At 45.2% G+C, this 72,089-nt stretch overlaps 1 long non-coding RNA gene across 1 annotated transcript; it reads left to right on the top strand.

Moving 5' to 3' along the window:
• Positions 1–26,070: 26,070 nt before the first annotated feature.
• LOC142483901 (uncharacterized) lies at positions 26,071–40,726 on the top strand. The gene is made up of 7 exons (XR_012797492.1): positions 26,071–26,977; positions 28,421–28,532; positions 32,108–32,225; positions 33,214–33,311; positions 34,876–34,986; positions 38,299–38,408; positions 39,780–40,726. It is a non-coding gene; the product is annotated as an uncharacterized LOC142483901 (long non-coding RNA).
• Positions 40,727–72,089: the final 31,363 nt, after the last annotated feature.

Raw genomic sequence — 72,089 nt, 5'->3', positions numbered from 1 at the left:
CTATGAATCTGGAGTGGGATGGATCCTGTTTGCATCACATGGTTTCATCTAGGCCAGTAGATTATATAACTCTCAGTACAGGTTACACATGGCATCAGTATTAGTGATGTAAAGAGGAGGAAAGCTTCAATGTGGAGAACAAAGCCAAGTAATGTTGAAGTTACTCCTTTTACCATTTACTTGGTCAGTCTGTACTGTCTACTCCCCACACAGCTGCTAAGGGTCTTCCATTTTAAATACTTTCACCTCCTATTCTGCACTGCTTTGCTGCCCATTATTTAGAGATGCGTTCCAGTCATGTTTACCACTCTGAATCTCTCTGCAGTCATTGATTCAGCACATCATGGGTAGAGCATGGCTACAGATACAGAAAGCTTTTATTATTTTACCGGCTGATCATCCATAATATTGCATTAAAACATAGAATATCACTTAATTTCCAAAAGATTCAGTGATGCTGATAATGCAGAATCTCACAACATTTCCCATCATAATGCCATAATGCACCAGAGGAAGAAATAATCCTTGCTATATCTGTACATTGTGTGACGTATTACCTCCATGACCATTGAGAGCAAGTACATCTTCTGTATAGAGCGGCTGTGTTATGATGCAGTTATTGATCATCATTGACATAATCACAAGAATCTTATGCAAAGGGAAATTGTCCGCAGCGAAGTGAGATGTGTGCCTGTTTTAAGTCCTCCAGCTTAACGCCCCTACACCTCCCACTACACAGACATACTTACTTATGCATACACTGACATCTGGCATACCTACACACACCCCAGGGCCACTTCCTTCCCCTGATGTCAGGGAGAGGATTGGCATGCAGAGTGCAGTAAGTCTCCACGTTACTCTGGCCAACAGTCTTGGCCTACCCCCAGCATCTGTCACCCACAACATCTGTTCCCTCCTTGTAAAGTGCTGAACTATCTCACCTGGGTCAGTGCTATAGCTGATCACAGTGCCCGATCATGATGTCACTGTGACAGGCAGCAGTGCAGATTGACCGGTCAATCAATGCAGTGCCGCACCATAGGCACTAAATGAGATTTCCGTGCCCCCTGTCAGGTTACTCCCTGGGCAGTGACCCTGCTCACCCCCTCCCCTAGTTCCACCTCTGACCACAATTATCTCTCTTGGAGAGTGTAGCAAATTGGTGTTGGTGGAATCTCACCTCTGCCATGCATGGTCACAATCTGGGCACAGGACCCAAATAGTGGGCAATGTGGCACTTCTTACAGTAGAGAATAAGTAACTATATTCTTTACTTGTGTATTAAGGACCTTATTTGCATTAAAATTCAGTCCCCATGGGACCAAGACTTTCTGGCTTACTGAACAAAGTGGAATTGTTTCGTAGAGGGTGGAGAATTGTATTTTATCTGAAATTACCCCCTCTGCACAAAATACAAACAATTATACACATACATGTACCTTGTGGAAGTTGTTGCCCTCTATCTTCCTGTGGTCTCTCCCTGTTTCTCACCGTGCCTCCTCCCATTTCCTTGCACCTCTGCGTCTCCGCATATATCCCTATACTCAGAGCCGGCTCCGGTCAGTGACATGGGATGCCCAAATATGAGCATATCCATACATGGGCATCCATGCCACTGACCGGAGCCCACTCTGTTGCGGATATGGAGAGAGACTGGGAGATTTACATCCCCTTATAATTCATATGGTGCATAGTACCGGCACGTATTGTTTTACCGTTACTGTGTACCTTCCTACTTTCACACTGGTACAGTATGTGCTGCAGTGGGACTGAGAGGGATATATTGGTAACACATAGTTATTGTTGGGGGAATTCAATCCATTTTGAAAATAGTAATGCAATGTTTTATACTTTTTTTTTTGCAGTAATGAAGAATGAAAAAGTTCTGTTAAAATTGAATTGGAGGTGAACTGGAATCATCATCAACTCTGCACCAGTGTGAATTGATGTTCTTTAATGTTCTGATAAGGTACATGCAACATCTCTTCCTCAACCCCTACACCACTCTCTGCCTCTTGCCTCTCTCTCTCCACCTCCCTGCTAAGCGTATTAACCCATCTAATGTAATCCACATTCCATGTCTCACTTTACTCTTCACTTCTCACGTGCCCTCTGGAATGTCTGCTCTCTGACTAACAAGGTCTATTTGTACATGACCTCTTCTGCTCTCATCATCCACCACTTCTCATTCCCCTCACCCCTGTCCTACTCGATACCTCAGCTTAATTGAACTCTCTCCTCTGACATCTACCCTTATCTCTAACCTCTCCTCACTTTCTGCTTAAACTAACTATCTTGTTAACTTTTACAATGCTATCATCTCCTCCTCCTCCCTCCTCCCTCCTCCATTATATATTTATATGCCCCTTCTAGGCTCTGACACACTCATCCCTCTAAGGCCATGATTATCATGGGCACATGCTTGGTCATCCACAGTGCGTGCGAGCGATGCAGAGCCGCCTCGGACCTCAGTGCAGGGATTGCTGCATACCCCAGCATCTGTCACCCACAAACAATACACACACTAATACTCCCCACAATACACACTATAATACCTCCTCAATACTAATCTCTCCAATAATATTATAGCTCCAAACACAATATACACAACACCCTTACACAAGATACACAATCTAGTACTCTCCTCTGCACCTCTACACACAATATAATACTCCCACACACACAATATACACACTACCCTCCTACCCCCATAAAATACAACCAATAATACACACACACTTTGTGGATGTTGGGACCAGCTCCCGGCATGCACCAGTGAAAGAGAGAGGCCAGCAGAAGCTCGGAAGAACTCCCTCTCTCCATCCGTGCCTCCCTCCGTTTCCCATCTTCTCCCTGTCTCTCTCCCTCCCTTTCCTTGCATCTCCCTGCGTCTTTACGTATACCCAGTCAGTGACGGCTCTGGTCACGTGATGCCTTAATATGGGCTTATCCATATATGTTCATCCACGTCACTAATGTGATGCCCGCACTGTTGCGGAGCTGGTACTTACGACGCGCACTTATTGTTTTATCAGTACTGCGTACCTGACTCTACCGGCCTACTTTCAACACTAGTACAATAAGTGCTTCACTACGAGTGAGTGGGGAATATTGGCATCACACAGTCACTGTTGAATATGCCATTCAATCCATTTTGAAAATAGTAATGCAATGTGGTTTTGTTTTGTTTGCTTTTTGCAGTAATGAAGAATGGATAAGTTATATTAAAATTAAATTGGAGGGGAACTGGATTCAGCATTTCATCATGAACTCTGCACTTGTGAGAATTTACCTTCTTGAATGCCCTGAGAGGTACACTACCGACACACTTTATTGAAGTGTGGTCGGTACCGCAAGCCGGGAAATCTCCCGGCTTGCTAGTGGCCGCCCCTCGGCGTGCCGCGCGTCATAGACGCGCGGTCACGCGTCATCGGGAGCGTGCGCCCCCTGCACGCGTGTCCAGGGGCTCCCCGAGGGAGCCCTGGTGTCCCGCGATCGCGGGACAGCGGCAGGGGGTTCCGGGGGACCCGGCGGACCCGGCAGCGGTAGGGAGAGCGCCCCGATCGGAGGGCGCTCTTCCGCTGCTCCGGCGTGCGCCCGTCACACTCGGGCGCGCGCCAGGCTACTGCTGCGGCACAGAACGGGCAAATGCTCGAATAAACTGTGCCGCAGCAGTACACGCAACTTTAAGACTATAATCTGCTGTGCAAGCTTTCGTGCTATACCTCCCCCTCAGGTTTTGATTTATACATTTGCTCCCTCAAGTCATGTCCTCTAATATTTGAAAGCTCTCTCCTAGCATTTTCTCTCTACCACAGAACGTCATCCCAATGTAACCTCTCTCTTGTTCTCTCTGCTTGCTGTTTCCTCACTTTTCTGTTAAACTTTTCTAATTTCTCTAACTTCCACACTCCTGCTTTTATCCACATGTTCTCCTCTTTCCTTCCCCTACCTTTGCATGTGTCTACACACTGCACCATTTGTACAGACCTCTATTGCAGCTATTTCTGCACTGCTCAATGAAAAGCACTCATGTACATCCTATTCTCTGCGCCCCCTCTCTCTCTGCGCCCCCTCTCTCTCTGCGCCCCCTCTCTCTCTGCGCCCCCTCTCTCTCTGCGCCCCCTCTCTCTCTGCGCCCCCTCTCTCTCTGCGCCCCCTCTCTCTCTGCGCCCCCTCTCTCTCTGCGCCCCCTCTCTCTCTGCGCCTATCTGTCTCATTCTCTCTACGTCCCTCTCTCTCTACATAGAGCTATCTCTGTCTCTCTCTACACCTATCTCTGTGTCTCCTTCTATGTTTGCTGATGTGTGGGATATCTCTTATAATCTTGAACCTGCTCATATACACATCGGGTCTCCCTGCCTCTGCCTCCCTGCTAAGAGTGTTAACCTATCTAATGTAATCCACATTCCTTTCCTTACTTTTCTCTTCCCTTCTCCTATGCCCTCTGGAATGTCCGTTCTCTGACTAACAAGGCTCTAGTTGTACATGACCTCTTCTGCTCTCATCATTCACAATCAGTCATTCCCCTCACCCCATCTTACCTGTCCCACTGATTTTCCTCTGCTTAATTAAACTCTCCTCTGACATCTACTCTAACCTCTCTGCTCTCTCTCTCTCTTTCTGCTTAAACTGACAATCTTATTAACTCTTACAATGCTATCCTCTATATGCCCCTTCAAGCTCTGACACACACGTCCCTCTAACCCACACCCTTGGCTAAATTCCCAAACATGTTCATCACACTTCCACTCACTGTTCTTAATGCCTATGAAGGAAATCTCACACTTGATGTTTGATTTTTCTACAGTAAAAATGTCTCCAGTCCTGTATAAAGCTGCTCTCTGGGGCCAAACCACACTACTTTTTTTTCCACATTCATCAACACACAAATTTAATTTACGCTGTCTTTTTTCCCCTGTATTTGACTCCCTCCACTAACCTTCTTCTCACACTTGCCATCCTTCCTTCACTTCTCCTCAAGCATTTGACTACTTCAGAGGCAAGGTGGATGCCACCCACAAGGAGATTCCTTCTGTCCCTTCCCCCTTCTCTCCTTCTACCTAATTCTCCTTCTGCATTTGACTCCTTTTCTTCTCTTACAGAGCTGGAAGCTAATCATCTTCTCTTCTCCCTCTACCACATGCCCTCTAGATCGTATCCCCTCACACCTTACTGCATCTCTTAGTCCCCACTCTCACCCACATCTTCAAGTCCTCCCTATTCTCTGGCTCTTTACCCTCTTACTTTAAGCCTGTAGTGGTCACCCTTTTCTCAGAAACAACCTACACCCTATGTGCCTTACTAACTACCGCCCTATATCCCTCCTGCTGTTTGTCTCCTAATTGCTAGAATGTCAACATTCTTAAATCACATGCCCTCCTGGATCCTTTACAACCTGCCTTTCGTACAGCTCGTTCTACAGACTGTGCTTAAAGCAAATTCCCAAGGTCACTTTTCCCTACTAATCCTACTTGATCTATCTGCTGCGTTTGATGCTCTCAATCACTCTCCTCCTTCATATTCTAAACTCTCTCTTGGTATCCGTAACACAGTTCTATCCTGGTTTTCATCATAACTTTCCTGTCACACATTCTCCATCTCTGTTGCTAACATGTCTTCGTCTTCTATTGATCTGTCTGTGGGTATACATCAGGGCTCTGTTCTGAGATCTCTCTTTCTCTCTACATACTATCATTTGGTGACCTCATCAACTCTTTGTGACAATCCTATAAATAACAAATACAAATATCAGGTCATGGGAATAAGTGATTTGGACATAAAAGTAACATTTCGGAAGTGTGGACAACTAATACATCTTGTAGATTGCCTTTACAGTGTGATGTCATTGATTCAGTAGATTGTGTGCAGACCAGGACTGCAGTACAGTGTCACTCACATGGATGACTTGCGTGGTAGAAGCTCAAGAACAAGGATGTCAAACTCCAGTCCTCGAGGGCAGCAAACAGGCCAGGTTTTCAGGATATCCCTACTGAAAACCTGGCCTGTTTGGGACCCTCGAGGACTGGAGTTTGACATGCATGCTCTAGAAGGAGCACAGCTGTGGGTGGGAGGTGGATTTGCTTTGCATCAAATGGTTTGGAGCAAGGTTTATTGTATGTATTATCATAATAACAATGCAATGCTTAACTTTTATTTCAGGAGGGATGACTGCAGAACAGAAGTGAATATTGAAGCCATGTGTTCCTTTTCTTGCAAAAGAGAAAATTTGAAGGACAGTTGAAGAGAAGGAAAATTACTACACAGAGACAGATAAGCAATGTGTATATTTCTCATTTACCATTTAGTATTTGTCGTTTTATTGACTCCACACAATCCGGCTGCTACGGGTTTCACATTGAATATTTTCATCTCTACTCTACCCCTTCCTGTGATCTGAACCATGCAAGTTTTCGTTGATTCAATACATCATGAGTAGAGGGTGGCTACAGTATGAAGTAAAGACCCAAGGACCACATCTACTACCATTCATAACAAGAACATGTGCAGTAGCGCACAGCTGCAGTTCTATGTGATTGTTATGAAAGGTTGAGGTGGTTCAATTCTATGAATCTGGAGTGGGATGGATCCTGTTTGCATCATATGGTTTCATCTAGGCCAGTAGATTATATAACTCTCAGTACAGGTTACACATGGCATCAGTATTAGTGATTTAAAGAGGAGGAAAGCTTCAATGTGGAGAACAAAGCCAAGTAATGTTGAAGTTATTCCTTTTACCATTTACTTGGTCAGTCTGTACTGTCTACTCCCCACACAGCTGCTAAGGATCTTCCATTTTAAATACTTTCACCTCCTATTCTGCACTGCTTTGCTGCCCATTATTCAGAGATGCGTTCCAGTCATGTTTACCACTCTGAATCTCTCTGCAGTCATTGGTTCAGCACATCATGGGTAGAGCATGGCTACAGATACAGCAAGCTATTATTATTTTACCGGCTGATCATCCATAATATTGCATTAAAACATAGAATATCACTTAATTTCCAAAAGATTCAGTGATGCTGATAATGCAGAATCTCACAACATTTCCCATCATAATGCCATAATGCACCAGTGGGAGAAATAATCCTTGCTATATCTGTACATTGTGTGACGTATTACCTCCATGACCATTGAGAGCAAGTACATCTTCTGTATAGAGCGGCTGTGTTATGATGCAGTTATTGATCATCATTGACATAATCACAAGAATCTTATGCAAAGGGAAATTGTCCGCAGCGAAGTGAGATTTCAGCCCCCAAACGTCTGTAATATTAATGCAATGTCTTACTTTTGTTGCAGTGAACACTGAAGAGACGGATCTACTACAACACTGTACAGGATGAGCATACGCTACAAGCAGCAAAATGATCTTGCAGTTGACAGTATGTTGTTCTGGTAATGTGCACAATTATTATTTATGGGCTACACACCACAGTGCTGGACATATTCTGTTAACTTCAACTCTACTCCTAACATGGAGATGTCTTCCTGGTGTTACTGATTCAGTACATCATATGCACAGTGTGGTTATGATATGATGGATTGATTTAATGAACCCACCAACCAATGATGACATCTGCATCATCTTCTGTAAAGTGCAGCTACAGCATGATATTATCAGCATTTGGTGCGGTATAATCAGAGGTATCTATGTGCTTTTGTGCCTGTTTTAAGTCCTCCAGCTTAACGCCCCTACACCTCCCACTACACAGGCATACTTACTTATGCATACACTGACATCTGGCATACCTACACACACCCCAGGGCCACTTCCTTCCCCTGATGTCAGGGAGAGGATGGGCATGCAGAGTGCAGTAAGTCTCCACGTTACTCTGGCCAACAGTCTTGGCCTACCTCCAGCATCTGTCACCCACAACATCTGTTCCCTCCTTGTAAAGTGCTGAACTATCTCACCTGGGTCAGTGCTATAGCTGATCACAGTGCCCGATCAGGATGTCACTGTGACAGGCAGCAGTGCAGATTGACCGGTCAATCAATGCAGTGCCGCAACATATGCACTAAATGAGATTTCCGTGCCCCCAGTCAGGTTACTCCCTGGGCAGTGACCCTGCTCACACCCTCCCCTAGTTCCACCTCTGATCACAATTATCTCTCTTGGAGAGTGTAGCAAATTGGAGTTGGGGGAATCTCACCTCTGCCATGCATGGTCACAATCTGGGCACAGGACCCAAATAGTGGGCAATGTGGCACTTCTTACAGTAGAGAATAAGTAACTTTATTCTTTACTTGTGTATTAAGGACCTTATTTGCATTAAATTCAGTCCACATGGGACCAAGACTTTCTGGCTTACTGAACAAAGTGGAATTGTTTCGTAGAGGGTGGAGAATTGTATTTTATCTGAAATTACCCCCTCTGCACAAAATACAAACAATTATACCCATACAAGTACCTTGTGGAAGTTGTTGCCCTCTATCTTCCTGTGGTCTCTCCCTGTTTCTCACCGTGCCTCCTCCCATTTCCTTGCACCTCTGCGTCTCCGCATATATCCCTATACTCAGAGCCGGCTCCGGTCAGTGACATGGGATGCCCAAATATGAGCATACCCATATATGGGCATCCATGCCACTGACCGGAGCCCGCTCTGTTGCGGATATGGAGAGAGACTGGGAGATTTACATCCCCTTATAATTCATATGGTGCATAGTACCGGCACGTACCGGTACTGTGTACCTTCCTACTTTCACACTGGTACAGTATATGCTGCAGTGGGACTGAGAGGGATATATTGGTAACACATAGTCATTGTTGGGGGAATTCAATCCATTTTGAAAATAGTAATGAAATGTTTTTTACTTTTCTTTTTTTTCAGTAATGAAGAATGAAACATTTCTGTTAAAATTGAATTGGAGGTGAACTGGATTCATCATCAACTCTGCACCAGTGTGAATTGATGTTCTTTAATGTTCTGATAAGGTACATGCAACATCTCTTCCTCAACCCCTGCACCACTCTCTGCCTCTTGCCTCTCTCTCTCCACCTCCCTGCTAAGCGTATTAACCCATCTAATGTAATCCACATTCCATGTCTCACTTTACTCTTCACTTCTCACGTGCCCTCTGGAATGACTGCTCTCTGACTAACAAGGTCTATTTGTACATGACCTCTTCTGCTCTCATCCACCACCTCTCATTCCCCTCACCCCTGTCCTACTCGATACCTCAGCTTAATTGAACTCTCTCCTCTGACATCTACCCTTATCTCTAACCTCTCCTCACTTTCTGCTTAAACTAACTATCTTGTTAACTTTTACAATGCTATCATCTCCTCCTCCCTCCTCCTCCTTCCTCCTCCCTCCTCCATTATATATATACCCCTTCTAGGCTCTGACACACTCATCCCTCTAAGGCCATGATTATCATGGGCACATGCTTGGTCGTCCACAGTGCGTGCGAGCGATGCAGAGCCGCCTCGGACCTCAGTGCAGGGATTGCTGCATACCCCCAGCATCTGTCACCCACAAACAATACACACACTAATACTCCCCACAATACACACTATAATACCTCCTCAATACTAATCTCCCCAATAATATTATAGCTCCAAACACAATATACACAACACCCTTACACAAGATACACAATCTAGTACTCTCCTCTGCACCTCTACACACAATATAATACTCCCACACACACAATATACACACTACCCTCCTACCCCCATAAAATACAACCAATAATACACACACACTTTGTGGATGTTGGGACCAGCTCCCGGCATGCACCAGTGAAAGAGAGAGGCCTGCAGAAGCTCGGAAGAACTCCCTCCATCCGTGCCTTCCTCCGTTTCACATCTTCTCCCTGTCTCTCTCCCTCCCTTTCCTTGCATCTCCCTGCGTCTTTACGTATACCCAGTCAGTGACGGCTCTGGTCACGTGATGCCTTAATATGGGCTTATCCATATATGTTCATCCACGTCACTAATGTGATGCCCGCACTGTTGCGGAGCTGGTACTTACGACGGGCACTTATTGTTTTATCAGTACTGCGTACCTGACTCTACCGGCCTACTTTCAACACTAGTACAATATGTGCTTCACTACGAGTGAGTGGGGAATATTGGCATCACACAGTCACTGTTGAATATGCCATTCAATCCATTTTGAAAATAGTAATGCAATGTGGTTTTGTTTTGTTTGCTTTTTGCAGTAATGAAGAATGGAAAAGTTATATTAAAATTAAATTGGAGGGGGACTAGATTCAGCATTTCATCATGAACTCTGCACTTGTGAGAATTTAACTTCTTGAATACCCTGACAGGTACACGCAACATTAAGACTATAATCTGCTGTGCAAGCTTTCGTGCTATACCTCCCCCTCAGGTTTTGATTTATACATTTGCTCCCTCAATTCATGTCCTCTAATATTTGAAAGCTCTCTCCTAGCATTTTCTCTTTACCACAGAACGTCATCCCAATGTAACCTCTCTCTTGTTCTTTCTGCTTGCTGTTTCCTCACTCCTCTGTTAAACTTTTCTAATTTCTCTAACTTCCACACTCCTGCTTTTATCCACATGTTCTCCTCTTTCCTTCCCCTACCTTTGCATGTGTCTACACACTGCACCATTTGTACAGACCTCTATTGCAGCTATTTCTGCACTGCTCAATGAAAAGCACTCTTTAATATCCTATTCTCTGTGCCCCCTCTCTCTGCGCCCCCTCTTTTGGCGCCTCCTCTCTCTGCGCCCCCTCTCTCTGCGCCTATCTGTCTCATTCTCTCTACGTCCCTCTCTCTCTACATAGAGCTATCTCTGTCTCTCTCTACACCTATCTCTGTGTCTCCTTCTATGTTTGCTGATGTGTGGGATATCTCTTATAATCTTGAACCTGCTCATATACACATCGGGCCTCCCTGCCTCTGCCTCCCTGCTAAGAGTGTTAACCTATCTAATGTAATCCACATTCCTTTCCTTACTTTTCTCTTCCCTTCTCCTATGCCATCTGGAATGTCCGTTCTCTGACTAACAAGGCTCTAGTTGTACATGACCTCTTCTGCTCTCATCATTCACAATCAGTCATTCCCCTCACCCCATCTTACCTGTCCCACTGATTTGCCTCTGCTTAATTAAACTCTCCTCTGACATCTACTCTAACCTCTCTGCTCTCTCTCTCTTTCCGCTTAAACTAACAATCTTATTAACTCTTACAATGCTATCCTCCTATCTATATGCCCCCTCTAGGCTCTGACACACTTGTCCCTCTAGCCCACACCCTTGGCTAAATTCCCAAACATGTTCATCACACTTCCACTCGCTGTTCTTAATGCCTATGAAGGAAATCACACAATTGATATTTGATTTTTCTACAGTAAAAATGTCTCCAGTCCTGTATAAAGCTGCTCTCTGGGGCCAAACCACACTACTTTTTTTTCACATTCATCAACACTCAAATTTAATTTACGCTGTCTTTTTTTCCCTGTATTTGACTCCCTCCACTAACCTTCTCCTCACACTTGCCATCCTTCCTTCACTTCTCCTCAAGCATTTGACTACTTCAGAGGCAAGGTGGATGCCACCCACAAGGAGATTCCTTCTGTCCCTTCCCCCTTCTCTCCTTCTACCTAATTCTCCTTCTGCATTTGACTCCTTTTCTTCTCTTACAGAGCTGGAAGCTAATCATCTTCTCTTCTCCCTCTACCACATGCCCTCTAGATCGTATCCCCTCACACCTTACTGCATCTCTTAGTCCCCACTCTCACCCACATCTTCAATTCCTCCCTATTCTCTGGCTCTTTACCCTCTTACTTTAAGCCTGTAGTGGTCACCCTTTTCTCAGAAACAACCTACACCCTATGTGCCTTACTAACTACCGCCCTGTATCCCTCCTGCTGTTTGTCTCCTAATTGCTAGAATGTCAACATTCTTAAATCACATGCCCTCCTGGATCCTTTACAACCTGCCTTTCGTACAGCTCGTTCTACAGACTGTGCTTAAAGCAAATTCCCAAGGTCACTTTTCCCTACTAATCCTACTTGATCTATCTGCTGCGTTTGATGCTCTCAATCACTCTCCTCCTTCATATTCTAAACTCTCTCTTGGTATCCGTAACACAGTTCTATCCTGGTTTTCATCATAACTTTCCTGTCACACATTCTCCATCTCTGTTGCTAACATGTCTTCGTCTTCTATTGATCTGTCTGTGGGTATACATCAGGGCTCTGTTCTGAGATCTCTCTTTCTCTCTACATACTATCATTTGGTGACCTCATCAACTCTTTGTGACAATCCTATAAATAACAAATACAAATATCAGGTCATGGGAATAAGTGATTTGGACATAAAAGTAACATTTCGGAAGTGTGGACAACTAATACATCTTGTAGATTGCCTTTACAGTGTGATGTCATTGATTCAGTAGATTGTGTGCAGACCAGGACTGCAGTACAGTGTCACTCACATGGATGACTTGCGTGGTAGAAGCTCAAGAACAAGGATGTCAAACTCCAGTCCTCGAGGGCAGCAAACAGGCCAGGTTTTCAGGATATCCCTACTGAAAACCTGGCCTGTTTGGGACCCTCGAGGACTGGAGTTTGACATGCATGCTCTAGAAGGAGCACAGCTGTGGGTGGGAGGTGGATTTGCTTTGCATCAAATGGTTTGGAGCAAGGTTTATTGTATGTATTATCATAATAACAATGCAATGCTTAACTTTTATTTCAGGAGGGATGACTGCAGAACAGAAGTGAATATTGAAGCCATGTGTTCCTTTTCTTGCAAAAGAGAAAATTTGAAGGACAGTTGAAGAGAAGGAAAATTACTACACAGAGACAGATAAGCAATGTGTATATTTCTCATTTACCATTTAGTATTTGTCGTTTTATTGACTCCACACAATCCGGCTGCTACGGGTTTCACATTGAATATTTTCATCTCTACTCTACCCCTTCCTGTGATCTGAACCATGCAAGTTTTCGTTGATTCAATACATCATGAGTAGAGGGTGGCTACAATATGAAGTAAAGACCCAAGGACCACATCTACTACCATTCATAACAAGAACATGTGCAGTAGCGCACAGCTGCAGTTCTATGTGATTGTTATGAAAGGTTGAGGTGGTTCAATTCTATGAATCTGGAGTGGGATGGATCCTGTTTGCATCATATGGTTTCATCTAGGCCAGTAGATTATATAACTCTCAGTACAGGTTACACATGGCATCAGTATTAGTGATTTAAAGAGGAGGAAAGCTTCAATGTGGAGAACAAAGCCAAGTAATGTTGAAGTTACTCCTTTTACCATTTACTTGGTCAGTCTGTACTGTCTACTCCCCACACAGCTGCTAAGGATCTTCCATTTTAAATACTTTCACCTCCTATTCTGCACTGCTTTGCTGCCCATTATTCAGAGATGCGTTCCAGTCATGTTTACCACTCTGAATCTCTCTGCAGTCATTGGTTCAGCACATCATGGGTAGAGCATGGCTACAGATACAGCAAGCTATTATTATTTTACCGGCTGATCATCCATAATATTGCATTAAAACATAGAATATCACTTAATTTCCAAAAGATTCAGTGATGCTGATAATGCAGAATCTCACAACATTTCCCATCATAATGCCATAATGCACCAGTGGGAGAAATAATCCTTGCTATATCTGTACATTGTGTGACGTATTACCTCCATGACCATTGAGAGCAAGTACATCTTCTGTATAGAGCGGCTGTGTTATGATGCAGTTATTGATCATCATTGACATAATCACAAGAATCTTATGCAAAGGGAAATTGTCCGCAGCGAAGTGAGATTTCAGCCCCCAAACGTCTGTAATATTAATGCAATGTCTTACTTTTGTTGCAGTGAACACTGAAGAGACGGATCTACTACAACACTGTACAGGATGAGCATACGCTACAAGCAGCAAAATGATCTTGCAGTTGACAGTATGTTGTTCTGGTAATGTGCACAATTATTATTTATGGGCTACACACCACAGTGCTGGACATATTCTGTTAACTTCAACTCTACTCCTAACATGGAGATGTCTTCCTGGTGTTACTGATTCAGTACATCATATGCACAGTGTGGTTATGATATGATGGATTGATTTAATGAACCCACCAACCAATGATGACATCTGCATCATCTTCTGTAAAGTGCAGCTACAGCATGATATTATCAGCATTTGGTGCGGTATAATCAGAGGTATCTATGTGCTTTTGTGCCTGTTTTAAGTCCTCCAGCTTAACGCCCCTACACCTCCCACTACACAGGCATACTTACTTATGCATACACTGACATCTGGCATACCTACACACACCCCAGGGCCACTTCCTTCCCCTGATGTCAGGGAGAGGATGGGCATGCAGAGTGCAGTAAGTCTCCACGTTACTCTGGCCAACAGTCTTGGCCTACCTCCAGCATCTGTCACCCACAACATCTGTTCCCTCCTTGTAAAGTGCTGAACTATCTCACCTGGGTCAGTGCTATAGCTGATCACAGTGCCCGATCAGGATGTCACTGTGACAGGCAGCAGTGCAGATTGACCGGTCAATCAATGCAGTGCCGCAACATATGCACTAAATGAGATTTCCGTGCCCCCAGTCAGGTTACTCCCTGGGCAGTGACCCTGCTCACACCCTCCCCTAGTTCCACCTCTGATCACAATTATCTCTCTTGGAGAGTGTAGCAAATTGGAGTTGGGGGAATCTCACCTCTGCCATGCATGGTCACAATCTGGGCACAGGACCCAAATAGTGGGCAATGTGGCACTTCTTACAGTAGAGAATAAGTAACTTTATTCTTTACTTGTGTATTAAGGACCTTATTTGCATTAAATTCAGTCCACATGGGACCAAGACTTTCTGGCTTACTGAACAAAGTGGAATTGTTTCGTAGAGGGTGGAGAATTGTATTTTATCTGAAATTACCCCCTCTGCACAAAATACAAACAATTATACCCATACAAGTACCTTGTGGAAGTTGTTGCCCTCTATCTTCCTGTGGTCTCTCCCTGTTTCTCACCGTGCCTCCTCCCATTTCCTTGCACCTCTGCGTCTCCGCATATATCCCTATACTCAGAGCCGGCTCCGGTCAGTGACATGGGATGCCCAAATATGAGCATACCCATATATGGGCATCCATGCCACTGACCGGAGCCCGCTCTGTTGCGGATATGGAGAGAGACTGGGAGATTTACATCCCCTTATAATTCATATGGTGCATAGTACCGGCACGTATTGTTTTACCGGTACTGTGTACCTTCCTACTTTCACACTGGTACAGTATATGCTGCAGTGGGACTGAGAGGGATATATTGGTAACACATAGTCATTGTTGGGGGAATTCAATCCATTTTGAAAATAGTAATGAAATGTTTTTTACTTTTCTTTTTTTTCAGTAATGAAGAATGAAACATTTCTGTTAAAATTGAATTGGAGGTGAACTGGATTCATCATCAACTCTGCACCAGTGTGAATTGATGTTCTTTAATGTTCTGATAAGGTACATGCAACATCTCTTCCTCAACCCCTGCACCACTCTCTGCCTCTTGCCTCTCTCTCTCCACCTCCCTGCTAAGCGTATTAACCCATCTAATGTAATCCACATTCCATGTCTCACTTTACTCTTCACTTCTCACGTGCCCTCTGGAATGACTGCTCTCTGACTAACAAGGTCTATTTGTACATGACCTCTTCTGCTCTCATCCACCACCTCTCATTCCCCTCACCCCTGTCCTACTCGATACCTCAGCTTAATTGAACTCTCTCCTCTGACATCTACCCTTATCTCTAACCTCTCCTCACTTTCTGCTTAAACTAACTATCTTGTTAACTTTTACAATGCTATCATCTCCTCCTCCCTCCTCCTCCTTCCTCCTCCCTCCTCCATTATATATATACCCCTTCTAGGCTCTGACACACTCATCCCTCTAAGGCCATGATTATCATGGGCACATGCTTGGTCGTCCACAGTGCGTGCGAGCGATGCAGAGCCGCCTCGGACCTCAGTGCAGGGATTGCTGCATACCCCCAGCATCTGTCACCCACAAACAATACACACACTAATACTCCCCACAATACACACTATAATACCTCCTCAATACTAATCTCCCCAATAATATTATAGCTCCAAACACAATATACACAACACCCTTACACAAGATACACAATCTAGTACTCTCCTCTGCACCTCTACACACAATATAATACTCCCACACACACAATATACACACTACCCTCCTACCCCCATAAAATACAACCAATAATACACACACACTTTGTGGATGTTGGGACCAGCTCCCGGCATGCACCAGTGAAAGAGAGAGGCCCGCAGAAGCTCGGAAGAACTCCCTCCATCCGTGCCTTCCTCCGTTTCACATCTTCTCCCTGTCTCTCTCCCTCCCTTTCCTTGCATCTCCCTGCGTCTTTACGTATACCCAGTCAGTGACGGCTCTGGTCACGTGATGCCTTAATATGGGCTTATCCATATATGTTCATCCACGTCACTAATGTGATGCCCGCACTGTTGCGGAGCTGGTACTTACGACGGGCACTTATTGTTTTATCAGTACTGCGTACCTGACTCTACCGGCCTACTTTCAACACTAGTACAATATGTGCTTCACTACGAGTGAGTGGGGAATATTGGCATCACACAGTCACTGTTGAATATGCCATTCAATCCATTTTGAAAATAGTAATGCAATGTGGTTTTGTTTTGTTTGCTTTTTGCAGTAATGAAGAATGGAAAAGTTATATTAAAATTAAATTGGAGGGGGACTAGATTCAGCATTTCATCATGAACTCTGCACTTGTGAGAATTTAACTTCTTGAATACCCTGACAGGTACACGCAACATTAAGACTATAATCTGCTGTGCAAGCTTTCGTGCTATACCTCCCCCTCAGGTTTTGATTTATACATTTGCTCCCTCAATTCATGTCCTCTAATATTTGAAAGCTCTCTCCTAGCATTTTCTCTTTACCACAGAACGTCATCCCAATGTAACCTCTCTCTTGTTCTTTCTGCTTGCTGTTTCCTCACTCCTCTGTTAAACTTTTCTAATTTCTCTAACTTCCACACTCCTGCTTTTATCCACATGTTCTCCTCTTTCCTTCCCCTACCTTTGCATGTGTCTACACACTGCACCATTTGTACAGACCTCTATTGCAGCTATTTCTGCACTGCTCAATGAAAAGCACTCTTTAATATCCTATTCTCTGTGCCCCCTCTCTCTGCGCCCCCTCTTTTGGCGCCTCCTCTCTCTGCGCCCCCTCTCTCTGCGCCTATCTGTCTCATTCTCTCTACGTCCCTCTCTCTCTACATAGAGCTATCTCTGTCTCTCTCTACACCTATCTCTGTGTCTCCTTCTATGTTTGCTGATGTGTGGGATATCTCTTATAATCTTGAACCTGCTCATATACACATCGGGCCTCCCTGCCTCTGCCTCCCTGCTAAGAGTGTTAACCTATCTAATGTAATCCACATTCCTTTCCTTACTTTTCTCTTCCCTTCTCCTATGCCATCTGGAATGTCTGTTCTCTGACTAACAAGGCTCTAGTTGTACATGACCTCTTCTGCTCTCATCATTCACAATCAGTCATTCCCCTCACCCCATCTTACCTGTCCCACTGATTTGCCTCTGCTTAATTAAACTCTCCTCTGACATCTACTCTAACCTCTCTGCTCTCTCTCTCTTTCCGCTTAAACTAACAATCTTATTAACTCTTACAATGCTATCCTCCTATCTATATGCCCCCTCTAGGCTCTGACACACTTGTCCCTCTAGCCCACACCCTTGGCTAAATTCCCAAACATGTTCATCACACTTCCACTCGCTGTTCTTAATGCCTATGAAGGAAATCACACAATTGATATTTGATTTTTCTACAGTAAAAATGTCTCCAGTCCTGTATAAAGCTGCTCTCTGGGGCCAAACCACACTACTTTTTTTTCACATTCATCAACACTCAAATTTAATTTACGCTGTCTTTTTTTCCCTGTATTTGACTCCCTCCACTAACCTTCTCCTCACACTTGCCATCCTTCCTTCACTTCTCCTCAAGCATTTGACTACTTCAGAGGCAAGGTGGATGCCACCCACAAGGAGATTCCTTCTGTCCCTTCCCCCTTCTCTCCTTCTACCTAATTCTCCTTCTGCATTTGACTCCTTTTCTTCTCTTACAGAGCTGGAAGCTAATCATCTTCTCTTCTCCCTCTACCACATGCCCTCTAGATCGTATCCCCTCACACCTTACTGCATCTCTTAGTCCCCACTCTCACCCACATCTTCAATTCCTCCCTATTCTCTGGCTCTTTACCCTCTTACTTTAAGCCTGTAGTGGTCACCCTTTTCTCAGAAACAACCTACACCCTATGTGCCTTACTAACTACCGCCCTGTATCCCTCCTGCTGTTTGTCTCCTAATTGCTAGAATGTCAACATTCTTAAATCACATGCCCTCCTGGATCCTTTACAACCTGCCTTTCGTACAGCTCGTTCTACAGACTGTGCTTAAAGCAAATTCCCAAGGTCACTTTTCCCTACTAATCCTACTTGATCTATCTGCTGCGTTTGATGCTCTCAATCACTCTCCTCCTTCATATTCTAAACTCTCTCTTGGTATCCGTAACACAGTTCTATCCTGGTTTTCATCATAACTTTCCTGTCACACATTCTCCATCTCTGTTGCTAACATGTCTTCGTCTTCTATTGATCTGTCTGTGGGTATACATCAGGGCTCTGTTCTGAGATCTCTCTTTCTCTCTACATACTATCATTTGGTGACCTCATCAACTCTTTGTGACAATCCTATAAATAACAAATACAAATATCAGGTCATGGGAATAAGTGATTTGGACATAAAAGTAACATTTCGGAAGTGTGGACAACTAATACATCTTGTAGATTGCCTTTACAGTGTGATGTCATTGATTCAGTAGATTGTGTGCAGACCAGGACTGCAGTACAGTGTCACTCACATGGATGACTTGCGTGGTAGAAGCTCAAGAACAAGGATGTCAAACTCCAGTCCTCGAGGGCAGCAAACAGGCCAGGTTTTCAGGATATCCCTACTGAAAACCTGGCCTGTTTGGGACCCTCGAGGACTGGAGTTTGACATGCATGCTCTAGAAGGAGCACAGCTGTGGGTGGGAGGTGGATTTGCTTTGCATCAAATGGTTTGGAGCAAGGTTTATTGTATGTATTATCATAATAACAATGCAATGCTTAACTTTTATTTTAGGAGGGATGACTGCAGAACAGAAGTGAATATTGAAGCCATGTGTTCCTTTTCTTGCAAAAGAGAAAATTTGAAGGACAGTTGAACAGAATGAAAATTACTACACAGAGACAGATAAGCAATGTGTATATTTCTCATTTACCATTTAGTATTTGTCGTTTTATTGACTCCACACAATCCGGCTGCTACGGGTTTCACATTGAATATTTTCATCTCTACTCTACCCCTTCCTGTGATCTGAACCATGCAAGTTTTCGTTGATTCAATACATCATGAGTAGAGGGTGGCTACAATATGAAGTAAAGACCCAAGGACCACATCTACTACCATTCATAACAAGAACATGTGCAGTAGCGCACAGCTGCAGTTCTATGTGATTGTTATGAAAGGTTGAGGTGGTTCAATTCTATGAATCTGGAGTGGGATGGATCCTGTTTGCATCATATGGTTTCATCTAGGCCAGTAGATTATATAACTCTCAGTACAGGTTACACATGGCATCAGTATTAGTGATTTAAAGAGGAGGAAAGCTTCAATGTGGAGAACAAAGCCAAGTAATGTTGAAGTTACTCCTTTTACCATTTACTTGGTCAGTCTGTACTGTCTACTCCCCACACAGCTGCTAAGGATCTTCCATTTTAAATACTTTCACCTCCTATTCTGCACTGCTTTGCTGCCCATTATTCAGAGATGCGTTCCAGTCATGTTTACCACTCTGAATCTCTCTGCAGTCATTGGTTCAGCACATCATGGGTAGAGCATGGCTACAGATACAGCAAGCTATTATTATTTTACCGGCTGATCATCCATAATATTGCATTAAAACATAGAATATCACTTAATTTCCAAAAGATTCAGTGATGCTGATAATGCAGAATCTCACAACATTTCCCATCATAATGCCATAATGCACCAGTGGGAGAAATAATCCTTGCTATATCTGTACATTGTGTGACGTATTACCTCCATGACCATTGAGAGCAAGTACATCTTCTGTATAGAGCGGCTGTGTTATGATGCAGTTATTGATCATCATTGACATAATCACAAGAATCTTATGCAAAGGGAAATTGTCCGCAGCGAAGTGAGATTTCAGCCCCCAAACGTCTGTAATATTAATGCAATGTCTTACTTTTGTTGCAGTGAACACTGAAGAGACGGATCTACTACAACACTGTACAGGATGAGCATACGCTACAAGCAGCAAAATGATCTTGCAGTTGACAGTATGTTGTTCTGGTAATGTGCACAATTATTATTTATGGGCTACACACCACAGTGCTGGACATATTCTGTTAACTTCAACTCTACTCCTAACATGGAGATGTCTTCCTGGTGTTACTGATTCAGTACATCATATGCACAGTGTGGTTATGATATGATGGATTGATTTAATGAACCCACCAACCAATGATGACATCTGCATCATCTTCTGTAAAGTGCAGCTACAGCATGATATTATCAGCATTTGGTGCGGTATAATCAGAGGTATCTATGTGCTTTTGTGCCTGTTTTAAGTCCTCCAGCTTAACGCCCCTACACCTCCCACTACACAGGCATACTTACTTATGCATACACTGACATCTGGCATACCTACACACACCCCAGGGCCACTTCCTTCCCCTGATGTCAGGGAGAGGATGGGCATGCAGAGTGCAGTAAGTCTCCACGTTACTCTGGCCAACAGTCTTGGCCTACCTCCAGCATCTGTCACCCACAACATCTGTTCCCTCCTTGTAAAGTGCTGAACTATCTCACCTGGGTCAGTGCTATAGCTGATCACAGTGCCCGATCAGGATGTCACTGTGACAGGCAGCAGTGCAGATTGACCGGTCAATCAATGCAGTGCCGCAACATATGCACTAAATGAGATTTCCGTGCCCCCAGTCAGGTTACTCCCTGGGCAGTGACCCTGCTCACACCCTCCCCTAGTTCCACCTCTGATCACAATTATCTCTCTTGGAGAGTGTAGCAAATTGGAGTTGGGGGAATCTCACCTCTGCCATGCATGGTCACAATCTGGGCACAGGACCCAAATAGTGGGCAATGTGGCACTTCTTACAGTAGAGAATAAGTAACTTTATTCTTTACTTGTGTATTAAGGACCTTATTTGCATTAAATTCAGTCCACATGGGACCAAGACTTTCTGGCTTACTGAACAAAGTGGAATTGTTTCGTAGAGGGTGGAGAATTGTATTTTATCTGAAATTACCCCCTCTGCACAAAATACAAACAATTATACCCATACAAGTACCTTGTGGAAGTTGTTGCCCTCTATCTTCCTGTGGTCTCTCCCTGTTTCTCACCGTGCCTCCTCCCATTTCCTTGCACCTCTGCGTCTCCGCATATATCCCTATACTCAGAGCCGGCTCCGGTCAGTGACATGGGATGCCCAAATATGAGCATACCCATATATGGGCATCCATGCCACTGACCGGAGCCCGCTCTGTTGCGGATATGGAGAGAGACTGGGAGATTTACATCCCCTTATAATTCATATGGTGCATAGTACCGGCACGTATTGTTTTACCGGTACTGTGTACCTTCCTACTTTCACACTGGTACAGTATATGCTGCAGTGGGACTGAGAGGGATATATTGGTAACACATAGTCATTGTTGGGGGAATTCAATCCATTTTGAAAATAGTAATGAAATGTTTTTTACTTTTCTTTTTTTTCAGTAATGAAGAATGAAACATTTCTGTTAAAATTGAATTGGAGGTGAACTGGATTCATCATCAACTCTGCACCAGTGTGAATTGATGTTCTTTAATGTTCTGATAAGGTACATGCAACATCTCTTCCTCAACCCCTGCACCACTCTCTGCCTCTTGCCTCTCTCTCTCCACCTCCCTGCTAAGCGTATTAACCCATCTAATGTAATCCACATTCCATGTCTCACTTTACTCTTCACTTCTCACGTGCCCTCTGGAATGACTGCTCTCTGACTAACAAGGTCTATTTGTACATGACCTCTTCTGCTCTCATCATCCACCACCTCTCATTCCCCTCACCCCTGTCCTACTCGATACCTCAGCTTAATTGAACTCTCTCCTCTGACATCTACCCTTATCTCTAACCTCTCCTCACTTTCTGCTTAAACTAACTATCTTGTTAACTTTTACAATGCTATCATCTCCTCCTCCCTCCTCCTCCTTCCTCCTCCCTCCTCCATTATATATATACCCCTTCTAGGCTCTGACACACTCATCCCTCTAAGGCCATGATTATCATGGGCACATGCTTGGTCGTCCACAGTGCGTGCGAGCGATGCAGAGCCGCCTCGGACCTCAGTGCAGGGATTGCTGCATACCCCCAGCATCTGTCACCCACAAACAATACACACACTAATACTCCCCACAATACACACTATAATACCTCCTCAATACTAATCTCCCCAATAATATTATAGCTCCAAACACAATATACACAACACCCTTACACAAGATACACAATCTAGTACTCTCCTCTGCACCTCTACACACAATATAATACTCCCACACACACAATATACACACTACCCTCCTACCCCCATAAAATACAACCAATAATACACACACACTTTGTGGATGTTGGGACCAGCTCCCGGCATGCACCAGTGAAAGAGAGAGGCCCGCAGAAGCTCGGAAGAACTCCCTCCATCCGTGCCTTCCTCCGTTTCACATCTTCTCCCTGTCTCTCTCCCTCCCTTTCCTTGCATCTCCCTGCGTCTTTACGTATACCCAGTCAGTGACGGCTCTGGTCACGTGATGCCTTAATATGGGCTTATCCATATATGTTCATCCACGTCACTAATGTGATGCCCGCACTGTTGCGGAGCTGGTACTTACGACGGGCACTTATTGTTTTATCAGTACTGCGTACCTGACTCTACCGGCCTACTTTCAACACTAGTACAATATGTGCTTCACTACGAGTGAGTGGGGAATATTGGCATCACACAGTCACTGTTGAATATGCCATTCAATCCATTTTGAAAATAGTAATGCAATGTGGTTTTGTTTTGTTTGCTTTTTGCAGTAATGAAGAATGGAAAAGTTATATTAAAATTAAATTGGAGGGGGACTAGATTCAGCATTTCATCATGAACTCTGCACTTGTGAGAATTTAACTTCTTGAATACCCTGACAGGTACACGCAACATTAAGACTATAATCTGCTGTGCAAGCTTTCGTGCTATACCTCCCCCTCAGGTTTTGATTTATACATTTGCTCCCTCAATTCATGTCCTCTAATATTTGAAAGCTCTCTCCTAGCATTTTCTCTTTACCACAGAACGTCATCCCAATGTAACCTCTCTCTTGTTCTTTCTGCTTGCTGTTTCCTCACTCCTCTGTTAAACTTTTCTAATTTCTCTAACTTCCACACTCCTGCTTTTATCCACATGTTCTCCTCTTTCCTTCCCCTACCTTTGCATGTGTCTACACACTGCACCATTTGTACAGACCTCTATTGCAGCTATTTCTGCACTGCTCAATGAAAAGCACTCTTTAATATCCTATTCTCTGTGCCCCCTCTCTCTGCGCCCCCTCTTTTGGCGCCTCCTCTCTCTGCGCCCCCTCTCTCTGCGCCTATCTGTCTCATTCTCTCTACGTCCCTCTCTCTCTACATAGAGCTATCTCTGTCTCTCTCTACACCTATCTCTGTGTCTCCTTCTATGTTTGCTGATGTGTGGGATATCTCTTATAATCTTGAACCTGCTCATATACACATCGGGCCTCCCTGCCTCTGCCTCCCTGCTAAGAGTGTTAACCTATCTAATGTAATCCACATTCCTTTCCTTACTTTTCTCTTCCCTTCTCCTATGCCATCTGGAATGTCCGTTCTCTGACTAACAAGGCTCTAGTTGTACATGACCTCTTCTGCTCTCATCATTCACAATCAGTCATTCCCCTCACCCCATCTTACCTGTCCCACTGATTTGCCTCTGCTTAATTAAACTCTCCTCTGACATCTACTCTAACCTCTCTGCTCTCTCTCTCTTTCCGCTTAAACTAACAATCTTATTAACTCTTACAATGCTATCCTCCTATCTATATGCCCCCTCTAGGCTCTGACACACTTGTCCCTCTAGCCCACACCCTTGGCTAAATTCCCAAACATGTTCATCACACTTCCACTCGCTGTTCTTAATGCCTATGAAGGAAATCACACAATTGATATTTGATTTTTCTACAGTAAAAATGTCTCCAGTCCTGTATAAAGCTGCTCTCTGGGGCCAAACCACACTACTTTTTTTTCACATTCATCAACACTCAAATTTAATTTACGCTGTCTTTTTTTCCCTGTATTTGACTCCCTCCACTAACCTTCTCCTCACACTTGCCATCCTTCCTTCACTTCTCCTCAAGCATTTGACTACTTCAGAGGCAAGGTGGATGCCACCCACAAGGAGATTCCTTCTGTCCCTTCCCCCTTCTCTCCTTCTACCTAATTCTCCTTCTGCATTTGACTCCTTTTCTTCTCTTACAGAGCTGGAAGCTAATCATCTTCTCTTCTCCCTCTACCACATGCCCTCTAGATCGTATCCCCTCACACCTTACTGCATCTCTTAGTCCCCACTCTCACCCACATCTTCAATTCCTCCCTATTCTCTGGCTCTTTACCCTCTTACTTTAAGCCTGTAGTGGTCACCCTTTTCTCAGAAACAACCTACACCCTATGTGCCTTACTAACTACCGCCCTGTATCCCTCCTGCTGTTTGTCTCCTAATTGCTAGAATGTCAACATTCTTAAATCACATGCCCTCCTGGATCCTTTACAACCTGCCTTTCGTACAGCTCGTTCTACAGACTGTGCTTAAAGCAAATTCCCAAGGTCACTTTTCCCTACTAATCCTACTTGATCTATCTGCTGCGTTTGATGCTCTCAATCACTCTCCTCCTTCATATTCTAAACTCTCTCTTGGTATCCGTAACACAGTTCTATCCTGGTTTTCATCATAACTTTCCTGTCACACATTCTCCATCTCTGTTGCTAACATGTCTTCGTCTTCTATTGATCTGTCTGTGGGTATACATCAGGGCTCTGTTCTGAGATCTCTCTTTCTCTCTACATACTATCATTTGGTGACCTCATCAACTCTTTGTGACAATCCTATAAATAACAAATACAAATATCAGGTCATGGGAATAAGTGATTTGGACATAAAAGTAACATTTCGGAAGTGTGGACAACTAATACATCTTGTAGATTGCCTTTACAGTGTGATGTCATTGATTCAGTAGATTGTGTGCAGACCAGGACTGCAGTACAGTGTCACTCACATGGATGACTTGCGTGGTAGAAGCTCAAGAACAAGGATGTCAAACTCCAGTCCTCGAGGGCAGCAAACAGGCCAGGTTTTCAGGATATCCCTACTGAAAACCTGGCCTGTTTGGGACCCTCGAGGACTGGAGTTTGACATGCATGCTCTAGAAGGAGCACAGCTGTGGGTGGGAGGTGGATTTGCTTTGCATCAAATGGTTTGGAGCAAGGTTTATTGTATGTATTATCATAATAACAATGCAATGCTTAACTTTTATTTCAGGAGGGATGACTGCAGAACAGAAGTGAATATTGAAGCCATGTGTTCCTTTTCTTGCAAAAGAGAAAATTTGAAGGACAGTTGAAGAGAAGGAAAATTACTACACAGAGACAGATAAGCAATGTGTATATTTCTCATTTACCATTTAGTATTTGTCGTTTTATTGACTCCACACAATCCGGCTGCTACGGGTTTCACATTGAATATTTTCATCTCTACTCTACCCCTTCCTGTGATCTGAACCATGCAAGTTTTCGTTGATTCAATACATCATGAGTAGAGGGTGGCTACAGTATGAAGTAAAGACCCAAGGACCACATCTACTACCATTCATAACAAGAACATGTGCAGTAGCGCACAGCTGCAGTTCTATGTGATTGTTATGAAAGGTTGAGGTGGTTCAATTCTATGAATCTGGAGTGGGATGGATCCTGTTTGCATCATATGGTTTCATCTAGGCCAGTAGATTATATAACTCTCAGTACAGGTTACACATGGCATCAGTATTAGTGATTTAAAGAGGAGGAAAGCTTCAATGTGGAGAACAAAGCCAAGTAATGTTGAAGTTACTCCTTTTACCATTTACTTGGTCAGTCTGTACTGTCTACTCCCCACACAGCTGCTAAGGATCTTCCATTTTAAATACTTTCACCTCCTATTCTGCACTGCTTTGCTGCCCATTATTCAGAGATGCGTTCCAGTCATGTTTACCACTCTGAATCTCTCTGCAGTCATTGGTTCAGCACATCATGGGTAGAGCATGGCTACAGATACAGCAAGCTATTATTATTTTACCGGCTGATCATCCATAATATTGCATTAAAACATAGAATATCACTTAATTTCCAAAAGATTCAGTGATGCTGATAATGCAGAATCTCACAACATTTCCCATCATAATGCCATAATGCACCAGTGGGAGAAATAATCCTTGCTATATCTGTACATTGTGTGACGTATTACCTCCATGACCATTGAGAGCAAGTACATCTTCTGTATAGAGCGGCTGTGTTATGATGCAGTTATTGATCATCATTGACATAATCACAAGAATCACAAGAATCTTATGCAAAGGGAAATTGTCCGCAGCGAAGTGAGATTTCAGCCCCCAAACGTCTGTAATATTAATGCAATGTCTTACTTTTGTTGCAGTGAACACTGAAGAGACGGATCTACTACAACACTGTACAGGATGAGCATACGCTACAAGCAGCAAAATGATCTTGCAGTTGACAGTATGTTGTTCTGGTAATGTGCACAATTATTATTTATGGGCTACACACCACAGTGCTGGACATATTCTGTTAACTTCAACTCTACTCCTAACATGGAGATGTCTTCCTGGTGTTACTGATTCAGTACATCATATGCACAGTGTGGTTATGATATGATGGATTGATTTAATGAACCCACCAACCAATGATGACATCTGCATCATCTTCTGTAAAGTGCAGCTACAGCATGATATTATCAGCATTTGGTGCGGTATAATCAGAGGTATCTATGTGCTTTTGTGCCTGTTTTAAGTCCTCCAGCTTAACGCCCCTACACCTCCCACTACACAGGCATACTTACTTATGCATACACTGACATCTGGCATACCTACACACACCCCAGGGCCACTTCCTTCCCCTGATGTCAGGGAGAGGATGGGCATGCAGAGTGCAGTAAGTCTCCACGTTACTCTGGCCAACAGTCTTGGCCTACCTCCAGCATCTGTCACCCACAACATCTGTTCCCTCCTTGTAAAGTGCTGAACTATCTCACCTGGGTCAGTGCTATAGCTGATCACAGTGCCCGATCAGGATGTCACTGTGACAGGCAGCAGTGCAGATTGACCGGTCAATCAATGCAGTGCCGCAACATATGCACTAAATGAGATTTCCGTGCCCCCAGTCAGGTTACTCCCTGGGCAGTGACCCTGCTCACACCCTCCCCTAGTTCCACCTCTGATCACAATTATCTCTCTTGGAGAGTGTAGCAAATTGGAGTTGGGGGAATCTCACCTCTGCCATGCATGGTCACAATCTGGGCACAGGACCCAAATAGTGGGCAATGTGGCACTTCTTACAGTAGAGAATAAGTAACTTTATTCTTTACTTGTGTATTAAGGACCTTATTTGCATTAAATTCAGTCCACATGGGACCAAGACTTTCTGGCTTACTGAACAAAGTGGAATTGTTTCGTAGAGGGTGGAGAATTGTATTTTATCTGAAATTACCCCCTCTGCACAAAATACAAACAATTATACCCATACAAGTACCTTGTGGAAGTTGTTGCCCTCTATCTTCCTGTGGTCTCTCCCTGTTTCTCACCGTGCCTCCTCCCATTTCCTTGCACCTCTGCGTCTCCGCATATATCCCTATACTCAGAGCCGGCTCCGGTCAGTGACATGGGATGCCCAAATATGAGCATACCCATATATGGGCATCCATGCCACTGACCGGAGCCCGCTCTGTTGCGGATATGGAGAGAGACTGGGAGATTTACATCCCCTTATAATTCATATGGTGCATAGTACCGGCACGTATTGTTTTACCGGTACTGTGTACCTTCTTACTTTCACACTGGTACAGTATGTGCTGCAGTGGGACTGAGAGGGATATATTGGTAACACATAGTCATTGGTGGGGGAATTCAATCCATTTTGAAAATAGTAATGCATTGTTTTTTACTTTTTTTTTTTGCAGTAATGAAGAATGAAAAAGTTCTGTTAAAATTGAATTGGACGTGAACTGGATTCAGCATTTCATCATCAACTCTGCACCAGTGTGAATTGACGTTCTTTAATGTTCTGACAAGGTACATGCAACATCTCTTCCTCTACCCCTACACCACCCTCTGCCTCTTGCCTCTCTCTCCACCTCCCTGCTAAGCGTATTAACCCATCTAATGTAATCCACATTCCTTGTCTCACTTTACTCTTCCCTTCTCACGTGCCCTCTGGAATGTCCACCACTTCTCATTCCCCTCACCCCTGTCCTACTCGATACCTCAGCTTAATTGAACTCTCTCCTCTGACATCTACCCTTATCTCTAACCTCTCCTCACTTTCTGCTTAAACTAACTATCTTGTTAACTCTTACAATGCTATCATCTCCTCCTCCCTCCTCCTCCATCATCTATATGCCCCTTCTAGGCTCTGACACACTCATCCCTCTAAGGCCGTGATTATCATGGGCACACGCTTGGTCGTCCACAGTGCGTGCGAGCGATGCAGGGCCTCCCCGTCGCCTCGGACCTCAGTGCAGGGATTGCTGGAGCGACAGGCATGCGCTAACTTTGCCTTCTGTTGCGTGCTTACTATAGACGCAGCCTAACCCATGCATTGGTTTAATTCACAAGCACGCTCTCATCACACTTCATCACATCACACTGCTGCTCTTAACACCTATGGAGGAAATCTCACAGTCTGATTTTCTACACTAAACCTTTGTCCTGTTCTGTAAAACTCTGCTCCTTTTTTTAAGGTCAAACACTACTTTTTCCTCACTCATCAACACTCCAATTTCATTCACACTGTCTTCTATGTATTTGAGTCCCACCACTGACTTTCTCCTCCCACTTAACATCCATCCTTTATTTCTCCTCAAGCCTTTGCTCACTTGAGGCAAGGTGGATGCCATCCACAAGTAGATTCGTTCTCTCCCTTCCCCCTCTCTCTTTTTCTATCTAGATCTCATTGCACTCTTGACTCCTTTTCTCCTGTCACAAAGCTGGAACCTGATCTTCTCTTCTCCCTCTACCACATGCCCTCTCAATCCTATATTCTCACTCTCACCCACATCTTCAATTCCTCCATATCCTTTGGCTCTTTCAACTCTTCCTTTTAAGCATGCAGTGGTCACCCCTATTCTCAAAAATAACCTTGACCTTGTGTGAATTTCTAACTATCGCCCTGTATCCGTCCTACCATTTGCCTCCTAATTGCTAGAACGTCTTGTGATCTCCCGTTTGATCAACATTCTTAAATCACATGCTCCTCTGGGCCCTTCACAATCTGCCTTTCCCAATGTAACCAATTATGTACATAAAGAAAATTCCCAAGGTCCATTTTACTTACTAATCCTGCTTGATCTCTCTTCTGCTTTTGATACTGTCAATCACTCTTCTCATTCATATTCTAAACTCTTTCTTCGTATCCGCAGCAAACTTATATCCTGGTTTTCATCATACTTCTCCATCACACATTCTCCATCTCTGTTGCTAACGTGTCTTTGTCTCCTGTTGTTTTGTCTGTTGGTATACCTCAGGACTCTGTTCTGGGACCTCTCTCACTACATACTATCACTAGTTGACCTTATCAACTATTTTGGCCCTTGATATCATCTCTATGCAGATGATACACACACCTATCCACCCTACCGTCACTCCTGCAATTTAGTTCCTAGTTTCGGGTCGCCTCCTGGCTATATCCTCCATGGATGACACTCTTCTGCCTTAAACCTAATGTCTAAAACTGAGCTCCTCATATTTCCCCCTAAATCTGGCCTAATATCACCTTTCTCCATCGCAGTAAACAGTACTACCATCATCCTGTCATGAAAGCACATTGCCTAGGAGTAACATTTGACTCTTCCCTTTCCATCTTCATTCACGACACTGGCTAAAGTTTGTCGATTCTTTCTCTGTAATATTTCCAAGATTTGCCCTTTTCTCTGTCAATCTACTGCTAAAACGCCAATGCATGCCCTTATCGTATGGGTTAACATACTGCTAACAGGGCTCCCTGCTTCACAACTTTCTCATTTGCAATCTATCCAAAACTCTGCTGCTTGAATAATTTCCCTTTCTCCCACAACAGTATCTGCTCATCTCCTCCTCCTCCTTAAATCCCTCTCCTTGCTTCCCATCAAGTTTCAGATCACCTACAAAGTTCTCCTCCTTACCTTTTTGTTAAGGTTCTCTATTAGTGGTGTACCGAGTACCCGGCGTTACCCGACACATTTCCAGCTACCCGGACATTACTCGAAACCGGCCACTGAGAAGTGGACTTGGCCGGGTAATACCCGGCGTCGGGTAATGTCAGGGCAGCTGGAAATAATCTTTTATACTTACCTTTCCTAAGACATCTAGGATCAGCAGCAGCAGTCCTCTGATGTTGGCAGCATCAGAGGTGTCTTCACCTGGCGGGGGGAGCTGCAGGAATCACTTCCACAGCACCGAAGCAGGTAAGCTGTGTCTGTGAGCCTGCAGCTCCCCCGCCGGCTGAAGACACCACAGATGCTGCCACCGTCACAGGACTGCTGCTGATCCTAGATGTCACCGCCACCCGGAAGGTAAGTGCCAAACCGTGTACCCGACCGGGTAGAACCTTTCATTTTGGCCGGGTACCCGTTACCCATTTTTTTATAGTTGAGGACCCAGTCCAACACTATTCTCTATTCATCTGCTCCTTCCTACATATCATCTTTGGTCTCGTTATGCCCTTCCTCGTCTCCTAAGCTCTACTAATAACTGTCTCCATTATACTTCTTACACCTCTACTGCGCACTCGCTCTCTTGCCTGAAACCCTTTCCCATCAATTTACCTGTGAAACTCACACACACTCAGTATATGCCAACATACCCTCTTCCACCCACATTTAAGATCAACCTTAAAATTCACAACTTAAATGAAGCATTTCAATAGCTTTTACTCGTTGCTACTGTCACTCATTCAGTCACTAACTATTGTTCCCAAGAAGTGCTTTATACTACAAGTACCCACCATTAAGGACAAGCATTGTCATCTACTGCACTTGTTCCCCCACCTGTTGTCTCTCTGTAAGTCTCCTTACATTTCTCTTAGATTGTAAACTACCCAGGACAGGGATTTACTTTCCTATTGTCTGTTTTTGTTTGTTGAACTTATTGTATAATAATTTCCTGTACTTTTTGGTCTCTCTTGTAAAGCGCTGAGTACACAATGGGTGGTATATAAATAGAGATATTTGCAGAGTCTAGAGACAAGGCACACGTGTATAGGTAGCTACAGTTTATCCGGGACCGTATGCATCCTTGAAGTGCCTGTCCCAGTTATTTTCTATTGATTGCAATGTAGGAGTGTCTGTCCTGTCTTATTTTTTTTATTATTATTATTATTATTATTATTATTATATATACAAAGATATATACAAAGATTGTTTCCTGTCGTTAGCATGACATTGTGTGACACAGTGTGATGTCATTGATTCAGTAGATTGTGTGCAGACCGGGACTGCAGTACAGTTTCACTGACATGAATAACTTGTGTGGTAGAAGCTCTAGAAGGAGCACAGCTGTGGGAGGGAGGTGGATTTGCTTTGTATCACATGGTTTGGAGCAAGGTTCATTGTATGTATCGTCAATAATAATTATAATAATAATAATGCAATGCTTAACTTTTTTATTTCAAGAGGAAAGACTGCAGAACAGAAGTGAATATTGAAGCCATGTGTTCATTTTCTTGCAAAATAGAAAATTGAAGGACAGTTGAAGAGGAGGAAAATGACTACACAGAGACAGATAAGCAATGTGTATATTTCTCATTTAGTATTTGTCGTTTTATTGACTCCAAAAAATCCGGCTGCTAAGGGTTTCGCATTGGACATATTCACCTCTACTCCACCCCTTCCTGTGATCTGTACCATGCAGATTTTTGTTGATTCAATACATCATGAATAGAGTGTGGCTACAGTATGAAGTACTGACCCAAGGACCACATCTACTACCATTCATAACAAGAACATGTGCAGTAGCGCACTGCTGCAGTTCTATGTTATTGCTATGAAAGGTTGAGGTGGTGCAATCATATGAATCTTGAGTGGGAGGGATCCTGTTTGCATCATTTAATTTGATCTAGGCCAGTAGAGTATATAACTCTCAGTACAGGTTACATATGGCATCAGTATTAGTGATTTAAAGAACAGAAAAACAGGAGTGGAGAACAAAACCAAGTAATGTTGAAGTTACTACTTTTTACTATTTACTTGGTCAGTCTGTACTGTCTACTCCCCACACAGCTGCTAAGGGTTTCCATTTGAGATACATTCACCTTCTACTCTGCACTACTGTGCTACCCTCTATTCAGAGATGAGTTCAAGTCATGTTTACCACTCTAAATCGCTCTGCAGTCATTGATTCAGCACATCATGGGTAGAGCATGGCTATAGATACAGCAAGCTTTATTTTACCCTAATATTGCATTAAAAAATAGAATATCACTCAGTTTCCTACAGATTTACTGATGCTGATAATGCAGAATCTCACCCTCCCATCATAATACACCAGAGGAAGAAATAATCCTTGCTATATATGTACATTGTGTGACATATTGCCTCCATGACCATTGATGGCAAATACATATTCTGTATAGAGCAGCTGTGTTATGATGTAGTTGTTATTGATCATCATTGAGATATAATCACAAGAATCTTATGCAAAGGGAAACTGTCATTAGCATAGTGGGATTTCAGCCCCCAAACTTCTGTAATATTAATGCAATGTCTTACTTTTATTGCAGTGAACACCGAAGAGACGGATCTACTACAACACTGCACAGGACAAGAGTATACACTACAAGCAGCAAAATGATCATGCAGTTGACAATATGTTGTTCTGGTAATGTGCACAATTATTATTTATGGGCTCCACACCACAGTGCTGGACATATTTTGTTAACTTCAACACTACCCCTACCATGGAGATGTCTTCCTGTGATTGGTGTTACTGATTCAGTACATCATATGCACAGTGTGGCTATTATATGATGGATTGATTTAATGAACCCACCAAACACTGATGACATCTGTATCATCTTCTGTAAAGTGCATCTACAGCAGGATATTATCAGCATTTGGGGTGATATAATCAGAGGCATCTATGTGCTTTTGTGCTGGGTAAAGTCCTCCAGCTGAACCGCCCCCCGCCCCCCACCCCCCTACACCTCCTGCCACACAGGCAAACTTACTTACACACACAGCACACTTACTTATGCACACTGACACTTGGCATACCTACACACACACACCCCACAGCCACTGGCATGCATGCAGAGTCCTGGGCATGCAGGATGGGCATGCAGAGTACAGAATATCTCCACCTTGCTCTGGCCCGTACTCTTGGCCTACCCCCAGCATCTGTCACCCACAACCTCTGTTCCCTCCCTGTAAATTGCTGCACTAACACACCTTGGTCAGCGCTGCAACCGATCACAGCACCGGATCATGTCACTGTGATAGGAAGCAGTGCTAATTGACCGGTCAATCAATGCCACGTGGCAACATACGCACCAAAAGAGATTTCCATGCCCCCTGACAGGCTACTCCCTGGGCAGTGACCCTGCTCATCTTCCACCTCTGATCACAATATTCTCTCTTGGAGAGTGTAGCAAATTGGAGTTGGGGGAATTTCACCTCTGCAGTGCATGTAGAGTCCTGTATGCAGAGTACAGAAAGTCTCCACCTTAGTCTGGCCCGTACTCTTGGCCTACCCACAGCATCTGTCACCCACAAATAATACATACACTAATACTCCCCACAATACACACTTTAATACCTCCTCAATAATAATCTCCCCAATAATATTATAGTCTTAAACACAATATACACAATACCCCCTAACACAAGATACCCAATCTAACACTCTCCTCTGCACCTCAACATAATATACACACTATAATACCCTACACACAATATAATACTCCCACACACACACACAATATACACACTATCCTCCTACCACCATAAAACACAACCAATAATACACACACACTTTGTGGATGTTGGGACCAGCTCCTTGCATGCACCAGTGAAAGAGAGAGGCCTGCCATCCGTGCCTCCCTCCGTTTCCCATCTTCTCCCTGTCTCCCTCCCTTTCTTTGCATCTCCCTGCATCTTTGCGTATACCCAGTCAGTGACGGCTCCGGTCACGTGATGCCTTAATATGGGCTTATCCATATATCTGTTGCAGAGATGGAGAGAGACCTGGAGATTTTACATTTCCTTATAATTCATATTGGTACTTAGTACGGGCACTTATTGTTTTATCAGTACTGGGTACCTGACCGTACTGGCCTACGAGTGAGAAGGCAATATTGGCATCACACAGTTACTGTTGAATATGTCATTCAATCCATTTTGAAAATAGTAATGCAATGTGGTTTTGTTTTGTTTGCTTTTTGCAGTAATGAAGAATGAAAAAGTTATATTAAAATTAAATTGGAGGGGAACTGGATTCAGCATTTCTTCATGAACTCTGCACTTGTGAGCATTGACCTTCTTGAGTGCCCTGACAGGTACACGCAACTTTAAGACTATAATCTTCATCAACTGCTGTGCAAGCTTTCGTGCTATACCTCCCCCTCCGGTTTTGATTTATACATTTGCTCTCTCAATTCATGTCCTCTAATATCTGGAGGCTCTCTCCTAGCATTTCTCTCTACCACAGCACGTCATCCCAATGTAACCTCTCTCTTGTTCTTTCTGTTTACTGTTTCCTCACTCCTCTGTAAAACTTTTCTAATTTCTCTAACTTCCACACTCCTGCTTTTATCCACATGTTCTATACACTTTCCTTCCCCTACCTTTGCATGTGTCTACACAAAGCACCATTTGTACAGACCTCTATTGCAGCTATTTCTGCACTGCTCAATGAAATGCACTCCTGCACATCCTATTCTCTTCCACCTTCCCTCATTCTCTACGCCCCCCTCTCAAAGCCCCCTCTCTCTATGTCTCCTCTCTCTACGCCTATCTGTCTCATTCTCTTGACGCCCTTCTCTCTCTACATATCCCTATCTCTGTCTCTCTCTACACCTATCTCTGTGTCTCCTTCTATGCTCGCTGATGTTGGGGGATATCTCTTATAATCTTGGACCGGCTCATATACACATCAGGCCTCCCTACTAAGAGTGTTAACCTATCTAATGTAATCCACATTCCTTTCCTTACTTTTCTCTTCCCTTCTCCTGTGCCCTCTGGAATGTCCACTCTTACTAACAAGGCTCTAGTTGTACATAACCTCTTCTGCTCTCATCAGTCACAATCAGTCATTCCCCTCACCGCATCTTACCTGTCCCACTGATTTGCCTCTGCTTAATTAAACTCTCCTCTGACATCTACTCTAACCTCTCTTCTCTCTTCTCTCTCTTTCTTTCTGCTTAAACTAACAATCTTATTAACTCTTACAATGCTATCCTCCTATCTATATGCCCCCTATAGGCTCTGACACACTCATCCCTCTAACCCACACCTTTGGCTAAATTCCCAAACACACTCATCACACTTCCACTCGCTGTTCTTAATACCTACGGAGGAAATCTCACACTTTGTTTGATTTTTCTACAGTAAAAATGTCTCCTGTCCTGTATAAAGCTGCTCTCTAGGGCTAAATACACTACTTTTTTCCACACTCATCAACACTCAAATTTAATTTACGCTGTTTTTTTTCTCTGTATTTGACTCCCTCCACTGACCTTCTCCTCCCACTTGCCATCCTTCCTTCACTTCTCCTCAAGCATTTGACTACTTCAGAGGCAAGGTGGATGCCACCCAAAAGGAGATTCCTTCTGTCCCTTCCCCCTTCTCTCCTTCTACCCAAATCTCCTTCTGCACTTGACTCCTTTTCTTCTCTTACAGAGCTGGAAGCTAATCATCTTCTATTCTCCCTCTACCACATGCCCTCTAGATCGTATCCCCTCACACCTTACTGCATCTCTTAGTCCCCACTCTCACCCACATCTTCAATTTCTCCCTATTCTCTGGATTTTTGCCCTCTTACTTTAAGCCTGTAGCGGTCACCCTTTTGTCAGAAACAAACTACACCCTATGTGCCTTACTAACTACCGCTCTGTATCCCTCATGCTGTTTGCCTTCTAATTGCTAGTGTCAACATTCTTAAATCACATGCCCTCCTGGATCCTTTACAACCTGCCTTTCGTACAGCACGTTCTACAGACTGTGCTTAAAGCTAATTCCCAAGGTTTTTCCCTACTAATCCTACTTGATCTATCGGCTGCGTTTGATGCTCTCAATCACTCTCCTCCTTCATATTCTAAACTCTCTCTTGGTATCAGTAACAAAGTTTTATCCTGGTTTTCATCATAACTTTCCTGTCACACATTCTCCATCTCTGTTGCTAACATGTCTTCGTCTTCTATTGATCTGTCTGTGGGTATACATCAGGGCTCTGTTCTGAGATCTCTCTTTCTCTCTACATACTATCATTTGGTGACTTCATCAATGCTTTTGGCCTTAGATATAATCTCTATGCGGATGATACACACACAAATCTATCCACCCCTGTTCTCACTCCTGCAATCCAGTCCCTACTCTTGGGTTGTCTCCTGGCTATATGCTCATGGATGGCACTCCACTGCCTTAAACTTAATGTCTAACACTGGGCTCATATTATCCCCTTTCTCCATCACAGTAAACAGTACTACCATCTATCTTGTCATCAAACATGTTGCATAGGAGTAACATTTGGCTCTTCAATTCCATCTCCATTCACATGCACGGCTATGGGTAAAATGTGTTGCCTCTTTCTCTGTAATATTGCCAAGATCTTCCCTTTCCCCTCTCAACCTACTGCTAAAACTCCAATGTATACTGTTATCCTATAGGTTATTTTAACATACTACTAACAGGCCTCCATGCTTCACAACTTTCTCCTATGCAAAACTCTGCTGCTTGAATTATCTCACTTTCTCCCACAACAGTCTCTGCTCATCTCCTTAAATCCCTGTCCTGGCATCCCATCAAGTTTTTGTATCACCTACAAAGTTCTCCTCCTTACCTTTTTGTTAAGGCTCTCCATTAATCTGCTCCTTCTTGCATATCATCTTTGATCTCTCGTTATGCCCTTGCTTGTCTCTTGCACTATAACCATAACTGTCTCCTGTAAACTTCTTTCACCTCTACTGTTCTCTCACTTGCCTGAAACCATTTTCCATCACTGCACCGTACATGTGAAACTTCCTCACACTCAGTATATGCCAACATAACCTCTTCCACCCACATGTAAGACCAATCTTAAAATTCACGACTTAAATCAAGCATTTAAAAAACTTTGACTCGTGGCTACTGTCCCACACCCACAGTCACTGCTAACAACTATTGTTCCCAAGATGTGCTTTCTACTAATTGTACCCACCATTAAGGACAAGCATTGTCATCTACTGCACTTCTTCCCCCAACTGCTGCCTCTCTTTAAGTCTTCTAACATTTCTATTAGATTGTAAAGTTCCCAGGGCAAGGATTTACTTTCCTATAATCTGTTTTTATTTGTCGCACTTATTTTTTAATTATTTTTCCCCTCTCCCCTAATGATATACATATAGGTTTTCCTGTCATTTGCATGACAGAGTTATTATGGTTAACTATTGCATCATGTAGACTGCCTTTTCAGTGTGATGTAATTGATTCAGTACTTTGTGTGCAGACTGTGACTGCAGTACAGTGTCACGAACATTAATGACTTGTGTGGTAGAAGCTCTAGAAGGAACACAGCTATGGGAGGGAGGTGGATTTACTTTGGATCACATGGTTTGGCGCAAGGTTCATTATATGTATGATCATAACCATGCAATGCTTAACTTTTATTTCAGGAGGGAAGAACAGTGAATATTGAAGCCATGTGTTTCTTTTCTGTCAGAAGAGAAATTTTGAAAGACAGTTGAAGAGGAGGAAAATGACTACACAGAGACAGATAAGCAATGTGTATATTTCTCATTTAGTATTTGTCGTTTTGTTGACTCCACACAATCCAGCTGCTAAGGGTTTCGCATTGGACATATTCCCCTCTACTCTACCCTTCCTGTGATCTGTACCATGCAGGTTTTTGTTGATTCAATACATCATGAGTAGAGTGTGGCTGCTGTATGAAGTATTGACCCAAGGACCACATCTACTACCATTCATAACAAGAACATGTGCAGTAGCGCACTGCTGTAGTTCTATGTGTTTTATTAAAGGTTGAAGTGGTGCAATCATATGAATCTGGAGTGGGATGAATCCTGTTTGCATCATATGGTTTCATCTAGGCCAGTAGAGTATATCTCTCAGTACAGGTTACACATGGCATCAGTAGTAGTGATTTAAAGAACAGAAAAAACAAGAGAAACTTCAATGTTGATAACAAAGCCAAGTAATGTTGAAGATACTCCTTTAACTATTTATTTGATCAGTCTGTACTGTCTACTCCCCACACAGCTACTAAGTCTTCCATTTGAGATACATTCACCTCCTACTCTGCACTGCTGTTCTGTCCTCTATTCAGAGATGAGTTCCAGTCATGTTTACCACTCTGAATCACTCTGCAGTCATTGATTCAGCACATCATGGGTAGAGCATGGCTACAGATACAGTAAGCTTTATTTTACCGGCTGATCATCCATAATATTGCATTAAAACATAGAATATTACTCAGTTTCCAAAAGATTCAGTGATGCTAATAATGCAGAATCTTACAACACATCCCATCATAATGCACCAGAGGAAGAAATAATCCTTGCTACACTACCGACACGTTTTATTGAAGCACGGCTAGCACCGCAAGCCGGGGGATGCCCCGGCGTGCTAGCCGCACTCCCTCAGCGTGCCGCGCATCACCGATGCACGGTCACGCGTCATCGGGTGCCTGCGCCCCCTGCACGCGCGTCCAGGGCTCCCCGAGGGAGCACTGGTGTCCCGCGATGTGGGGGACAGCGGCAGGGGGTTCCGGGGGACCCGACGGACCCGGCAGCGGAAGGGAGAAAGCCCCGATCGGAGGGCGCTCCTCCGCTGCTTCGGCGTGCGCCCAGCACCCTCCGGCGCGCGCCAGGTTACTGCTGCGGCCAAGAACGGGCAAATGCTCGAATAAACTCGGCCGCAGCAGTATATCTGTACATTGTGTGACGTTTGGCCTCCATGACCATTGATAGCAAATACATATTTTGTATTGAGCGGCTGTGTTATGATGTAGTTGTTATTGATCATCATTGAGATATAATCACAAGAATCTTATGCAAAGGGAAAATGTCTGCAGCATAGTGGGATTTCAGCTCCCAAACTTCTGTAATATTAATGCAATGTCTTACTTTTATTGCAGTGAACACTGAAGAGACGGATCTACGACAACACTGCACAGGACAAAGAGCAAACACTACAAGCAGCAAAATGATCTTGCAGTTGCAAGTATGTTCTGTAATGTGCACAATTATTATTTATGGGCTACACACCACAGTGCTGGACATATTCTGTTAACTTCTACCCCTACCATGGAGATGTCTTCCTGTGATTGATTCAGTACATCATATGCACAGTGTGGCTATGATATGATGGATGGATTTAATGAACCCACCACCCACTGACATCTGCATCATCTTCTGTAAAGTGCAGCAGGATATTATCAGCATTTGGGGTGGTATAATCTGGGGCATCTATGTGCTTTTGTGCCTGGATAAGTTCCTCCAGCTGAACCACCCCCCTATACCTGCCACACAGGCATACTTACAGAGCACACTTACTTATGCACACTGACACTTGGAATACCCACACACACACACACACACAGACACTGTCATGCATGCAGTGTCCTGTATGCAGAGTACAGAAAGTCTCCACCTTACTCTGGCCCGTACTCATGGCCTATCCCCAGCATCTGTCATCCACAACCTCTGTTCCCTCCCTGTAAAGTGCTGCACTAACACACCTGGGTCAGCGCTGCAGCTGATCACAGTGCCGGATCATGATGTCAATGGGATAGGCAGCAGAGCTGATTGACAAGTCAATCAATGCAGCTCCGCAATATATGCACCAAAAGAGATTTCTGTACCCCCTGTCAGGCTACTCCCTGGGCAGCGACCCTTCTCACCCCTCTCATTCCACCTCTGATCACAATAATCTCTCTTGGAGTGTGTAGCAAATTGGAGTTGGGGGAATCTCACCTCTGTAGTGCATGGTCACAATCTGGGCACTGTACCCAAATATTGGGCAATGTGGCACGTCTTACAGTAGAGAATAGAATAAGTAACTATATTCTTTACTTGTGTATTAAGGAACTTATTTGCAATAAAAATTCAGTCCACCTGGGACCAAGACTTTCTGGTTTTCTGAACAAAGTGGAATTGTTTTCCTATAATTTTATATTCTCTGAAATGTAACATCACAATAAAGTACTCCTATTTTTTTCCTTTGTGCTTTTTTATGGACTATTCCTTTATGTATTTCACTTAATGGGACTAATTACCTTACGATTAGATTTCACTTGTATTTTCTTGGGTTACTCTTTGGAATTTCTCTCTGTGTTCATTTATACTATCTTATTTAGAGCAGTCTTTGCCATTGGACCCCATTTCTTGCCAGAGAGATCTGTAACACAGAGTATTGAAGAGAGTACAGAACAGTGGTGAAGTAGATTTTTATGCTTCTAGGCAGCCTCCCTTCTCACCATGTATTCTGCCCCCGACGGTCTCTTGCACTGCTCCCTCCTACACTCACTCTTCCCTCCCCTCCCCGCTATCACTCAATGACCCCCTCTCATTCAATCCTGCTCCCTTACTCCCCCCTCACTCATTCTTCCTTCTGCACACACAATCCTCCCGAATATCACTCCCAAACAACACACACACTAATTCTCCCCACAATACACACTATAATACCTCCTTGTGACGATAGCTTCCACAGGCTTATTAATATTACACAAAAATAATTGGGTTTGAACTGAACGAGGCTTAAGATATAATAAATTGTATTTATTCCTTAGAATATAGGTGAACACAACAGATAATACAGTAACGAACAAGAAGTACACTTACTTAAGGGTTGGGGAATGAGAAGTATGATGTAGCATTTCTTTCAGCAGTGAGGAAATCATTCAGGTGATATCAGGTAACCATATCAGCAAACGAAGACAAAGGATATATGGGTGGACAGCAGTTTATAAACCATTCTCCTTCTATTCTTAACCTTAAGCACAGGGGATTACCTCCAGCCAATTACCTCCAGCCACTCACTAACGTGGGAAAGCATTCTGACCCATGCCCCCCTGCTAGTTGGCACATGCGCAGTAGAACTCTGGGGGTCTCATTTCTGAAGCCCCACATTTACGTCAGGAATGCCAGACAGTCTACCATTTGGAGTTCTGGCAGGAAAACCTTTGTTGAAAGGTGTTAACTGGAACACTTAAGACCTGCCCTGGTTTGGGCTTCGGATAAACAGTGAGGGTGATAAAACTCTTTGAACAGCACTTAAATCCTAGACATAGCGGCGTCCCCAGGGCCATCTGCTACCTTATGGCCCAAAAGAATCTCTTCTGGGTCTTTGTCCATACCTTAAGATACACTATTAAGCATAAAACATAAACGTATTAAAATATCCGGTTCCGTTAGGTTTAGCAGGTCCAAACTTCCCAGTTCGCATTGCCAGAACTGGGACACCATATGGTCCAAAAAGCGACTTGCTACGACCTAAGAAACCGGAGTTACACCAATGCACATTAAATCATTTTAATACAAAAATCTCCATTGAAAAAGAAATCTCAGCTTTTCACTAAATCCCCATTGAAAACAACGGGCAGCTCCGCCATAGACTTTCAATGGTAAATCGCCGCCATTGAAGTCAATGGGGGTTTTCTGCCATTGAAGTTTATGGGAAAAGTCCCGAACTTCAAGGGGGTCCATACTCCGTCGGGTTGGTCCAAGCGGGTCAAGGATGGTTCTGCAGCGATGCCGGAGCAGTGGCTACAGATACCCCAAACCCTGATCTGCTGAACCCTCCGGAACCGGAGATATGGATTCCTAAAATTCAGCATTTCTCACTTAGTCATTTTTCTGAGCCGTTTCTGCCGCCGCCGGCAAAGCCTATGGCGCGACCCGCTCTATCTGGTTCGACCCTTATCGGGGGTCCAGGATTCGGGGACCCGGTGGTGGTCGAGTGGGGGGACGCTTAGGAACTAGGGGCAAAAAGAATTTTATCCCTAGGTGCCCTAAAACAGTTTATTTCCCCGCTAATTGACGTTGAACTTGACCCAGTGATTTTAGCTCTTTTGAAGGACATTGTATCCGCTTTGCGGTTTGCGGTCTGGACGGCAGCCAACTAGGTTACCTCGAGGCATCTCCATTGAAGTCAATGAGCCCATTGACTTTCAATGGGAAACCGCCGCTCTCCCTCTCGGACGCCACCTGCTGGTCACTACAGGAAACAGGACGAAAACAGCACAAATTCCTATTGAAATGCATTGAGCCCTAATGGCGGCCAATGGGGACCTGCAAAATGGTGCCCGAAAAGGCGGGAAACTTACACAAAGAGCTATAATCATTAAAGAATTATTAACCCTTGTGCTCCCGGATGGATTCTAGTGTGTGTGTGATGCAAACACTGAGTAACCAGACATTACAATGGAACAGGGGAAAATACATTTACATGTCATAACAAGGGTTACATCACATTTCTGGACCTCAGCCCAGTTAACCCCTTGTCTCCCTGGTGCGGTCAGGGGTGGCCAAATGGGGTGCAACCCCTTTAATACCGGGCCACCCCCTCTCTCCCTCTACACCTCCCCTTCTTAATGCGTGTCCTGTGGCCCACTGGCCCTGACGGGGAGTGGGGCACTGCTGGCACCATTAATGAATTCAGTCTCAGAGGGATAGTCCTGGCGTGAAAGTCCATCAGCATTGCTGTTTTCACTACCCTTTTTGTGCTGAATGGTGAATTCAAATTCTTGCAAAGCCAAGCTCCATCTCAGCAGTTTGGCATTTTCCCCTGATACCCTCTGTAGCCAGCTCAGGGGATTGTGGTCGGTAATGACCGTGAAAGCGCTCCCATAGACATAGGGCTGGAGCTTTTTGAGTGCCCACACAATGGCCAAGCACTCCTTTTCAATGGTGGCATATGCCACCTCCCTGGGGAGCAGTTTGCGACTGAGATACACAACAGGGTGCTCTTTGCCGTCGTCCCCCACCTGGCTCAACACAGCCCCCACACCAAAGTCTGAGGCATCAGTCTGAATAAGAAAATGCTTGGTATAATCTGGGGCAGCCAGGATGGGGGCCTCAGCAAGCGCAGCTTTCAGTGCCTGGAAAGCAGTTTCCCAGCAGGAGACCAGGTAATAAGCACAGGCAGTTGCTTCTTAGTCAGATCAGTCAGGGGTTTGGCCACGGCGCTGTACTGTGGGACAAATTTCCTGTAGTACCCTGCGGTGCCCAAAAAGGCCATGACCTGTTTCTTGGTTTTTGGAACAGGCCACTGAACTATGGCTTCTACCTTGGCTGGCTCTGGCTTGAAATGCCCTCCACCCACCCTGTGCCCTAAGTACAGGACTTCTGCCATCCCTACCATACACTTAGTGGGTTTTAAGGTAAGCCCAGCCTCCCTGATTCTATCCAGCACCGCAGCTACATGTCCTATGTGGGATTCCCAGGAATTACTAAAGACAGCAATGTCATCTAAGTAAGCCCTGGCATAGCTCTGCATCCCTTCCAGTAACCTATTGACCAGGCGTTGGAAGGTAGCCGGGGCATTCTTCATCCCAAATGGCATCACCAAAAACTCATAGAGGCCACTTGGAGTGAAGAATGCTGACTTCTCCCTAGCCTCCAGGGTCAGGGGAATCTGCCAGTAGCCTTTGCTCAGATCCATGGTGGTCAGATACTTTGCCCCCGCGAGTTCATCTAGTAACTCATCCATGCGGGGCATGGGGTAAGCATCTGACACCGTCCCAGCGTTGAGCAACCGGTAGTCCACACAAAACCGGGTGGTTTTGTCCTTCTTAGGCACTAGGACTACTGGACTTGCCCAAGGGCTCTGGGACGGAGTAATTACCCCTAGGGTCAGCATCTCCTCAATCTCTCTCTCCATACTTGTCTTGACCTCTGCTGACACTCTATAAGCGTGCTTATGCAGAGGCTGCAGGTCCCCTGTGTGTACTGGGTGTTTGGTGAGATGTGTGGTCCCTGGCATGTCAGTGAAGAGGGCGCTATACTGAGCTAGAATGTCCCTGGCTTCTCCCTTCTGCCTAGCACTCAACTGTGCCCCGATCTCTACCTGCTCAACAGTGTTTCCTTGCTTTGCCTCCCCTAGGAGATCAGGCAGAGCATTGCTCGCCGGATCCTCCAGCAGTGGGCTACAAATGGCCATTACTGCTCCCATACTCGGTGCTCTGTATTCCTTTAACATATTAATGTGATATGTCTTGTGCCTCTCAGGCGCTACCTGTACAACATAGTTGCACTCATTCACCTTTCGGATAACCGGGTACGGTCCCGACCAGGCAGCCATCAGCTTGTTCTCCCGAGTGGGTTTGAGAACAAGCACCTGCTGTCCTGGGATGAATTCTCTGCTACGGCCTGCTGGTCATACCATTGCTTCTGCTTGGTCTGAGCAGCCCTGAGGTGGTCCTGGGCCACCCCCATAAGCATCTCTAACCGGTCTCTGAGATCTACTACATACTGGATCACTGAAGCATCAGTAGCAGTAGTCTTCCCCTCCCATCCCTCACGGAAGAGGTCCAGAGGTCCACGTACCCTGCGGCCATATAGTAGCTCGAAGGGGGAGAAGCCTGTAGATTCTTGCGGTACCTCTCGGTATGCAAACAGCAAGTGCTGCAGGTGAATCTCCCAGTCTTTCCCCTCCGCCTCTATAAAGGTCCGAAGCATCTGCTTCAGGGTACCATTAAACCTCTCACATAATCCGTTTGTTTGGGGATGGTAAGGGGTAGTGCGCTGGTGCTGTACACCGCAGGCATCCCAGAGACAATGTAACAGTTCACTCATGAACTGCGACCCCTGATCAGTTAGGATCTCACTAGGGAAACCTACCCTAGCAAAAATGTTCAGCAAAGCTGCTGCCACTGTCTTGGCACTTATGGTGCCCAGCGCTACCGCCTCAGGGTACCGGGTGGCAAAATCCACCACCGTGAGGATGTAGCACTTCCCTGACCTGCTAGGAATCATGAGGGGTCCTATCAGGTCCATCGCTACCTTCTGGAAGGGTTCCCCTATTATCGGTAGGGGTCTCAGGGGTGCCTTCACACGGTCGCCCGCCTTACCTACTCGCTGGCAGGCATCACAGGAGCGGCAGAAATCATCCACATCCCTGGATGCCCCCGGCCAGAAATAACGCTGCAATAACCGGGCTCGCGTTCTGGTGACCCCCTGATGTCCCGCTAACGGAATAGAGTGAGCTACCCATAACAATTGCTGTCGGTACCCCTGGGGTACTACTAGCTGTCGCTTACCGGTCAATCCCATCTCTATTCTCGGGTTCCCTTCTTCTCTGTATAGGAGTCCCTTATGCCATAGGCAGCGCTCAGTGCCCTCCCCTGCCTGAGATTCGGACGCCCGAAGTCTCACGCCGGCCAGGGTAGGGTCTGCCTTCACTGCCTCCCTAAACTGGGCTCCTAAATCTGCCCCCCCCCAGTCATGTCATTGTCAGGGGAAGGGGACACGGTAAGGGGGAACAGTAAGTCAGCCTGTGGTTGCAACTGATCCTGGCTTACCTCCCTGGGCTCCTCTGTGCCCTCCGCTAACGTTGGTCCCAAAGGCTGGGGGACTGGGGTGGCCACCGCCGACATTGCCGCGGTCTGGCTCTGGGTAACCGCCGCCACTGCAGCGGGCTGGGGCACACGGTCGTAGGTGCAGGTCATCGGTCCCAGGTCATTGCCCAAAAGAATTTCAGCATCCAAACCTGGTAAAACCCCCACCTCCCGCACACCCTTGCCCACCCCCCAATCCAAAAAAATGCGGGCCACCTGCAGGAAACGTGGCTCTCCGTCAGCCACAGTGATCTGTATCCCAGGGCCTGGGATCAATTCCTCTGGCCGGACCATATCAGGTCGGACCAGGGTCACTGCAGCTCCTGAATCAAGTAAGCCAACTGCTTGCCGGTCACCGACTGTGACCGGGGTGAGATGCTTGCTCCTGCCGTCCGTCTGCTGCAGGTCTGCGCTGTGATGTCCTCCGCTCCTGGCTGTAGGCACTGAAGAAACCGGGGTAGGGGTGACATGGGACGTCTCGCTGGGAGTTGTTTCCATGACCGGTCCTGGTTCTTTGGTGGAAGCCACCCGCACGCGGGCTACCGGCTTTGCAGCTGGGGTGCGTTGCCCTCGATAGGGTCCGTTGGAACGCAGGGGTTCTGGGCAATCTGGTCTGATGTGACCAGTGCTGTTGCAATTGTAGCACCGGCGCTCATGCCGGAGCTCTCCCGCCTTCTGTGACCCGCTGCCCGCAGGCGGCTTTTGAGTCCACTGGGGGGTACTCACAGCTTTCTTGGCCGGCGCCGGTGGGGTTACCGCTTTGGCTGGTACCTTGGCGGTCATCTGGGACCGGCTGACCACATAGTCATCTGCCATCCTCGCCGCCTCGGTGTAGGTCTTGGGCTTTTTATCATACACAAAAGCCCTCACCGCCGGCGGGCACTGCTGCATGAGCTGCTCCTGAAAGATGAGGTCCAGCAGGCGTTGGTAAGTCTTGGCCTCAGAGCCCTCCACCCAGTGTAACCCATACAAAGCCATGCGGGTCACATAAGTGACATAGGTCTCCTGAGGGTGCCTCTCCTCCAGCCGGAACTTACCCCGGTAAGCTTCAGGGGTAAAACCATGCTGAAACAGCAAAAGTTCTTTCAGGTGGTCATAGTCATCAGCAAACTCCTCTGTAAGCGCCATCAAAGTCTGTTTAGCCAAGCTGGAGAGTAGCGGGTCCAGGCGTGCAACCCTATGCTGGGGAAGCACCCCGTACCGCCGGCACTGCGTTTCAAAGTTCCTTAGAAACATGTCAATCCGATCAGTGCCCTCCACATACTTGGTGAGACTGTGCTTGTCCAGTTGGAGTCCATCTCTGGGGGGTCGGACCGGGGGGCAATAAGCGGGTCTGTTCATTGCCATAGAGATAAACGTTAGGGTTAGGGTTAGGGTTATAGGGGAATACGAAAATTTAGGAATGTGACTCATTTGGGTACTAACCAATCAGAGAAGAGTTAGGGTTGAAAGTTAGGGTTGAAAGTTAGGGTTGAAAGTTAGGGTTGACACTTAGGATTATTTTTCTATTTTTGTTTGGCCCAGGGTTATAGGGGAATACGAAAATTTAGGTATGTGACTCATTTGGGTACTAACCAATCAGAGAAGAGTTAGGGTTGAAAGTTAGGGTTGAAAGTTAGGGTTGAAAGTTAGGGTTGACACTTAGGATTATTTTTCTATTTTTGTTTGGCCCAGGGTTATAGGGGAATACGAAAATTTAGGTATGTGACTCATTTGGGTACTAACCAATCAGAGAAGAGTTAGGGTTGAAAGTTAGGGTTGAAAGTTAGGGTTGAAAGTTAGGGTTGACACTTAGGATTATTTTTCTATTTTTGTTTGGCCCAGGGTTATAGGGGAATACGAAAATTTAGGTATGTGACTCATTTGGGTACTAACCAATCAGAGAAGAGTTAGGGTTGAAAGTTAGGGTTGAAAGTTAGGGTTGAAAGTTAGGGTTGAAAGTTAGGGTTGACACTTAGGATTATTTTTCTATTTTTGTTTGGCCCAGGGTTATAGGGGAATACGAAAATTTAGGTATGTGACTCATTTGGGTACTAACCAATCAGAGAAGAGTTAGGGTTGAAAGTTAGGGTTGAAAGTTAGGGTTGAAAGTTAGGGTTGACACTTAGGATTATTTTTCTATTTTTGTTTGGCCCAGGGTTATAGGGGAATACGAAAATTTAGGTATGTGACTCATTTGGGTACTAACCAATCAGAGAAGAGTTAGGGTTGAAAGTTAGGGTTGAAAGTTAGGGTTGGAAGTTAGGGTTGAAAGTTAGGGTTGACACTTAGGATTATTTTTCTATTTTTGTTTGGCCCAGGGTTATAGGGGAATACGAAAATTTAGGTATGTGACTCATTTGGGTACTAACCAATCAGAGAAGAGTTAGGGTTGAAAGTTAGGGTTGAAAGTTAGGGTTGACACTTTGGATTATTTTTCTATTTTTATTTGGCCCAGGGTTATAGGGGAATACGAAAATTTAGGTATGTGACTCATTTGGGTACTAACCAATCAGAGAAGAGTTAGGGTTGAAAGTTAGGGTTGAAAGTTAGGGTTGAAAGTTAGGGTTGACACTTAGGATTATTTTTCTATTTTTGTTTGGCCCAGGGTTATAGGGGAATACGAAAATTTAGGTATGTGACTCATTTGGGTACTAACCAATCAGAGAAGAGTTAGGGTTGAAAGTTAGGGTTGAAAGTTAGGGTTGACACTTAGGATTATTTTTCTATTTTTGTTTGGCCCAGGGTTATAGGGGAATACGAAAATTTAGGTATGTGACTCATTTGGGTACTAACCAATCAGAGAAGAGTTAGGGTTGAAAGTTAGGGTTGAAAGTTAGGGTTGAAAGTTAGGGTTGACACTTAGGATTATTTTTCTATTTTTGTTTGGCCCAGGGTTATAGGGGAATACGAAAATTTAGGTATGTGACTCATTTGGGTACTAACCAATCAGAGAAGAGTTAGGGTTGAAAGTTAGGGTTGAAAGTTAGGGTTGAAAGTTAGGGTTGAAAGTTAGGATTATTTTTCTATTTTTGTTTGGCCCAGGGTTATAGGGGAATACGAAAATTTAGGTATGTGACTCATTTGGGTACTAACCAATCAGAGAAGAGTTAGGGTTGAAAGTTAGGGTTGAAAGTTAGGGTTGAAAGTTAGGGTTGACACTTAGGATTATTTTTCTATTTTTGTTTGGCCCAGGGTTATAGGGGAATACGAAAATTTAGGTATGTGACTCATTTGGGTACTAACCAATCAGAGAAGAGTTAGGGTTGAAAGTTAGGGTTGAAAGTTAGGGTTGAAAGTTAGGGTTGACACTTAGGATTATTTTTCTATTTTTGTTTGGCCCAGGGTTATAGGGGAATACGAAAATTTAGGTATGTGACTCATTTGGGTACTAACCAATCAGAGAAGAGTTAGGGTTGAAAGTTAGGGTTGAAAGTTAGGGTTGAAAGTTAGGGTTGACACTTAGGATTATTTTTCTATTTTTGTTTGGCCCAGGGTTATAGGGGAATACGAAAATTTAGGTATGTGACTCATTTGGGTACTAACCAATCAGAGAAGAGTTAGGGTTGAAAGTTAGGGTTGAAAGTTAGGGTTGAAAGTTAGGGTTGAAAGTTAGGGTTGACACTTAGGATTATTTTTCTATTTTTGTTTGGCCCAGGGTTATAGGGGAATACGAAAATTTAGGTATGTGACTCATTTGGGTACTAACCAATCAGAGAAGAGTTAGGGTTGAAAGTTAGGGTTGAAAGTTAGGGTTGAAAGTTAGGGTTGACACTTAGGATTATTTTTCTATTTTTGTTTGGCCCAGGGTTATAGGGGAATACGAAAATTTAGGTATGTGACTCATTTGGGTACTAACCAATCAGAGAAGAGTTAGGGTTGAAAGTTAGGGTTGAAAGTTAGGGTTGGAAGTTAGGGTTGAAAGTTAGGGTTGACACTTAGGATTATTTTTCTATTTTTGTTTGGCCCAGGGTTATAGGGGAATACGAAAATTTAGGTATGTGACTCATTTGGGTACTAACCAATCAGAGAAGAGTTAGGGTTGAAAGTTAGGGTTGAAAGTTAGGGTTGAAAGTTAGGGTTGACACTTTGGATTATTTTTCTATTTTTATTTGGCCCAGGGTTATAGGGGAATACGAAAATTTAGGTATGTGACTCATTTGGGTACTAACCAATCAGAGAAGAGTTAGGGTTGAAAGTTAGGGTTGAAAGTTAGGGTTGAAAGTTAGGGTTGACACTTAGGATTATTTTTCTATTTTTGTTTGGCCCAGGGTTATAGGGGAATACGAAAATTTAGGTATGTGACTCATTTGGGTACTAACCAATCAGAGAAGAGTTAGGGTTGAAAGTTAGGGTTGAAAGTTAGGGTTGACACTTAGGATTATTTTTCTATTTTTGTTTGGCCCAGGGTTATAGGGGAATACGAAAATTTAGGTATGTGACTCATTTGGGTACTAACCAATCAGAGAAGAGTAAGGGTTGAAAGTTAGGGTTGAAAGTTAGGGTTGAAAGTTAGGGTTGAAAGTTAGGGTTGAAAGTTAGGGTTGACACTTAGGATTATTTTTCTATTTTTGTTTGGCCCAGGGTTATAGGGGAATACGAAAATTTAGGTATGTGACTCATTTGGGTACTAACCAATCAGAGAAGAGTTAGGGTTGAAAGTTAGGGTTGAAAGTTAGGGTTGAAAGTTAGGGTTGAAAGTTAGGGTTGAAAGTTAGGATTATTTTTCTATTTTTGTTTGGCCCAGGGTTATAGGGGAATACGAAAATTTAGGTATGTGACTCATTTGGGTACTAACCAATCAGAGAAGAGTTAGGGTTGAAAGTTAGGGTTGAAAGTTAGGGTTGAAAGTTAGGGTTGAAAGTTAGGGTTGAAAGTTAGGATTATTTTTCTATTTTTGTTTGGCCCAGGGTTATAGGGGAATACGAAAATTTAGGTATGTGACTCATTTGGGTACTAACCAATCAGAGAAGAGTTAGGGTTGAAAGTTAGGGTTGAAAGTTAGGGTTAGGGTTAGGGTTAGGGTTAGGGTTATAGGGGAATACGAAAATTTAGGTATGTGACTCATTTGGGTACTAACCAATCAGAGAAGAGTTAGGGTTGAAAGTTAGGGTTGAAAGTTAGGGTTGAAAGTTAGGGTTGAAAGTTAGGGTTGAAAGTTAGGGTTGAAAGTTAGGGTTGAAAGTTAGGGTTGACACTTAGGATTATTTTTCTATTTTTGTTTGGCCCAGGGTTATAGGGGAATACGAAAATTTAGGTATGTGACTCATTTGGGTACTAACCAATCAGAGAAGAGTTAGGGTTGAAAGTTAGGGTTAGGGTTAGGGTTAGGGTTATAGGGGAATACGAAAATTAGGGTTAGGGTTAGGGTTAGGGTTAGGGTTATAGGGGAATACGAAAATTTAGGTATGTGACTCATTTGGGTACTAACCAATCAGAGAAGAGTTAGGGTTGAAAGTTAGGGTTGAAAGTTAGGGTTGAAAGTTAGGGTTGAAAGTTAGGGTTGAAAGTTAGGGTTGAAAGTTAGGGTTGAAAGTTAGGGTTGACACTTAGGATTATTTTTCTATTTTTGTTTGGCCCAGGGTTAAGGTTAGGGTTAGGGTTAGGGTTAGGGTTGAAAGTTAGGGTTGAAAGTTAGGGTTGAAAGTTAGGGTTGAAAGGGTTAGGGTTAGGGTTAGGGTTAGGGTTAGGGTTAGGGTTAGGGTTAGGGTTATAGGGGAATACGAAAATTTAGGTATGTGACTCATTTGGGTACTAACCAATCAGAGAAGAGTTAGGGTTGAAAGTTAGGGTTGAAAGTTAGGGTTGAAAGTTAGGGTTGAAAGTTAGGGTTGAAAGTTAGGGTTGACACTTAGGATTATTTTTCTATTTTTGTTTGGCCCAGGGTTATAGGGGAATACGAAAATTTAGGTATGTGACTCATTTGGGCACTAACCAATCAGAGAAGAGTTAGGGTTGAAAGTTAGGGTTGAAAGTTAGGGTTGAAAGTTAGGGTTGAAAGTTAGGGTTGAAAGTTAGGGTTGAAAGTTAGGGTTGACACTTAGGATTATTTTTCTATTTTTGTTTGGCCCAGGGTTATAGGGGAATACGAAAATTTAGGTATGTGACTCATTTGGGTACTAACCAATCAGAGAAGAGTTAGGGTTGAAAGTTAGGGTTGAAAGTTAGGGTTGAAAGTTAGGGTTGACACTTAGGATTATTTTTCTATTTTTGTTTGGCCCAGGGTTATAGGGGAATACGAAAATTTAGGTATGTGACTCATTTGGGTACTAACCAATCAGAGAAGAGTTAGGGTTGAAAGTTAGGGTTGAAAGTTAGGGTTGAAAGTTAGGGTTGACACTTAGGATTATTTTTCTATTTTTGTTTGGCCCAGGGTTATAGGGGAATACGAAAATTTAGGTATGTGACTCATTTGGGTACTAACCAATCAGAGAAGAGTTAGGGTTGAAAGTTAGGGTTGAAAGTTAGGGTTAGGGTTAGGGTTAGGGTTAGGGTTATAGGGGAATACGAAAATTTAGGTATGTGACTCATTTGGGTACTAACCAATCAGAGAAGAGTTAGGGTTGAAAGTTAGGGTTGAAAGTTAGGGTTAGGGTTAGGGTTAGGGTTAGGGTTAGGGTTAGGGTTAGGGTTAGGGTTAGGGTTAGGGTTATAGGGGAATACGAAAATTTAGGTATGTGACTCATTTGGGTACTAACCAATCAGAGAAGAGTTAGGGTTGAAAGTTAGGGTTGAAAGTTAGGGTTGAAAGTTAGGGTTGAAAGTTAGGGTTGAAAGTTAGGGTTGAAAGTTAGGGTTGAAAGTTAGGGTTGAAAGTTAGGGTTGAAAGTTAGGGTTGAAAGTTAGGGTTGAAAGTTAGGGTTGAAAGTTAGGGTTGACACTTAGGATTATTTTTCTATTTTTGTTTGGCCCAGGGTTATAGGGGAATACGAAAATTTAGGTATGTGACTCATTTGGGTACTAACCAATCAGAGAAGAGTTAGGGTTGAAAGTTAGGGTTGAAAGTTAGGGTTGAAAGTTAGGGTTGAAAGTTAGGGTTGAAAGTTAGGGTTGACACTTAGGATTATTTTTCTATTTTTGTTTGGCCCAGGGTTATAGGGGAATACGAAAATTTAGGTATGTGACTCATTTGGGTACTAACCAATCAGAGAAGAGTTAGGGTTGAAAGTTAGGGTTGAAAGTTAGGGTTGAAAGTTAGGGTTGAAAGTTAGGGTTGAAAGTTAGGGTTATTTTTCTATTTTTGTTTGGCCCAGGGTTATAGGGGAATACGAAAATTTAGGTATGTGACTCATTTGGGTACTAACCAATCAGAGAAGAGTTAGGGTTGAAAGTTAGGGTTGAAAGTTAGGGTTGAAAGTTAGGGTTGACACTTAGGATTATTTTTCTATTTTTGTTTGGCCCAGGGTTATAGGGGAATACGAAAATTTAGGGTTAGGGTTAGGGTTAGGGTTAGGGTTAGGGTTAGGGTTATAGGGGAATACGAAAATTTAGGTATGTGACTCATTTGGGTACTAACCAATCAGAGAAGAGTTAGGGTTGAAAGTTAGGGTTGAAAGTTAGGGTTGAAAGTTAGGGTTGAAAGTTAGGGTTGAAAGTTAGGGTTGACACTTAGGATTATTTTTCTATTTTTGTTTGGCCCAGGGTTATAGGGGAATACGAAAATTTAGGTATGTGACTCATTTGGGTACTAACCAATCAGAGAAGAGTTAGGGTTGAAAGTTAGGGTTGAAAGTTAGGGTTGAAAGTTAGGGTTGAAAGTTAGGGTTGAAAGTTAGGGTTGAAAGTTAGGGTTGACACTTAGGATTATTTTTCTATTTTTGTTTGGCCCAGGGTTATAGGGGAATACGAAAATTTAGGTATGTGACTCATTTGGGTACTAACCAATCAGAGAAGAGTTAGGGTTGAAAGTTAGGGTTGAAAGTTAGGGTTGAAAGTTAGGGTTGAAAGTTAGGGTTGAAAGTTAGGGTTGAAAGTTAGGGTTGACACTTAGGATTATTTTTCTATTTTTGTTTGGCCCAGGGTTATAGGGGAATACGAAAATTTAGGTATGTGACTCATTTGGGCACTAACCAATCAGAGAAGAGTTAGGGTTGAAAGTTAGGGTTGAAAGTTAGGGTTGAAAGTTAGGGTTGAAAGTTAGGGTTTAAAGTTAGGGTTGAAAGTTAGGGTTGAAAGTTAGGGTTGAAAGTTAGGGTTGACACTTAGGATTATTTTTCTATTTTTGTTTGGCCCAGGGTTATAGGGGAATACGAAAATTTAGGTATGTGACTCATTTGGGTACTAACCAATCAGAGAAGAGTTAGGGTTAGGGTTAGGGTTAGGGTTAGGGTTAGGGTTAGGGTTAGGGTTATAGGGGAATACGAAAATTTAGGTATGTGACTCATTTGGGTACTAACCAATCAGAGAAGAGTTAGGGTTGAAAGTTAGGGTTGAAAGTTAGGGTTGAAAGTTAGGGTTGAAAGTTAGGGTTGAAAGTTAGGGTTGAAAGTTAGGGTTGAAAGTTAGGGTTGAAAGTTAGGGTTGACACTTAGGATTATTTTTCTATTTTTGTTTGGCCCAGGGTTATAGGGGAATACGAAAATTTAGGTATGTGACTCATTTGGGTACTAACCAATCAGAGAAGAGTTAGGGTTAGCGTTGAAAGTTAGGGTTAGGGTTGACCCTTACGATTATTTTTGTATTTGTGTTTGGTTAAAAAAGAATAGAACATTTTTAGTTATGTGACTCATTTAGGTACTTGGCCAATGAGAGTTAAGTTCTGAACAATTTAGGGAGGGTGTGGTTTGGGGTTGAAAGTGTGGTAAGAAAAAGTGTAAGTGGGTAAGCACGTGAGGGAGGTTGTGGGTAGGTGGGTGAGGGAGGTTTAGGGATGTATGGTGGGTGTGGGTAAGGAGGTTGAAGGTTAGGGTTAGGGTTAGGGTTAGGGTTAGGGTTAGGGTTAGGGTTAGGGTTAGGGTTAGGGTTAGGGTTAGGGTTAGGGTTAGGGTTAGGGTTAGGGTTAGGGTTAGGGTTAGGGTTAGGGTTAGGGTTAGGGTTATAGGGGAATACGAAAATTTAGGTATGTGACTCATTTGGGTACTAACCAATCAGAGAAGAGTTAGGGTTGAAAGTTAGGGTTGAAAGTTAGGGTTGAAAGTTAGGGTTGACACTTAGGATTATTTTTCTATTTTTGTTTGGCCCAGGGTTATAGGGGAATACGAAAATTTAGGTATGTGACTCATTTGGGTACTAACCAATCAGAGAAGAGTTAGGGTTGAAAGTTAGGGTTGAAAGTTAGGGTTGAAAGTTAGGGTTGAAAGTTAGGGTTGAAAGTTAGGGTTGAAAGTTAGGATTATTTTTCTATTTTTGTTTGGCCCAGGGTTATAGGGGAATACGAAAATTTAGGTATGTGACTCATTTGGGTACTAACCAATCAGAGAAGAGTTAGGGTTGAAAGTTAGGGTTGAAAGTTAGGGTTGAAAGTTAGGGTTGAAAGTTAGGGTTGACACTTAGGATTATTTTTCTATTTTTGTTTGGCCCAGGGTTATAGGGGAATACGAAAATTTAGGTATGTGACTCATTTGGGTACTAACCAATCAGAGAAGAGTTAGGGTTAGCGTTGAAAGTTAGGGTTAGGGTTGACCCTTACAATTATTTTTGTATTTGTGTTTGGTGAAAAAAGAATAGAACATTTTTAGTTATGTGACTCATTTAGGTACTTGGCCAATGAGAGTTAAGTTCTGAACAATTTAGGGAGGGTGTGGTTTGGGGTTAAAAGTGTGGTAAGAAAAAGTGTAAGTGGGTAAGCACGTGAGGGAGGTTGTGGGTAGGTGGGTGAGGGAGGTTTAGGGATGTATGGTGGGTGTGGGTAAGGAGGTTGAAGGTTTTTGAGGGAAGGTGGGTGATGAAGAGAGTGGGTAGGTGGTGTTGAAGGTGGATTAGGGAGGGTGAGTAAATGTGTCTGGGAGGGTGAGGATGAAGGTGGGTGAAAAAAGTGTGGGTCAGTTCAGGTATGGGTGAGTGGGCAAGGGTGAGGCTGGGTATTGGTGTGCAGGTAAGGGTGGTGAAGGTGAATTTTAATATGGATGATGAGGGTAGAAGGTGGGTGAGGGAGGTTGGGTGAAGGAGGGTGTGGGAAGGTGATGTTGAAGGTGGGTGAGGGATGGTTAATATGGGTATAGGAGGCTTTGTAGGTAAGGTTGAGGCCAGTAAGGTAGAGTGAACATGGGTGAGGGAGGGTGAGGATTAAGGTGGAAGAGGGAGGGTGTGTTTAAGTGGGGTTAAAGGTTGGTGAATGTAGGTGAGGTAGGGGGATGAGTGAAGGTGTGGGTGAGTGAAGGTGTTGGTGAGGGGGCAATGGTGGGTGGGTGAAGGTGGATGAGTGTGAGGGTGAAGGTGGATGAGGTGGTGGGTGATAGTGAACATGGGTCAAGAGCGGGTGAGGGAGGGCATGGAATCAGTCTGTGAGCCTGCCCTTTCTATTTTGTTGTATATATTCTATTCCCTATCCAATTGACATGTTGCATTTATATGCAGTTAGTCATTCAAAAATTTGAAAACTCTTGCATTCGTTGCATGTTAGCGAGAGGCACCCTTAGAGGTAAAGAGCTAGCTTTTACCTCACTACTAAGTACTTGGACATTGAGGACTAGATCCGTTTTGTACAGAGCGGAGCTTCTCCTCTGCCGTATGCTAGGAGTGAAGAAGCACTACTGTCTATCGTCCGTAAAGGGGTATGCTTTCTTCCCCCAATTTACAGTCGAGCTAGCGCTGCAGATGGGACAGTAGCGAAGAGTTCACTGCCTGACTCTAAAAGGGCACACTCGTGTAAAGGGAGAGAAATCAACTCAAAGCTTTATATCCTGAGAGATAAAAGCAATGCATTGTGTAGGTGTACTCACTTACCTCAACTACTTACCTCCTTGTTAGTATGTCCTTTGTGAACATCATCTTGATAGACGAACTTACCTATTTTCATACTGCAAATAAATTTTACCCAAGATAAGTGAAAAAATATAATGCAATCCCCTTTAGAGCAATGCAGTTGAGGACCCTCTTTCACTGATGGACTAAATAAACAATGCTTAGACTGAGTGAGAGAGGGGTTTGTGAGAGAGAGGGGAGAGTGGTAGTCCTTGAAAGAGAGAGAGAAAGAAAGGACATTTGTGAGAGTAAAATACAGGTGATTTAGAAGGAGCAGGGATGCTAGTCAGGGAGAGTAATAGAGAGCAGGGAGAGAAAGAGAGGGTGTGAGAAAGAAAAAGAGAGAGAGAGAAGTGGAAGAAAGAAATGTGTGTGAGAGCAAGAGACGGGTTGAAGTGAAAGAGATAGAGTGGGAGTAAGAGAGAAAAAAATTGAGAGAAGGGAGAGGGAGAGAGAAGGGAGAGGGAGAGAGAAGAGAGGGAGAGAGAAGGGAGAGAGAGAAAGCAGGGAGAGACAAGTGTGAGAGGAGGGACAGAGAAGGGAGAGGGAGAGAGAAGGGAGAGGGAGAGAAAAGGAAAAGGGAGAGAAAATGAAAAGGGAGAGAGAAGGAAATGGAGATAGAAGGAAAAGGGAGAGAGAAGGAAGAGGGAGAGAGAATGGAGAGACAAGGGAGAGGGAGAGACAAGGAAAGGGAGAGAGAAGGGATAGTGAGAGAGAAGGGAGAGGGAGAGAGATGGAAGTGACAAGGGAGAGAGGAGGGAGAGAGAAGGGAGAGGGAGAGCGAAGGAAAGGAGAGGGGAAAGGAAAAGGGAGAGAATGGAGAGACAAGGAAAAGGGAGAGAGCATGAAAAGTGAGAGAGAAGGAAGAAGGAGAGAGAAGGAAGAGGGAGAGAGATGGGATAGGGAGAGAGAAGGGAGAGAGAAGGCAGAGGGATAGAGAAGGGAGTGAGAAAAGGGAGAGAGAAGGGAGAGAGAAAGAAAAGGGAGAGAGAAGGGAGAGGGAGAGACAAGGAAAGGGAGAGATAAGGGATAGGGAGAGAGAAGGGATAGGGAGAGAGAGAAGGGATAGGGAGAGGAAGAAGGGATACGGAGAGAGAGAAGGTAGATGTAGAGAGAAGGGAGATGGAGAGAGAAGGGAGAGGGAGAGAGAAGGGTGAGGGAGAGAAAAGGAAAAGGGAAAGAAAAGGAAAAGTGAGAGAAAAGGAAAAGTGAGAGAAAAGGAAAAGGGAGAGAAAAGGAAAAGGGAAAGAAAAGGAAAAGGGAGAGAAAAGGAAAAGGGAGAGAAAAGGAAAAGGGAGAGAAAAGGAAAAGAAAAGGAAAAGGGAGAGAAAAGGGAGAGAAAAGGGAGAGAAAAGGGAGAGAAAGGGGAGAGAAAAGGGAGAGAGAAGGCAAAATGAGAGAGAAGGTAAAGGGAGAGAGAAGGAAAAGGGAGAGAGAAGGAAAGGGAGATAGAAGGAAAAGGGAGAGAGAAGGAAGAGGGAGAGAGAAGGAAGAGGGAGAGAGAATGGAGAGACAAGGGAGAGGGAGAGACAAGGAAAGGGAGAGAGAAGGGATAGGGAGAGAGAAGGGATAGGGAGAGAGAAGGGAGAGGGAGAGAGAAGGGAGAGGGAGAGAGTGATGAGGGAGTGACAAGGAAAAGGGAGAGAGAAGGGAGAGGGAGAGAGAAGGGAGAGGGAGAGAGGAGAGAGAGAAGGGAGAGAGAGAAGGGAGAGGGATAGACAGAGAGAAGGAAGAGGGTGCGAGAGAAGGGAAAGGGAGAGAGAGAGAAGGGAGAGGGGGAGAGAGAGGTAGAGGGAATGATCAGGGAGTTATAAGGGAGAGGGATAGAGAAGGGAGGGGGAGAGAGAGAGAGAAGGGAGTGGAGAGAGAGAGAAGGGAGAGGGAGAGCAAAGGAAAGGGGAGGGGAAAGGAAAAGGGAGAGAATGGAGAGACAAGGAAAAGGGAGAGAGATTGGAAAGGGAGAGAGAAGGAAGAGGGAGAGAGAAGGAAGAGGGAGAGAGAATGGATAGGGAGAGAGAAGGGAGAGAGAAGGCAGAGGGATAGAGAAGGGAGTGAGAAAATGGAGAGAGAAAGAAAAGGGAGAGAGAAGGAAAAGGGAGAGAGAAGGAAAAGGGAGAGAGAAGGAAAGGGAGATAGAAGGAAAAGGGAGAGAGAATGAGAAGGGAGAGAGAATGGAGAGACAAGGAAGAGGGAGAGACAAGGAAAGGGAGAGAGAAGGGATAGGGAGAGCGAAGGAAGAGGGAGAGAGAAAAGGGAGAGAGAGAGAGAATGGAGAGAAAGAGAGTGATGAGGGAGTGACAAGGAAAAGGGAGAGAGAAGGGAGAGGGAGAGAGAAGGGAGAGGGAGAGAGGAGAGAGAAAAGGGGAGAGAGAGAGAAGGGAGAGGGAGAGAGAGAGGTAGAGGGAATGACGAGGGAGTTATAAGGGAGAGGGAGAGAGAAGGGAGGGGGAGAGAGAGAGAAGGGAGTGGAGAGAGAGAGAAGGGAGTGGAGAGAGAGAGAAGGGAGAGGGAGAGCGAAGGAAAGGGGAGGCAAGGAAAAGGGAGAGAATGGAGAGATAAGGAAAAGGGAGAGAGCATGGAAAGGGAGAGAGCATGGAAAGGGAGAGAGAAGTAAGAGGGAGAGAGAAGGAAGAGGGAGAGAGAAGGGATAGGGAGAGAGAATGGAGAGACAAGGGAGAGGGAGAGACAAGGAAAGGGAGAGAGAAGGGATAGGGAGAGAGAAGGGAGAGGGAGAGAGAAGGGGGTGACAAGGGAGAGAGGAGGGAGAGAGAAGGGAGAGGGAGAGAGAAGGAAAAGGGAGGGGAAAGGAAAAGGGAGGGGAAAGGAAAAGGGAGAGAGAATGGAAAGGGAGAGAGAAGGAAGAGGGAGGGAGAAGGAAGATGGAGAGAGAAGGAAGATGGAGAGAGAAGGAAGATGGAGAGAGAAGGAAGATGGAGAGAGAAGGAAGAGGGAGAGAGAAGGAAGAGGGAGAGAGAAGGAAGAGGGAGAGAGAAGGAAGAGGGAGAGAGAAGGAAGAGGGAGAGAGAATGGAGAGACAAGGGAGAGGTAGAAACAAGGGAGAGGGGAGCGACAAGGGATAGGGAGAGAGAAGGAAGAGGGAGAGAGAGAAGGAAGAGGGAGAGAGAGAAGGAAGAGGGAGAGAGAGAAGGAAGAGGGAGAGAGAGAAGGGATACGGAGAGAGAAGGGAGAGAGAAGGCAGAGGGATAGAGAAGGGAGTGAGAAGGATGTAGAGAGAAGGGAGATGGAGAAGAAGGAAGATGGAGAAGGGAGAGAGAGAGAGAGAGAGAGAGAGAGAGAGAGAGAGAGAGAGATGAGGGAGTGACAAGGAAAATGGAGAGAGAAGGGAGAGTGAGAGAGAAGGGAGAGGGAGAGAGGAGAGAGAAGGGAGAGAGAGAAGAGAGAGGGAGAGACAGAGAGAAGGAAGAGGGTGAGAGAGAAAGGAATGGTTGAGAGAGAGAAGGGAGAGGGAGAGGGAATGACGAGGGAGTTATAAGGGAGAGGGAGAGAGAAGGGAGGGGGAGAGAGAGAAGGGAGTGGAGAGAGAGAGAAGGGAGAGGGAGAGCGAAGGAAAGGGTAGGGGAAAGGAAAAGGGAGAGAATGGAGAGATAAGGAAAAGGGAGATAGCATGGAAAGGGAGAGAGACGGAAGAGGGAGAGAGAAGGAAGAGGGAGAGAGAAGGGATAGGGAGAGAGAAGGGAGAGAAAGGCAGAGGGATAGAGAAGGGAGTGAGAAAAGGGAGAGAGAAAGAAAAGGGAGAGAGAAGGGAAAAGGAGAGAGAAGGAAAAGGGAGAGAGAAGGAAAAGGGAGAGAGAAGGAAAGGGAGAGGGAAGGAAAAGGGAGAGAGAATGGAGAGACAAGGGAGAGGGAGAGACAAGGAAAGGGAGAGAGAAGGGATAGGGAGAGAGAAGGGAGAGGGAGAGAGGAGGGGGTGACAAGGGAGAGAGGAGGGAGAGAGAAGGGAGAGGGAGAGAGAAGGAAAAGGGAGCGGAAAGGAAAAGGGAGAGAGAATGGAAAGGGAGAGAGAAGGAAGATGGAGAGAGAAGGAAGATGGAGAGAGAAGGAAGATGGAGAGAGAAGGAAGAGGGAGAGGGAAGGAAGAGGGAGAGGGAAGGAAGAGGGAGAGAGAATGGAGAGACAAGGGAGAGGTAGAAACAAGGCAGAGGGAGCGACAAGGGATAGGGAGAGAGAAGGAAGAGGGAGAGAGAAAAGGGATAGGGAGAGAGAGAAGGGATACGGAGAGAGAGAAGGGATACGGAGAGAGAGAAGGGATACGGAGAGAGAGAAGGTAGATGTAGAGAGAAGGGAGATGGAGAAAGAAGGAAGATGGAGAAGGGAGAGAGAGAGAAGGGAGAGAGAGAGAGAGAGGGAGAGAGAGAGAGTGATGAGGAAGTGACAAGGAAAAGGGAGAGAGAAGGGAGAGAGAAGGGAGAGGGAGAGAGGAGAGAGAGAAGGGAGAGAGAGAGAAGGGAGAGGGAGAGACAGAGAGAAGGAAGAGGGTGAGAGAGAAGGAAGAGGGTGAGAGAGAAGGGAAAGGGAGAGAGAGAGAAGGAGAGGGAGAGAGAGAGGTAGAGGGAATGACGAGGGAGTTATAAGGGAGAGGGAGAGAGAAGGGAGGGGGAGAGAGAGAGAGAAGGGAGTGGAGAGAGAGAGAAGGGAGAGGGAGAGCGAAGGAAAGGGGAGGGGAAAGGAAAATGGAGAGAATGGAGAGATAAGGAAAAGGGAGAGAGCATGGAGAGGGAGAGAGAAGGGAGAGGGAGAGAGGAGAGAGAGAAGGGAGAGTGAGAGAAGGGAGAGGGAGAGACAGAGAGAAGGAAGAGGGTGAGAGAGAAGGGAAAGGAGAGAGAGAGAGAGAAGGGAGAGGGAGAGAGAGAGGTAGAGGGAATGACGAGGGAGTTATAAGGGAGAGGGAGAGAGAAGGGAGGGGGAGAGAGAGAGAGAAGGGAGTGGAGAGAGAGAGAAGGGAGAGGGAGAGCAAAGGAAAGGGGAGGGGAAAGGAAAAGGGAGAGAATGGAAAGATAAGGAAAAGGGAGAGAGCATGGAAAGGGAGAGAGAAGTAAGAGGGAGAGAGAAGGAAGAGGGAGAGAGAAGGTATAGGGAGAGAGAAGGGAGAGGGAGATAGAAGGGGGTGACAAGGGTTAGGGTTAGGGTTAGGGTTAGGGTTAGGGTTAGGGTTAGGGTTAGGGTTAGGGTTAGGGTTAGGGTTAGGGTATTAGGGTTAGGGTTAGGGTATTAGGGTTAGGGTTAGGGTTAGGGTTAGGGTTAGGGTTAGGGTTAGGGTTAGGGTTAGGGTTAGGGTTAGGGTTAGGGTTAGGGTTAGGGTTAGGGTTAGGGTTAGGGTTAGGGTTAGGGTTAGGGTTAGGGTTAGGGTTAGGGTTAGGGTTAGGGTTAGGGTTAGGGTTAGGGTTAGGGTTAGGGTTAGGGTTATAGGGGAATACGAAAATTTAGGTATGTGACTCATTTGGGTACTAACCAATCAGAGAAGAGTTAGGGTTGAAAGTTAGGGTTGAAAGTTAGGGTTGAAAGTTAGGGTTGAAAGTTAGGGTTGACACTTAGGATTATTTTTCTATTTTTGTTTGGCCCAGGGTTATAGGGGAATACGAAAATTTAGGTATGTGACTCATTTGGGTACTAACCAATCAGAGAAGAGTTAGGGTTGAAAGTTAGGGTTGAAAGTTAGGGTTGAAAGTTAGGGTTGAAAGTTAGGGTTGAAAGTTAGGGTTGAAAGTTAGGGTTAGGGTTAGGGTTAGGGTTAGGGTTAGGGTTAGGGTTATAGGGGAATACGAAAATTTAGGTATGTGACTCATTTGGGTACTAACCAATCAGAGAAGAGTTAGGGTTGAAAGTTAGGGTTGAAAGTTAGGGTTGAAAGTTAGGGTTGACACTTAGGATTATTTTTCTATTTTTGTTTGGCCCAGGGTTATAGGGGAATACGAAAATTTAGGTATGTGACTCATTTGGGTACTAACCAATCAGAGAAGAGTTAGGGTTGAAAGTTAGGGTTGAAAGTTAGGGTTGAAAGTTAGGGTTGAAACTTAGGATTATTTTTCTATTTTTGTTTGGCCCAGGGTTATAGGGGAATACGAAAATTTAGGGTTAGGGTTAGGGTTAGGGTTAGGGTTATAGGGGAATACGAAAATTTAGGTATGTGACTCATTTGGGTACTAACCAATCAGAGAAGAGTTAGGGTTGAAAGTTAGGGTTGAAAGTTAGGGTTGAAAGTTAGGGTTGAAAGTTAGGGTTGAAAGTTAGGGTTGAAAGTTAGGGTTGAAAGTTAGGATTATTTTTCTATTTTTGTTTGGCCCAGGGTTATAGGGGAATACGAAAATTTAGGTATGTGACTCATTTGGGTACTAACCAATCAGAGAAGAGTTAGGGTTAGCGTTGAAAGTTAGGGTTAGGGTTGACCCTTACGATTATTTTTGTATTTGTGTTTGGTGAAAAAAGAATAGAACATTTTTAGTTATGTGACTCATTTAGGTACTTGGCCAATGAGAGTTAAGTTCTGAACAATTTAGGGAGGGTGTGGTTTGGGGTTGAAAGTGTGGTAAGAAAAAGTGTAAGTGGGTAAGAACGTGAGGGAGGTTGTGGGTAGGTGGGTGAGGGAGGTTTAGGGATGTATGGTGGGTGTGGGTAAGGAGGTTGAAGGTTTTTGAGGGAAGGTGGATGATGAAGAGAGTGGGTAGGTGGTGTTGAAGGTGGATTAGGGAGGGTGAGTAAATGTGTCTGGGAGGGTGAGGATGAAGGTGGGTGAAAAAAGTGTGGGTCAGTTCAGGTATGGGTGAGTGGGCAAGGGTGAGGCTGGGTATTGGTGTGCAGGTAAGGGTGGTGAAGGTGAATTTTAATATGGATGATGAGGGTAGAAGGTGGGTGAGGGAGGTTGGGTGAAGGAGGGTGTGGGAAGGTGATGTTGAAGGTGGGTGAGGGATGGTTAATATGGGTATAGGAGGCTTTGTAGGTAAGGTTGAGGCCAGTAAGGTAGAGTGAACATGGGTGAGGGAGGGTGAAGATTAAGGTGGAAGAGGGAGGGTGTGTTTAAGTGGGGTTAAAGGTTGGTGAATGTAGGTGAGGTAGGGGGATGAGTGAAGGTGTGGGTGAGTGAAGGTGTTGGTGAGGGGGCAATGGTGGGTGGGTGAAGGTGGATGAGTGTGAGGGTGAAGGTGGATGAGGTGGTGGGTGATAGTGAACATGGGTCAAGAGCGGGTGAGGGAGGGCATGGAATCAGTCTGTGAGCCTGCCCTTTCTATTTTGTTGTATATATTCTATTCCCTATCCAATTGACATGTTGCATTTATATGCAGTTAGTCATTCAAAAATTTGAAAACTCTTGCATTCGTTGCATGTTAGCGAGAGGCACCCTTAGAGGTAAAGAGCTAGCTTTTACCTCACTACTAAGTACTTGGACATTGAGGACTAGATCCGTTTTGTACAGAGCGGAGCTTCTCCTCTGCCGTATGCTAGGAGTGAAGAAGCACTACTGTCTATCGTCCGTAAAGGGGTATGCTTTCTTCCCCCAATTTACAGTCGAGCTAGCGCTGCAGATGGGACAGTAGCGAAGAGTTCACTGCCTGACTCTAAAAGGGCACACTCGTGTAAAGGGAGAGAAATCAACTCAAAGCTTTATATCCTGAGAGATAAAAGCAATGCATTGTGTAGGTGTACTCACTTACCTCAACTACTTACCTCCTTGTTAGTATGTCCTTTGTGAACATCATCTTGATAGACGAACTTACCTATTTTCATACTGCAAATAAATTTTACCCAAGATAAGTGAAAAAATATAATGCAATCCCCTTTAGAGCAATGCAGTTGAGGACCCTCTTTCACTGATGGACTAAATAAACAATGCTTAGACTGAGTGAGAGAGGGGTTTGTGAGAGAGAGGGGAGAGTGGTAGTCCTTGAAAGAGAGAGAGAAAGAAAGGACATTTGTGAGAGTAAAATACAGGTGATTTAGAAGGAGCAGGGATGCTAGTCAGGGAGAGTAATAGAGAGCAGGGAGAGAAAGAGAGGGTGTGAGAAAGAAAAAGAGAGAGAGAGAAGTGGAAGAAAGAAATGTGTGTGAGAGCAAGAGACGGGTTGAAGTGAAAGAGATAGAGTGGGAGTAAGAGAGAAAAAAATTGAGAGAAGGGAGAGGGAGAGAGAAGGGAGAGGGAGAGAGAAGAGAGGGAGAGAGAAGGGAGAGAGAGAAAGCAGGGAGAGACAAGTGTGAGAGGAGGGACAGAGAAGGGAGAGGGAGAGAGAAGGGAGAGGGAGAGAAAAGGAAAAGGGAGAGAAAATGAAAAGGGAGAGAGAAGGAAATGGAGATAGAAGGAAAAGGGAGAGAGAGAAGGAAGAGGGAGAGAGAATGGAGAGACAAGGGAGAGGGAGAGACAAGGAAAGGGAGAGAGAAGGGATAGTGAGAGAAAAGGGAGAGGGAGAGAGATGGAAGTGACAAGGGAGAGAGGAGGGAGAGAGAAGGGAGAGGGAGAGCGAAGGAAAGGAGAGGGGGAAAGGAAAAGGGAGAGAATGGAGAGACAAGGAAAAGGGAGAGAGCATGGAAAGTGAGAGAGAAGGAAGAAGGAGAGAGAAGGAAGAGGGAGAGAGATGGGATAGGGAGAGAGAAGGGAGAGAGAAGGCAGAGGGATAGAGAAGGGAGTGAGAAAAGGGAGAGAGAAGGGAGAGAGAAAGAAAAGGGAGAGAGAAGGGAGAGGGAGAGACAAGGAAAGGGAGAGATAAGGGATAGGGAGAGAGAAGGGATAGGGAGAGAGAGAAGGGATAGGGAGAGGAAGAAGGGATACGGAGAGAGAGAAGGTAGATGTAGAGAGAAGGGAGATGGAGAGAGAAGGGAGAGGGAGAGAGAAGGGTGAGGGAGAGAAAAGGAAAAGGGAAAGAAAAGGAAAAGGGAGAGAAAAGGAAAAGGGAGAGAAAAGGAAAAGGGAGAGAAAAGGAAAAGGGAGAGAAAAGGAAAAGAAAAGGGAGAGAAAAGGGAGAGAAAAGGGAGAGAAAAGGGAGAGAAAAGGGAGAGAAAAGGGAGAGAGAAGGCAAAATGAGAGAGAAGGTAAAGGGAGAGAGAAGGAAAAGGGAGAGAGAAGGAAAGGGAGATAGAAGGAAAAGGGAGAGAGAAGGAAGAGGGAGAGAGAAGGAAGAGGGAGAGAGAATGGAGAGACAAGGGAGAGGGAGAGACAAGGAAAGGGAGAGAGAAGGGATAGGGAGAGAGAAGGGATAGGGAGAGAGAAGGGAGAGGGAGAGAGAAGGGAGAGGGAGAGAGTGATGAGGGAGTGACAAGGAAAAGGGAGAGAGAAGGGAGAGGGAGAGAGAAGGGAGAGGGAGAGAGGAGAGAGAGAAGGGAGAGAGAGAAGGGAGAGGGATAGACAGAGAGAAGGAAGAGGGTGCGAGAGAAGGGAAAGGGAGAGAGAGAGAAGGGAGAGGGGGAGAGAGAGGTAGAGGGAATGATCAGGGAGTTATAAGGGAGAGGGATAGAGAAGGGAGGGGGAGAGAGAGAGAGAGAAGGGAGTGGAGAGAGAGAGAAGGGAGAGGGAGAGCAAAGGAAAGGGGAGGGGAAAGGAAAAGGGAGAGAATGGAGAGACAAGGAAAAGGGAGAGAGATTGGAAAGGGAGAGAGAAGGAAGAGGGAGAGAGAAGGAAGAGGGAGAGAGAATGGATAGGGAGAGAGACGGGAGAGAGAAGGCAGAGGGATAGAGAAGGGAGTGAGAAAATGGAGAGAGAAAGAAAAGGGAGAGAGAAGGAAAAGGGAGAGAGAAGGAAAAGGGAGAGAGAAGGAAAGGGAGATAGAAGGAAAAGGGAGAGAGAATGAGAAGGGAGAGAGAATGGAGAGACAAGGAAGAGGGAGAGACAAGGAAAGGGAGAGAGAAGGGATAGGGAGAGCGAAGGAAGAGGGAGAGAGAAAAGGGAGAGAGAGAGAGAAGGGAGAGAAAGAGAGTGATGAGGGAGTGACAAGGAAAAGGGAGAGAGAAGGGAGAGGGAGAGAGAAGGGAGAGGGAGAGAGGAGAGAGAAAAGGGAGAGAGAGAGAAGGGAGAGGGAGAGAGAGAGGTAGAGGGAATGACGAGGGAGTTATAAGGGAGAGGGAGAGAGAAGGGAGGGGGAGAGAGAGAGAAGGGAGTGGAGAGAGAGAGAAGGGAGTGGAGAGAGAGAGAAGGGAGAGGGAGAGCGAAGGAAAGGGGAGGCAAGGAAAAGGGAGAGAATGGAGAGATAAAGAAAAGGGAGAGAGCATGGAAAGGGAGAGAGCATGGAAAGGGAGTGAGAAGTAAGAGGGAGAGAGAAGGAAGAGGGAGAGAGAAGGGATAGGGAGAGAGAATGGAGAGACAAGGGAGAGGGAGAGACAAGGAAAGGGAGAGAGAAGGGATAGGGAGAGAGAAGGGAGAGGGAGAGAGAAGGGGGGTGACAAGGGAGAGAGGAGGGAGAGAGAAGGGAGAGGGAGAGAGAAGGAAAAGGGAGGGAAAAGGAAAATGGAAAGAGAGAATGGAAAGGGAGAGAGAAGGAAGATGGAGAGAGAAGGAAGATGGAGAGAGAAGGAAGATGGAGAGAGAAGGAAGATGGGGAGAGAAGGAAGAGGGAGAGGGAAGGAAGAGGGAGAGAGAATGGAGAGACAAGGGAGAGGTAGAAACAAGGGAGAGGGAGCGACAAGGGATAGGGAGAGAGAAGGAAGAGGGAGAGAGAGAAGGGATAGGGAGAGAGAGAAGGGATAGGGAGAGAGAGAAGGGATAGGGAGAGAGAGAAGGGATAGGGAGAGAGAGAAGGTAGATGTAGAGAGAAGGGAGATGGAGAAAGAAGGAAGATGGAGAAGGGAGAGAGAGAGAAGGGAGAGAGAGAGAGTGATGAGGGAGTGACAAGGAAAAGGGATTGAGAAGGGAGAGGGAGAGAGAAGGTAGAGGGAGAGAGGAGAGAGAGAAGGGAGAGAGAGAAGGGAGAGGGAGAGGGAAGGAAGAGGGAGAGAGAAGGAAGAGGGAGAGAGAAGGAAGAGGGAGAGAGAAGGAAGAGGGAGAGAGAATGGAGAGACAAGGGAGAGGTAGAAACAAGGGAGAGGGAGCGACAAGGGATAGGGAGAGAGAAGGAAGAGGGAGAGAGAGAAGGAAGAGGGAGAGAGAGAAGGAAGAGGGAGAGAGAGAAGGAAGAGGGAGAGAGAGAAGGGATACGGAGAGAGAGAAGGTAGATGTAGAGAGAAGGGAGATGGAGAAGAAGGAAGATGGAGAAGGGAGAGAGAGAGAGAGAGAGAGAGAGAGAGAGAGAGAGAGAGAGAGATGAGGGAGTGACAAGGAAAATGGAGAGAGAAGGGGAGAGTGAGAGAGAAGGGAGAGGGAGAGAGGAGAGAGAAGGGAGAGAGAGAAGAGAGAGGGAGAGACAGAGAGAAGGAAGAGGGTGAGAGAGAAAGGAATGGTTGAGAGAGAGGAGGGAGAGGGAATGACGAGGGAGTTATAAGGGAGAGGGAGAGAGAAGGGAGGGGGAGAGAGAGAAGGGAGTGGAGAGAGAGAGAAGGGAGAGGGAGAGCGAAGGAAAGGGTAGGGGAAAGGAAAAGGGAGAGAATGGAGAGATAAGGAAAAGGGAGATAGCATGGAAAGGGAGAGAGACGGAAGAGGGAGAGAGAAGGAAGAGGGAGAGAGAAGGGATAGGGAGAGAGAAGGGAGAGAAAGGCAGAGGGATAGAGAAGGGAGTGAGAAAAGGGAGAGAGAAAGAAAAGGGAGAGAGAAGGGAAAAGGAGAGAGAAGGAAAAGGGAGAGAGAAGGAAAAGGGAGAGAGAAGGAAAGGGAGAGGGAAGGAAAAGGGAGAGAGAATGGAGAGACAAGGGAGAGGGAGAGACAAGGAAAGGGAGAGAGAAGGGATAGGGAGAGAGAAGGGAGAGGGAGAGAGGAGGGGGTGACAAGGGAGAGAGGAGGGAGAGAGAAGGGAGAGGGAGAGAGAAGGAAAAGGGAGCGGAAAGGAAAAGGGAGAGAGAATGGAAAGGGAGAGAGAAGGAAGATGGAGAGAGAAGGAAGATGGAGAGAGAAGGAAGATGGAGAGAGAAGGAAGAGGGAGAGGGAAGGAAGAAGGAGAGGGAAGGAAGAGGGAGAGAGAATGGAGAGACAAGGGAGAGGTAGAAACAAGGCAGAGGGAGCGACAAGGGATAGGGAGAGAGAAGGAAGAGGGAGAGAGAAAAGGGATAGGGAGAGAGAGAAGGGATATGGAGAGAGAGAAGGGATACGGAGAGAGAGAAGGGATACGGAGAGAGAGAAGGTAGATGTAGAGAGAAGGGAGATGGAGAAAGAAGGAAGATGGAGAAGGGAGAGAGAGAGAAGGGAGAGAGAGAGAGAGAGAGGGAGAGAGAGAGAGTGATGAGGGAGTGACAAGGAAAAGGGAGAGAGAAGGGAGAGAGAAGGGAGAGGGAGAGAGGAGAGAGAGAAGGGAGAGAGAGAGAAGGGAGAGGGAGAGACAGAGAGAAGGAAGAGGGTGAGAGAGAAGGGAAAGGGAGAGAGAGAGAAGGGAGAGAGAGAAGGGAGAGGGAGAGAGAGAGGTAGAGGGAATGACGAGGGAGTTATAAGGGAGAGGGAGAGAGAAGGGAGGGGGAGAGAGAGAGAGAAGGGAGTGGAGAGAGAGAGAAGGGAGAGGGAGAGCGAAGGAAAGGGGAGGGGAAAGGAAAAGGGAGAGAATGGAGAGATAAGGAAAAGGGAGAGAGCATGGAGAGGGAGAGAGAAGGGAGAGGGAGAGAGGAGAGAGAGAAGGGAGAGTGAGAGAAGGGAGAGGGAGAGACAGAGAGAAGGAAGAGGGTGAGTGAGAAGGGAAAGGGAGAGAGAGAGAGAAGGGAGAGGGAGAGAGAGAGGTAGAGGGAATGACGAGGGAGTTATAAGGGAGAGGGAGAGAGAAGGGAGGGGGAGAGAGAGAGAGAAGGGAGTGGAGAGAGAGAGAGAAGGGAGAGGGAGAGCGAAGGAAAGGGGAGGGGAAAGGAAAAGGGAGAGAATGGAAAGATAAGGAAAAGGGAGAGAGCATGGAAAGGGAGAGAGAAGTAAGAGGGAGAGAGAAGGAAGAGGGAGAGAGAAGGTATAGGGAGAGAGAAGGGAGAGGGAGATAGAAGGGGGTGACAAGGGAGAGAGGAGGGAGAGAGAAGGGAGAGGGAGAGAGAAGGAAAAGGGAGGGAAAAGGAAAATGGAAAGAGAGAATGGAAAGGGAGAGAGAAGGAAGATGGAGAGAGAAGGAAGATGGAGAGAGAAGGAAGATGGAGAGAGAAGGAAGATGGGGAGAGAAGGAAGAGGGAGAGGGAAGGAAGAGGGAGAGAGAATGGAGAGACAAGGGAGAGGTAGAAACAAGGGAGAGGGAGCGACAAGGGATAGGGAGAGAGAAGGAAGAGGGAGAGAGAGAAGGGATAGGGAGAGAGAGAAGGGATAGGGAGAGAGAGAAGGGATAGGGAGAGAGAGAAGGGATAGGGAGAGAGAGAAGGTAGATGTAGAGAGAAGGGAGATGGAGAAAGAAGGAAGATGGAGAAGGGAGAGAGAGAGAGAAGGGAGAGAGAGAGAGTGATGAGGGAGTGACAAGGAAAAGGGATTGAGAAGGGAGAGGGAGAGAGAAGGTAGAGGGAGAGAGGAGAGAGAGAAGGGAGAGAGAGAAGGGAGAGGGAGAGGGAAGGAAGAGGGAGAGAGAAGGAAGAGGGAGAGAGAAGGAAGAGGGAGAGAGAAGGAAGAGGGAGAGAGAATGGAGAGACAAGGGAGAGGTAGAAACAAGGGAGAGGGAGCGACAAGGGATAGGGAGAGAGAAGGAAGAGGGAGAGAGAGAAGGAAGAGGGAGAGAGAGAAGGAAGAGGGAGAGAGAGAAGGAAGAGGGAGAGAGAGAAGGGATACGGAGAGAGAGAAGGTAGATGTAGAGAGAAGGGAGATGGAGAAGAAGGAAGATGGAGAAGGAGAGAGAGAGAGAGAGAGAGAGAGAGATGAGGGAGTGACAAGGAAAATGGAGAGAGAAGGAGAGTGAGAGAGAAGGGAGAGGGAGAGAGGAGAGAGAAGGGAGAGAGAGAAGAGAGAGGGAGAGACAGAGAGAAGGAAGAGGGTGAGAGAGAAAGGAATGGTTGAGAGAGAGGAGGGAGAGGGAATGACGAGGGAGTTATAAGGGAGAGGGAGAGAGAAGGGAGGGGGAGAGAGAGAAGGGAGTGGAGAGAGAGAGAAGGGAGAGGGAGAGCGAAGGAAAGGGTAGGGGAAAGGAAAAGGGAGAGAATGGAGAGATAAGGAAAAGGGAGATAGCATGGAAAGGGAGAGAGACGGAAGAGGGAGAGAGAAGGAAGAGGGAGAGAGAAGGGATAGGGAGAGAGAAGGGAGAGAAAGGCAGAGGGATAGAGAAGGGAGTGAGAAAAGGGAGAGAGAAAGAAAAGGGAGAGAGAAGGGAAAAGGAGAGAGAAGGAAAAGGGAGAGAGAAGGAAAAGGGAGAGAGAAGGAAAGGGAGAGGGAAGGAAAAGGGAGAGAGAATGGAGAGACAAGGGAGAGGGAGAGACAAGGAAAGGGAGAGAGAAGGGATAGGGAGAGAGAAGGGAGAGGGAGAGAGGAGGGGGTGACAAGGGAGAGAGGAGGGAGAGAGAAGGGAGAGGGAGAGAGAAGGAAAAGGGAGCGGAAAGGAAAAGGGAGAGAGAAGGAAGATGGAGAGAGAAGGACGATGGAGAGAGAAGGAAGATGGAGAGAGAAGGAAGATGGAGAGAGAAGGAAGAGGGAGAGGGAAGGAAGAGGGAGAGGGAAGGAAGAGGGAGAGAGAATGGAGAGACAAGGGAGAGGTAGAAACAAGGCAGAGGGAGCGACAAGGGATAGGGAGAGAGAAGGAAGAGGGAGAGAGAAAAGGGATAGGGAGAGAGAGAAGGGATACGGAGAGAGAGAAGGGATACGGAGAGAGAGAAGGGATACGGAGAGAGAGAAGGTAGATGTAGAGAGAAGGGAGATGGAGAAAGAAGGAAGATAGAGAAGAAGGAGAGAGAGAGAAGGGAGAGAGAGAGAGAGAGGGAGAGAGAGAGAGTGATGAGGGAGTGACAAGGAAAAGGGAGAGAGAAGGGAGAGAGAAGGGAGAGGGA

The sequence above is a fragment of the Ascaphus truei genome, unplaced genomic scaffold, assembly GCF_040206685.1.
Source record: "Ascaphus truei isolate aAscTru1 unplaced genomic scaffold, aAscTru1.hap1 HAP1_SCAFFOLD_389, whole genome shotgun sequence".
NCBI classification, from domain to species: domain Eukaryota; kingdom Metazoa; phylum Chordata; class Amphibia; order Anura; family Ascaphidae; genus Ascaphus; species Ascaphus truei.
Note: the sequence above shows the minus strand (reverse complement) of the source record. Positions and strands in the feature narration are given on the sequence as shown.